Source organism: Arabidopsis lyrata, assembly GCF_000004255.2.
Source record: "Arabidopsis lyrata subsp. lyrata unplaced genomic scaffold ARALYscaffold_2, whole genome shotgun sequence".
Lineage (NCBI taxonomy): Eukaryota > Viridiplantae > Streptophyta > Magnoliopsida > Brassicales > Brassicaceae > Arabidopsis > Arabidopsis lyrata.
In genome coordinates this window covers 77892-138839 of record NW_003302554.1, presented here as the reverse complement: position 1 = coordinate 138839, position 60948 = coordinate 77892, and the positions used below count along the sequence as shown (strand labels likewise).

Here is a 60948-nt window from a genome sequence, read left to right as displayed (position 1 = left end):
AAAAAAGACAAAAGGGCATTACAATTAAGTAATACAACTCTCATTAGTGAACACATCTTTTAACCAAAAGGGGTAGCCTTGAGCTACGTATGATTGACTACGATCCTCCAAAGTCACACTACGAGCAATAAGAAAAGCACCTAAGTTTGCCTTCCTCTCTTCATGCTCTAATCTCCAGTTCAAAACCAAGCTAAGAGCCAAAAGAATTTGATGTACCTGACCTTTGAAAGAAGGCCAAGCTCTTGGTCTGGACACCGTACTTACTAGATCTTTACCATCAATCGCAAAGATCACTCTTGGGATTTTGAGACTGCTCATGCTTTCCACAGCCCAACAGTAAGAGACCATTTCAGCTTCTTGCCTAGAAATAATAGCCCCAAAGGCTCTGCGGCTATGAAGTAGAACAATGCCCTCTGAGTTCCTAAGGACCCAAGCCGACCCTCCTATCTTCTTCTCCTTATCCCATGAGAAAGCCACATTGCACTTCAACCAAGGTTTAGGTGGCGGTCTCCATAGTTTCTTGATGCCATCAAGAACATCTTGTTCCTTCTTCTCTTCCCCTATTTCAATTTCCTGAGCATGAAACCACTCATCAGAACTGGCTTTGATCTTATCCAACATATCCTTCACCAGATAAACCATTCCTTCAAATAGAAGGTTGTTGCGGTTTTTCCAAAGAAGTCATAAGATCCAAGGAACCATTCTCCTAGACTCAAGAGGGATACTCAGATTTTTTTTCAGAGATAAAACATAGTGAATGTTATGATAGAGAGAATGAGAGAAGAAACCATCCACCGGAGAGGGAAGGTTAGATAATGCCCATACTTGTCTAGCCAAAGGGCACAAAAATAAGATATGCTCAATTGATTCACCCTCCTCACCACAGATTTGACACCTAGGGTCAATATTCACACCTCGTGTTTTCAATCTTAAGGCCACAGGGATGGCGCCACTCACCACTTTCCACAAAAAAACCTTCAGCTTTGTTGGAGCGAGAACAACCCAGATATCATCTTTAATAGCATTCAAGGAAGGTCTTGCTGTGGCAAAGAGAATGTCATCCGCCTTATGTAACTGAGCAGCCAGCCAATAACCAGACCGAACTGAATACTCCCCACTTTTATTATGCTTCCAACACATGAAGTCCTTATCCGCAGTCACAGGCTTTGTTTTCTCAATGATCTCAATATCACCTGGGAAGAACAAATCCTCCAATACTTCTCTTTTCCACCTCTTATTGGGAAAATCAATGAGCTCAGCAACATTCTGATCCAAATCAATGAGAATGTTCTTCATGAAAGGAGTCCTCATAATTCCCCTTTCAGCATCATCCAGCCATTTAGTGATCCAAACCTTCAAAGAGCAGCCATCTCCGACCATCTGCTTAAGACCCTGAACAAGCAGCTCACGGCCATGAAGAATACTACGCCACGCAAAAGAAGGCCTGTAACCCACACTAGAATCAAGGAAGCTGCAATCATCAAAATATCTACTTTTGAAGAATTTGGAGAAAAAACAATCAGGTGACTGCAAAAGCTTCCACGCCTACTTAGCAAGAAGAGCCTGATTGAAAAGTTCTATATCTTTAAAGCCTAGACCACCTTGATGCTTAGGTAAGCATAATCTGTCCCAGGCCACCCAGTGAATTTTTTTCAGATTCTCAACAGAGCTCCACCAGAATGAAGACATAGCACTAGTCAAGGTCTCACAAGTCGCTTTTGGGAGTTTAAAACACGACATGGCATATACCGGCATCGCCATTGCCACAGTCTTTATGAGAATTTCCTTACCACCCTGAGACAAAGTTTTTGCAAACCACCCAGACAAGCGGTTCTTTAATTTCTCATGAATGTAGGCTAGCATATCCTTCTTGGATCCACTGAAGCATTCAGGTAATCCAAGGTAAGTCCCTGCCCCACCTTCATTACTAATGCCCATCCTATTCTTTATCTCCACTTTAATGTCCTCCCCAACCTTAGAACCAAAAGAGATTGAAGATTTATCCAAATTGATAATCTGACCTGTAGCAGTACCATAAGATTGGAGAATTTGCTGAATAGCAATGCATTGCTTCACATCAGCCTTACACACAAAAAGCGTGTCGTCTGCAAACAGCAAGTGGTGAATTGAAGGACCCTCAGCAGAGAACTTTAAGCCATTGATGAGACCACCTTGCTCAGCCTTATTAAGCAAATGTGATAACCCTTCAGTGCATAAAACAAAGAGAAAAGGAGATAAGGGATCTCCTTGTCTAAGTCCCCTCTACGGTACAATCCTACCATGAGCCTGACCATTAATAAGCACCGTGTATGAAACAGTCGTTACACACATCATGATCCAGCTGACCCAACGAGAATGGAACCCCAAAGCAGTGAGGAGATGATGTAAATAGCTCCATTCCACTCTATCGTATACCTTGGACATATCCGTTTTAATTGCCATATACTCTTTTGCAGCAACATCAAAAGTTCTCAAACTATGAACGACTTCATGAGCTATCAAAATATTGTCAGAAATCAGCCTTTCAGCCACAAACGCTGACTGAGTAGGAGACACCAAATCTGTAAGAAGGGGCTGAAGTCTAGACACAAGAATCTTGGATATAATCTTGTACATCACCGAACATAAGCTAATCGGCCGCAAATCAGACATGAGAGAGGAGTTAACCTTTTTGGGAATCAAACAGAGTTGCGTGAAATTCCATTCTTCCTCAAAAATACCATCCTTGAAAAACCTTAAGACTTCATCAGTGACTTGAGAACCCACAATGTCCCAATATTGCTAGAAAAAAAGACATGTCATACCATCAGCACCCGGTGCACTACCTGGTTTAATGGCAAAAACCGCAGCTCTAACCTCTTCTCTAGAAACCTCAGCAATCAAGAGATCATTCACCACAGGAGACACTCTAGGTTGAAAATCCACAAAAAAGCTTTGCGGGTCGGCTGGAAAAGAAGATGAGAAAAGCTTCTGGAAATAACTGCAAGCAACATCCCCTTTTGAAGCCTCTGAACTATGCAAAATCCCATCCTCACCCAGCAGTTTATCTAACCCATTCTTTGATCTTTCAGCCTTCACCGAGGCATGAAAATACTTTGTATTTTTATCACCAGAGTTCATCCATTTTTTCCTGCACTTCTGCTTCCAAAAACTCTCCTCATCTTTGTGAGCTTGAGCTAACTCTCTCTGCAGGCAAGACATTCTATAAAAGGATGTATGAAGGGCAGCATGTTCAAACTCAACCTCTCTTTGTATCCTTTGAATCTTCTCAAGAGAGTTAGAATCATTTTCCTTTTTCCACTGACTTAAGGACTTCCTACATCTTCTCAGCCTTTGTGAAACAGACTGTCCAAAAATAGACACCGGAGCTTGCCACGCAAACTTAATAGCTTCAAGGACTAATGGTTGGTGTAACAGCCTCTTATCAAACCTAAAGGACCCACGATATTTTTCCTGAGAAGAAAAGAGCTGAACCAAAACAGGACGATGATCTGATCCTTTCTTCTCCAAAAACAACTGATTAGACGCAGGAAAGCATTTGAACCACTCTTTGTTCCCAAAGCATCTGTCCATTTTACACTGGATCCATAGATCATACCTCCTACCACCCCAAGTAAACCCATTCCCAGAACTTGGCAATTCCACCATGCCACAAGCATTTAGCATTGCAGCAAAATCAACAAAAGAAGCTTCACTGCTTCTGGGACCTCCCAGCTTTTCTCCATTATGGAGGATTTCATTGAAGTCTCCAATTAAACACCAACTGCTCTTCCTTTGGATCCCCAATCTAGTGATTCTCTCCCAAACAAGATTTCTGAGATCACTATTAGGATTTCCATAAATACAAGACACAAAAAATTTGGAGGGACCAAACTCCACATGTAAATCCAGCAAATTCTTATCAGCAAACAAAAACTCCACCGAGACATCTTTTTTCCAGAACAAAGCAAGTCCACCACACCTACCCACAGGGTTCACCGTATATACCTTGTCATATCCGAGCCAAACTCGAATATCTACAATCACATTACGAATATTCATAGTCTCCATTAGAAACAAAATCTCAGGAAAATGCTTTTTTCGCATCTCCATGAGACGAGGAATCGTCAGATCTTGAGGCCGCCCCAAGCCCTGACAATTCCAACTCAGAATTCGCATTAGATATGGGACAGTCCCTCACTTGGGACTACCTTTTTTTTGCTGAGCCTTGCAGCTTTTGCTTCAACCATCAGACCTTTCCCTGCTTTCCTTTTTCCCACAGTCCCTTCTTCTAATCCTGGTTTCTTCAGAACATCAGCAATAACCATACTTGTCCCACTGACTTGAGCTTTCCTTTGATTCTTAGTAGGACGTTTCCTAGAGGAGGACTTCTTAGTCATAATCCCGGAAGAACCAGATTCATAAGAACCAGTTCTGAAAACCGTCAGACTAGACAGAATAGGAACATAGAATAGACTTAACTGATTTAAATCACCCTCTGTCACCACAGCCTAAACCCAAGGAATCACCGGAGCAGACTGATGAGCTCTTATCGCAGATGCTAACGTCTTTTCACCAGCAGGGGAAGCATTCTCACACTTAGAAGAAGCATCAGAAGAGTCATACCCCCCTAAAATAAAGTTAAAAAAAGTATTTTTATATTAGAGTACTTAAAAAAAAATCTAACCTTTATATAATAAGGTAAAAAGTCCAAAAAAAAAAAAAAAAAAAAAAAGTAAAAGATACTCAATAAATTAGCTCATGAGTAGGGGTGAATTAATCAACAATCGAGCGGAAAGGTATAAAATTAAGGAAGACATGGGTGAACCCAAATCTTCTTCTGTCTAGTCGAAAAAAAGAGATACATACGTGCTCCTCCGTCTTTCTGTTACAAAAGCCTGCTGCTTCATTTCTCTTGAGGTTGGTTTGTGTCTGTCCTGAATCATATTTGACCAACCTAATTTTGTTCCCCTTCCATTTATTTAGTTAGATTAATTAGGGTTTATGAGTAACTTTGGCTATATCTTTATTAGAGATGACTTGATGATATTTAAAAACTGTAATCCAGATTTGCATGCGATTCCATGGATCCTATAGATTTCATCAGCAATCTGCCAGATGAGATTCTTGGCAAAATCCTTTCTTTACTTGCCACAAAACTTGTTGTTTCCACAACTGTTCTGTCCAAGAGGTGGCGGAATCTGCTCTTTCTTGTCGACAACTTTGATTTGGAAGACTCACCAACTAGTGGCTTCTCTGCTTTCTTGGACCAAACTGTTGCTCGCTTCAACACTTATCCCATCAAGAGACTCTCTCTCAATGGCCGCCACTATGCATCCTCTCGTGCTGACCGTTGGATTCGCACTGCCCTCCAACGCGGCTGCTTGGAACTACACTTGCAATCCCAATATCTCGATATAGGGACCTTGTCTATTAACACATTGGTTAAACTCACTCTATCCGATCGAATTTATCTTCAAGGCCGCGTCCCTCATGCGGGCTCTGTGTTTTTCCCAGCGCTCAAGACTCTTTCTCTCGGTTCAGTTGTGGCTAATAAAGATATGTATGAGTGGCTCATCTCTGGTTGCCCTGTGCTTGAGGATTTATTCATACGTGATGGTTGTGATGACCCCCCAACTTGGAAGAGGTCCGTGTTTAGTGAATCCGTCAAGCGACTCACAGTTTATTTCCATCATCCTATGTCCGTAAGGGCATATGAAGACAATGTTTGGTTCAAGACACCGCGTCTTGAGTTTCTTGACTATTCTGCTTTTGTCTCCCAAGGCTATACTATTGTTGATCGTATGGCTTCTCTCGTTGAAGCTAGACTAGATCTTCGATTGTGGGTGTCAACTGTCTCTTATGATAGTGATTATGATGAAAAAGATTTTGATGTCTATCGTCCATATGATGTTTTTGGTAATGTTACAAGCCTGGTTGCGGGGATACGCAAAGTTGAGACCCTTCACCTGTCTCCTGATTCTCTTGAGGTCAGTTCTGCTACGCTACGACTGATGGTGTTTTATCGGTTTTGTTTCATTTCTATATGTGTTTACTGGTTGTGATTATACAAATCAGGCGTTTTTCTTCTGCTGCAATTACATGCCGGTCTTCAACAACCTCCGTAATCTATCTCTTGAGAGCGACGAAGAAAAAGGATGGCAAGCATTGCCTCTTCTGCTAAATAATTCTCTAAATCTCCATACTCTATCTATTAAAGTATGACATGCTTTTGAAAAATTAATACACAATGATTTTTTTTGGCTCTTATACATGTAAAAAAAGTTGTCTGATTTGTTATGGTTTTTAGGGTCTTGTGCACAGAGTTACTAGTAGATGTGGAGACGTATGCCCCTGCATTAGAGAGAAGAAGAGTGGAATGTGTTGTTTATCGGCATGTCGAATCAAGGTGCTAGAGATTAAAGGGTATGGAGGAAGTTTAATAGAGCTGAAACAAATGAGGCATTTCTTGGGAAAACTGAAATGTCTTGAAACTGTGAGAATTGGTATTGAAAGAGACAGCAACAACCAGAACTTGCGAGCCAATCTAAGGACTCTTCATAGAGCTTCATCAGAGTGCAACATCCAATTCATTTGACTTCTCTCTCTCTCATTGTCGTTTTTTGTGGCTGACATTTGATGGTGATGTCAAAGAGATTTACAAGCAATTAAGATATACTCCCTCTGTTTTTTTTTAAGTTGTCGTTTTAACTGTATTTGGACAAATTAAGAAAATGTATACAATAACTATATTAACCTCATAAAAATGACAAGTAATTATTTACAAATAATTTGTGTTCAATAAAATGAGGGTAATTTGGGTAGTTATTGGCATAAATTACATTATTACCTTAAAACGACAACTAATTTAAAACAAAAAAAAAGCTCTAAAACGACAACTATTCGAAAACGGAGGGAGTATGATATGAGTTTGTTAGTAATAAAAATATGTTATGAATTGATTGGCCAAACAGTTAAGAGGTCTGGTTTTAGTAAATCCAAATTGCTAATCTATATATCTCTGAAAAATTGACGACTTTTGATTTCACAATGGCCTCGAGCCATGTTAAGAGGAGAAACGTGAACCGGATTAAATCATAATGTTTGATTTGGTTTGGTTTAGTGTGTCCCAAATTGCCCTAAAAAAAGCTTCGCCTTCTCTCTCATTGCCTTCACTTTTGGGTTTATCAAATCAGTTTTTGTGGAATTTTGAATCTCGTCGCTTCTGTGTTTGGCCATGACTGAAGTTGCGAGCTCGGTGGTGTATGAAGTGCTCGGACGCAGAGCTCAGGATGTGGACGAGCCGATTATGGACTACATCATCAATGTCCTCGCTGATGAAGATTTCGACTTCGGTGAGGAAGGTGAAGGTGCCTTTGATGCCGTCGGTGAGCTCCTCGTCGCTGCTGAATGCGTTTCCGATTTCGACGAGTGCCGTTTGGTAAGCAATCATCGGAGCTTGTTGCTTGGCCTTCTTCAGTTCTCCAATTATTGTAATTCTAGATTCGTTTTATCTTCGCTTGTGTGTTTCGTTAGGGTTTCTGTGAGTGGGAACTTAAATCTGTGTTGAAATGGTTTCAAGAATTACCCAATAGGTCTCGGTTTTGAATGAGCTGATATAGACATTCAAAGAAATGCTTAATTTGTAATTTGGATGTGGTGTGTGTGTAGGTTTGTAGCAAACTGTCGGATAAGTTTGGAAAGCATGGGCTGGTGAAGCCTACACCAACTGTGAGGAGTCTTGCAATGCCTGTGCGGATGAACGATGGAATGGATGATGGACCGGTGAAGAAGAAGAAGCCGGAGCCTGTGGATGGCCCTTTGCTCACTGAACGTGACTTAGCTAAGATTGAAAGGAGAAAGAAAAAGGATGATCGCCAAAGAGAGGTATATAATAATGACAGGTTTTCTTTTTCTACTTGAGATTTTGTTTTTATTTACTGGTTTCTTGTTTTTGCAGCTACAATATCAACAGCATGTTGCTGAAATGGAAGCCGCTAAAGCAGGGATGCCTACTGTTAGTGTCAATCATGACACTGGTGGTGGCTCTGCTATCAGAGATATTCATATGGATAACTTTAATGTTTCTGTTGGAGGCCGTGACCTGATTGTCGATGGATCAATCACCCTCTCTTTTGGACGCCATTACGGTGGGTTTGATTGTCGTTTTTATTGGTTTTAGCTGTCTGTTTAATCCAAGAAATAGATGGAAAGAGAAATCTAGCTTACAAATGGGTATTTGTTCTCTTTGGATTACTTTACAGGTCTTGTAGGACGTAATGGTACCGGGAAAACAACTTTTTTGAGGTATATGGCTATGCATGCTATAGAGGGTATTCCTACTAATTGCCAGATATTGCATGTCGAACAAGAAGTGGTTGGTGACAAGACAACAGCCTTACAATGCGTTCTTAACACTGATATTGAAAGAACCAAGCTGCTGGAAGAAGAAATTCAAATACTGGCAAAGCAGGTTAGACAAAAGCTACTTTACTAATAAGTATTAGCATTTATTCACTCAGGTGTCTTACCTTTTCGTGTCATCTGTCTTTGGTGGTAATGTTGACTTTTGTTTGGTTATCTGAAGAGAGAAATGGAAGAACCCACAGCTAAGGATGGATTGCCTACCAAAGACACAGTTGAAGGAGATCTTATGTCTCAAAGGCTTGAAGAAATATACAAAAGGCTTGACGCAATTGATGCTTATACTGCCGAGGCTCGGGCAGCTAGTATCCTTGCTGTAAGTTGCTCTTTACCATCATAAATTTTCTGTAGCCCTTTAGAGTTTTCATTTGATAGCATAGATATAAACAAGAGGGTATGCATATCTGGACCCAAGTCGTGACCCATCACTACATAAATCATATAAAATGCTAGATTTGGGTGATATCTCCTGTTGAAATCTTTGCATGTTCTTTTGTTACCTTCAACTTCTGAGTACTACTAACTTGCAAACGTTCGCTCTACAATATTTTCAGGGTCTAAGTTTCACTCCAGAAATGCAGCTGAAAGCTACAAATACTTTTTCAGGAGGATGGAGGATGCGAATTGCACTTGCTCGTGCACTATTTATAGAGCCTGATTTGTTGTTGCTTGATGAACCTACGGTGTGTTTTCTTTATAAGGTTTCCCTTATTAGATCAATATATTTTCAGGTTTCCGACATTCTTTTCCTCTCTTTTGGTAGAACCATCTTGATCTCCATGCTGTCTTATGGTTAGAAACATATCTAACGAAGTGGCCAAAAACATTTATAGTCGTTTCCCATGCTAGGGAATTCTTGAACACGGTACTTTTTCTCTCTATTGATCCCCATGCAGTTAATATTTCCACAATATCTCTGGACATGTGTAATACTTGTTTTTGTCTGCAGGTGGTCACGGACATCATCCATTTGCAAAACCAAAAACTAAGTACCTATAAGGGAAATTATGATATTTTTGAAAGAACACGGGAAGAACAAGTGAAAAATCAACAAAAAGCTTTTGAATCAAGTGAACGATCACGGTCACATATGCAGGTTTCTTTTCTTTTTCTGAAAATGAACTCATTAATTCTGTTTTCAACTCGTCTCTGGTTTGTTTAACAGTATTCCAACATGGGGATTTCAGTTTGATGCTTGATACCTTGTTTTCTGCTACAGGCGTTCATTGACAAATTTCGTTACAATGCAAAGAGGGCGTCTCTTGTTCAGTCAAGAATCAAGGTGTCACCTGTTACAACTATTTATGTGATCATATTTTGGCCATCAGCGGTGCTCTAATATTGTTGTGTCTATGATTCAGGCATTGGACCGACTGGCTCATGTGGATCAAGTTATTAATGATCCTGAGTAAGCGAGCCTTTCTTATATATATGTTGAAATTAGGAATGATGCTATACTCTGCTATTGGATTAAACTGCTACAGTAGGATTCAATGCTTACTCTCAGCTTTAGCCTTTTATATATATTAACCTCTTGTTTTTCTTTTGCAGCTATAAATTTGAATTCCCAACTCCTGACGATAAGCCAGGACCTCCCATTATCAGTTTTAGGTTTGTCATCTTCCAGAAACTAGCTGTGTGAATCTGACAGAAACTTCTCTAATTTTGGTATGGGGAGGATCCAGACATCAACATGCTAAATTTCCTTGCTTGTTTATTCTTTCTACAGTGATGCATCATTTGGCTACCCTGGTGGTCCGTTGTTGTTTAGGAACCTAAATTTCGGAATAGATCTGGACAGCCGTATCGCAAGTAAGAAGGCTCCCCTCCCCCCCTTTTCCATCAATTATGAGATCTCACAGATGATACATGTTTATAAACCTTCCTCTATCATTTGTGGATAACAATATGTACAGCATCAAAGAACATGTAGAATTTTAATTTTTGAGGTTCTTCCCAGCATTTTAAGCTCTATATATATGGTTTTCTCCTTGATTTGCAGTGGTGGGACCGAATGGTATTGGTAAATCAACAATACTCAAACTTATTTCTGGGGATCTGCAACCAAGCTCTGGAACAGTTTTCCGTTCTGCTAAGGTATCCCAGAAGACATCTCTTTTACCTGAACAACAAATTGAACACTGCCCCTCTGGAACATATGGGATGACCTTTTATTAAACCTCAAATAGTGGAGACCCCTTTTAGGTTTAAGAAGTTGGATTTTTGAAAAGCATTGATTTTTGAAATAATCTTTGACAGCAATATTATTAATCTTGGTTTTCATTACCTACATTTCTGATTGCTGGTTTTCCTGCTCTGTTAAGTGTTAATGCTAAAATTTGGTGGCCCTGATATGGGGTATTGATATCCTTTTACAGGTTCGAGTTGCAGTCTTTAGTCAGCACCATGTGGATGGACTAGACCTTTCTTCGAATCCTCTTCTATATATGATGCGCTGCTACCCAGTAAGTTCCCACGCCTGTAATATCCCTCTTGTTTGTATGTTTCAGTTAACATGAGATCATACTTGAGTTAAAAATGTTTCATATATTAGTGTTTACAGTATTTTCTACTTGTCTTCTTCTTACAAGTTACAAGCACAATTTCAGTAAGCAAAATCTACATGCCCTCGGCTTCTCAAGATGTCTTAACTGGTATTTGATTTGTTGTCGCAGGGAGTACCGGAACAAAAGCTCAGAAGTCACTTGGGTTCTCTTGGGGTCACTGGAAATCTTGCACTGCAGCCCATGTACACTTTATCAGGTAATTTTTGGGTGTTTGGAGTTCTATAACCACAATCTTCTAGAATGAAATTAGAAGTACTTCATTTTTATGTGTTGTGGAGATAGTGATTTGTTACGTTCACTAATGTGTGTATTTTTTGGGGTGCGAATGGGGGATTAGGTGGTCAGAAAAGCAGAGTTGCATTTGCGAAGATAACATTCAAGAAACCACACTTGCTATTGCTTGATGAGCCGTCCAATCATCTTGTAAGCTACATATATTGTATTCATGCATGGATCTTTTTAATAAGGAAGGATTTCAGTTTGCTAAAAGTAGGAACTATAATAATGTCAGGATTTGGATGCTGTGGAAGCTTTGATTCAAGGACTTGTCTTATTCCAAGGCGGTATCTGCATGGTACTCACTCAATCCTTACTTGGTTTTCAAGATTGGATAGAAATCTGTGTACCGGGTTGGGTTTATTGATTAATACAACAAGCAAGCAATCAATCTTCTTTTTTGTTTGTGCAGGTAAGTCACGACGAGCATCTGATATCGGGAAGTGTGGACGAGTTGTGGGTTGTGTCAGACGGTAGGATTGCACCATTCCATGGAACCTTCCATGACTACAAGAAACTTCTCCAATCTTCAACTTAAGCTGTGCTGCATTTATATTCCCCAAATCCATGTTGCGTTTTGCGTTTTGTTTACCCTCGCAATACGACACGAGTCCTTTATTATACCTGAGATTTGGCGACCGTATTTTGCTGTATGTCTTAAGGTTGAAACTAAAAAGAAATACTGTAAAAACATTAGGCCTGGGCACAAGTACTCGTTACTCGGTTGATACTCGCTACTCGGCTCGTACTCGCCTTGAAAAAACAAGTACCCGGTGTTGTCAAGGCAAGTACCAAGTAGTATAATTCCATTACTTGCAAGTAAGGGTCAAGTATCAAGTATCATAATTTTTTTTGATACTTGGCTCGTTACTCGCCCCATTTCGATACTCGCTCTGTTACTCGCTCTGTTACTCGCCCCGTTACTCGCTCTGTTACTCGTCCCGTTTTGTATTACAAGATACTTCATGATTTTCAAGTTTTGTTTTAAAGCGTAATACACTAATAGTAACATTTGTTATGTTGGTTTTATTTATATGGAAAAAAAAAAGAGAATCAAGAAGACAAGAACTCAAGAAGGAAGATAGAGACAAAATTTCAATTTGAACCAAGTTGTTTTAAAATGCTTATCTTTTGGAACTTTCAATGTGTTGTGATTCTAAGATGTTTTGCGATTTTACGATGTTTAAAATTCTGAATGTTTTATAATACGTATGAGATTGGTTTTTTATTTAAATTAAATGTTCAAGACTTCAAGATTTAAGTAACAAGTTCTTGCAAGTAACAAGCCAAGTCAAGTTACCTTGCAAGTAACAAGTCGGGTCAAGTTACTTGCAAGTAACAAAATTTTGGACGAGTACTTGTTTTAGCAAGTACTTGCTCAAACGAGTCGAGTATCAAACCGAACTTTCAATTACTTGTACGGGCCAAAGCGAGTCACAAGTACTTAAAAAATAGCAAGTACTTGCCTTGTGCCCAGGCCTAAAAAACATACACTTGGAACACGAAAGTATTCATATCCTCCAATGTGCACTTACTGATCCAGTCATTCGTAAAATTGTGAACGTATTTTCGAGCCAAATTAAAAGAAAAGAAAAAATTAGCAGTTTTATAAAAACTTATGGCAACAAAACTTAATTTACAAATGGACCTAGGAAATTTACATGATTTTGTTTTTGTACTTCGGGGGAAAATCATATGAAGGAATAGAAGCCAAAAAGTCATGTAGGCCCAAATACAAGTTTGTGTTTTTTTTTCCCTCATCGTAAGGCCCACATATGTTTAACTGAAAGAATTTTTCAAGTTTATATGTTTGGAATTTTCTAAACAAAAATTAAAGCGAAAAAGCAAAAAATGTTGTAAACTGTGTTGTTCTATTGATTAATGAATGAGATTTCGATACATATATATACATGATGAGGGGAGACAAATCCCCATTGGGCTAGTAAACCCTAAAGCCCAAAGGCCCACTAAGTACAATATAGGCCGTCATAAGGAGAATCTTCAAGAACATGGGCATGGGCCTTCTAGGACATGGACATGGGCCTTCTAGAATATGCATAAGGTCCACGGTTATGGAGTCCATCCAACATGTGGTTTATAACACTCCCCCTTGGATGACATAACCGTGTAGATGCCAAAGGATCTCAGTAATACGCTTGGGGATGCTGCCTCATTAAAACCTTACCAGGAAAACCCATTGGGACAAAACCATGGTTAAGGAAAAAGAGTACAGCACGTATTACTCCCCCTGTTTTGGTCATCCCTGCAAGTCCTTAAGTCTCCGCATTCCAATTTGATGCGTGAGCTTCCTCAATGTCGATGTTGGTAATGCCTTGGTAAAGAGATCGGCTGAGTTGTCGCTGGATCGAACTTGTACCACTCGAACTTCTCCATCCCTTTGCAAGTCATGCGTGAAGAAGAACTTTGTTAGAATGTGCTTCGTCCGATCTCCCTTGATGTAGCCGTCCTTGAGCTGAGCGATACAGGCTGTGTTGTCTCCTCATATGATGGTCTTTGATGTTGTAGTAGCTGCGCCTTGAAGAAGGCTGCCTACGTACCCTTGGAACGGATCAAGCCACACGTAGTTCCTATCTATTGACCATGCCATAATCTGATTTTACCTGCATCAGCAAAACAAACTAAACCAAAGCAAACTAGACCTTCTTTGGTTAGATCAGTATAGAATAAAACCCAAATAAACAAACATAGGAAGAATAGAATTTAAAATTTAACCAAACCTTCTTTCAAACCTTTCTAGTGCCTTTGGGTTGATCATGAACTAAATTTAGGCAAAGGAGGTTCACGGCAAAACATATGTCTGGTCTAGTGTGGCTAGCCAAGTACATTAACGCTCCTATGGCACTAAGGTATGGCACTTCAGGATCGAGAACTTCTTCCTCATCCTTCTTTGGACCGAATGGATCACTATCCAATCCGAGGCTTCTCACCACCATTGGGCTGCTCAATGGGTGGGCCTGGTCCATATTGAATCTCTTGAGTACTTTTTCAGTATATGCCTTTTGATGCACAAGGATTCCATTATTCACGTACTCAAGTTGCAATCCCAAACAGAATTTTGTCTTGCCTAGGTCTTTCATCTCGAATTCTTTCTTTAGATATTTGACTGTTTGGGCGATTTCCCCAGAGGTTCCAAGGATGTTCAAATCATCCACATATACTGCTATTATCACAAACCCTTCGTTTGCAAATTTCTTTATGAAGATACATGGACTGATGGGATCATTCTTATAACCTTCTCTGACTAGGTACTCGCTTAATCTATTGTACCACATGCGTCCACTTTGTTTCAGTCCATAAAGCGATTTGTTCAGCCTTATGCAGTATTGGTCTCGAGACCCTTTCTTATCTTTATCTTTGAGCTCAATACCCTCTGGTAATCTCATATATATCATCCAGTGGACTTATATAAATATGCAGGCATTACATCCATTAGCCGCAAATCAAGTCTTTTTCTTTATATAGCCAGACTTAGTAAAATTTAAATGTCTTAGCATCCACCACAGGGGAGTATGTTTCTTCATAATCTATCCCCGGTCTTTGTGAGAATCCTTGTGCAACAAGCCGTGCCTTATATCTCACGATTTCATTATTCTCATTTCTCTTCTTCACAAAGACCCATTTGTGTCCTACTGGTTTTTACATCGAATGGTGTCCTTAAGGTCGGACCAAACTCATTCCTTTTCTTAATGATTCTTAGCTCCACGTTTTATGGTCTTGTACCATTTAATCAATCAAGTCTTTGAGTGCACTCTAGTATAGACGTGGGCTCCTGATCCTCATTTATATTCATAAATTCAAGTGCTACCTTGCATGCAAAATCATCTTATGTCGACATTTCTTATATGTTCCATTATGTTCCAGACATGATATAATCGATTTGAGATTTATTATGGTCAGGACCTTTAATACTTTGCAGCTTGGCGTCCCAAGCTACATTATATGGTACCTGTACCTTAGAGCCGGCCGGCCTTATCTCCATGTCTGGGATGGTTTCCTTAGTAACCTCGGATTCCTATTGCACCTTTCTTTGATTTTCGAGGATTTTTATCTTTGGAACCTATTGGTCTACCACGTTTCTTTCGTGTGTTAGACTCGGTAGCAATTTCATTGATTCGCTTTTGGATATCAATACGTACTGGTGCATTACAAGCTGGTATGTACGTTTTTGTAACTTTCTTTGGGTCAGCAAAGGAATCTGGCAATTGATTAGCTAGCTTTTCAAATGTATAATCTTATAGACCTCTGATTCTCATGCCAGAGTCCGAGGATCTTGCCAATTTAAGGATGTTTGATTTCATTATATTTCTTTTATTGCTTTACCCAGCTTGTTCGTCTCTCCACCTATAGTAGGAAATTCGGATTCATTCAAATGACAATCCGCGTATCTAACCTTAAATAGATCACCCGTAGTTGGCTCTAGATACTTAATAATGGTGGGAGAATCAAATCCAACATATATTCCCATCCTCCTTTGAGGTCCCATCTTTGTTTCTATGTGGTGGAGCAATCGGTACATATATGGCACACCCGAAAGTCTTTAGATGGGATATGTCTGGCTCATGACCCGTTAATAATTGGGATGGCGAATATTTATGTTCACTAGATGGCCTTATGCGTATAAGCTCTGATGCATGTAAAACAGTGTGTCCCCAAGCGGCTACTGGAAGCTTCGACCTCATGAGTAATGGTCGAACGATCAATTGAATTTGTTTAATGAAGGATTCCGCTAATCCATTCTGTGTATGTACATGTGCTACGGGATGTTCCACACTTACCCCCATGGACATACAGTAGTCATTAAACGCTTGGGACGTGAATTCACCGGCATTGTCTAGACGTATAGTCTTAAGCGGAAAATCTGGAAAGTGGGCTCGCAGTCTTATTATCTGGGCCAATAACCTAGCAAACATTTGGTTTCTAGTAGATAGGAGACAAACATGCGACCATCTTGTCGATGCATCAATGAGGACCATACATATATCTCCTTGTATCCTTTCCAGAAATTTTAAGGTCTCTTTATTTACCTTAGCCGGTGATGGCCTTATAATGAGTTTCCCTTGTGAACATGCTTCACACGTGAGATTCTTAGGGATAACTCTTTTCTCTTTTAGGGTGTGCCCCTTTGAATTTATCATAAGCTTACGCATCATACTATGACCCGGATGGCCAAGCCGGTCATGCCATAAAGTGAATTTCTCGATGAACTCTTTGTTCATTGCCATATTAGCTTCGATCATATCGATTTTAACATAGTAGAGACCAGTGGATAATGCGGATATAGTCTCTAGGACTTTCTTATGTCCTTGGGTGATCTCTTTGTTCCCTTCACCCTTTGTTTCAATATGGAAACCATTCAATCTTATATCTTTGAAACTTGACAAGCTCCTCTTCGAGCTGGGTGAATATAGGGCATCGCTTATTTCAAGATGCGTGCCCTTTGATAAAAGTATATGGGCATGACCATGGCCCTCAATAAGACTAGCTATACCCGCTATGGTGCTAATATTGGCATTTTTCATTATGAGATTTAGGAAAATATCTCTTATCTTTTGTGTGGCTCCACTATCCACCACAATTATGTTCTTGTCCTCGGCCATTTCTTATATGGACAAGAATCATGTTCTAAACATAAAATAATATAAAATAAATTCAAGCAAATAACAATCAATGAACACATAAAATGCAAAGAAAAACATAGAGGTTTTGATGTCGAAGTAAAATTTATCAACTTGATTCTTTTATGCAATCAGAAGTTTTATATTCTATTAGATCATCTTGATCATGTTCACCATCTTTATATGCCGAATGGGCTTTAGGATTCTTCCCTTTTACACTCTCTTGATAGAGGTCACAACGATGTTAGGAAGTCCTACATATCTTAGCCCAATGGTTTTCCCATTCCATATCTATGGCATACTCATTTGGTCGAGTGTTGTGGTTTGGAAATACCACATCGTCCTCGCCCTCGACCATGGCCGGAATTGGGTCTACATCCACGGTTATAGTGGTTCCCATGGCCGGATGAGTTATAGTGGCCACAACCACGTCCTTTAATACCACATCTATGGCATACTCATTTGGTCGAGTGTTGTGGTTTGGAAATACCACATCGTCCTCGCCCTCGACCACGGCCGGAATTGGGTCTACATCCACGGTTATAGTGGTTCCCACGGCCGGATGAGTTATAGTGGCCACAACCACGTCCTTTCCATCCACCACGGTCACGGCCGTGTGGTCTATCACTTTAGACGTGGTTAGATTATCCTCTGCGGCCTTATTGGCATTAGGTAATGGGGTTAATCTATGAGGTCGTAACTCACTGTTTTTATTAGTAAGTCATTATTTTGCTCATCAAGCAATAGACTCATCCACGGACTTATAGTCCTGATTATGAGACTCTCAATAAGACGGTGGCTAATATTGCCTTGTATCTATCTTTCTTTCTTGGCATTATTGCCTTATTAGATACATTTACCAAGTCCTTTTGACTTTAGGATATCTTAGTATCCATTGCCCATTTTAAAATAATTATCTCCTAAGAAATTTAGGGCAGTAAAGTACAAGTTGTAATTCAACATCTACAAGGAAAAGTTTTGAGTCGAAATCATGTAATCGTTAGTGTCATGCGGTATTTGAGACCGAACCATGAATCGATTTACTTAGGGATTTGACTTTCCTCTTTTGCTTAGGATTAGATTTCCTCTTTTGCTTAGGATTAGATTTCCTCTTTTAATTAGGATTAACTTTTCCTTTTCCTTTTAGGATTTACTTTCCTCTTTACTTTAGGATTAATTTTCCTATTTCTAAATATTTCCTAATTTGATTAGGGTTTTAAGCATGTAATCAATCAAAGGAGCAAACAATCTAACAACCTAAACAATCTCAAGCAAGCCGATTTAAACTTATGGAATTTTCGGATTTTCGATTATAGGTTTAGATAATTAAAACTTCTCTAGCAACTTAGGCGAGTTTTAGCTTAAACGATAATCAACTTTTTCTAGCAACCTAAACGAGTCAAACAATCGAGCAAACAAGCAATCGGATCAAGCAAGCAATCGAATCATACAAGCAAAGCAATCACTTAATCAATCATCATTTGTTTTAGGGTTTCTCTTTGCTTAACTTTCAAGTTCAATTGTTGGTTCTTTAGCTTTAGGGTTTTGATATTACCTTTCACCTTATGGGGTTGTATGGACTAGAACCGGGAGCTAAAGACCTCGGTAACTCACGCTGCTGCAACGAACCGCAAACAGTACCACGATGAACAGTACCACGATGAACAGTGCCACGATGAACAGTACCCGCGATGAACAGTGCGGTGATGAACAGTACGGCGATGAACAGTACCGAGATGAACAGTGTCGGCGATGAACAGTGCCGTGATTTTTAGGGTTAGGGTTTTAGGGTTTTCGTTAAGAGCAAGTCGTGCTGATAACGTGTTGTAAACTGTGTTGTTCTATTGATTAATGAATGAGATTTCGATACATATATATACATGATGAGGGGAGACAAATCCCCATTGGGCTAGTAAACCCTAAAGCCCAAAGGCCCACTAAGTACAATATAGGCCGTCATAAGGAGAATCTTCAAGAACATGGGCATGGGCCTTCTAGGACATGGACATGGGCCTTCTAGAATATGCATAAGGTCCACGGTTATGGAGTCCATCCAACATGTGGTTTATAACAAAAAAATATTAGGATCCGACCCGGCGGAACCCGAGTAATTTGTCTCGTTCCCAGAGAAACACCTTTGCGCTCCCTTTCCTTTGTGAATCGGAATCTGTCCATTAATCGATTCTTCACAGACACGTTTTCTTCCTTCTCTCTCCATTGGTTTCGCTCTAAACGTTCTCAAGGTTTGTTTGTGTCGATCGAATTCAGGTTTAGGAGATTGATCTTAATTGGTTCTGTTGCAGTTTCAGAATTGCAATTGTTGTCATGTTTAGATAGCGGAACCCTAATTTGAGTCATGAAATCGTTGGATCAAATAGAAACCCTAATTCCAGGGCCTCCCTCTGAACCGTCTTCCCTCAATAGAGACCTAGATGAAGAGGAAGAGGAAGAAGAGTGCGAGTATGATGACGAGGAAGAAGATGTTGATTTCAATCCTTTTCTTAAGGATTCTCCTTCTCGTGAAGCTTCTTCCAGTTTGAGCTCTGAAGTTGAGACTCTTGATGGTGAAATTGTTAATAGCATTACTGTTCCTCAAACCTTAGAGGGCAGAGAAGGAAAGGAGGAAATTGCAATGCCAAGTAATGTCTCGTGCCAAGAACCAATCCCTGAGGACTCTCCTGATCCGGGTTCTCTGAAAGGAGGTGGCTTTGTTAGAGATGAGGTAAGTTCCGCTGATGAGAGGACAGTTGAGGCCTCAAATGAAAACGGAGAACAATTGGGGGACATGATGATCCAAACTCAGAAGCAAGATTTGATGTCAACTGAGGAAGATGATGCAATCTGCAAACGGACTAGAGCTCGGTATTCGCTTGCGAGTTTCACCCTTGATGATCTTGAGGCTTTTCTCCAGGAGACTGATGATGAGGATGATATTCCTAATGTTGATGATGAGGAAGAATACCGCAAGTTTCTGGCTGCTGTTTTACATAGTGGGGATACTGAGGTTCCCTTGGCTCAGTCTGGAACTAATGATGACGATGATGATGACGAGGATAACGATTTAGACTTTGAGATAGAACTTGAGGAAGCACTGGAGACTGATGACGAGGAAATTATACCGGAAAAGGTCACAACAGGTGACAACATAAGCACTAAGCGACGTCCCGTGACTAGGCAGAAGAGACGGCAAAACATCTCCATTCATCACAAAGACAATTCTCCTGAACAGGCTGGCAGATTGTTACGCCCTCTTGTACCTATCTTACCCATTGCACCACCTGGGAGAAGGTTTTCTGCTACTGAAGCAGTTGCTTCATCAGAGAACAGGACAATAAATGGCTTCACTCAAGCCCAAATGGGAGAACTGCATTGTTTGATTCATGATCACCTTCAACTTCTTATCCAAGTGTACTCTCTTTGTGCACTTGATCATTCACGGCAGCGCATTGGAACCCACGTACAAGGACTTCTATCTGAGATGCTCAAACAACACCAAGGATATATCTCACGCCGAAGTCATCTTCTTGTCACTGGTTCAGCATCATCAGTTCTGGATGTTGTGGGTCTAGCTGGAAGATATCTAGTTGATGTTTCTGACGGTATGTTATTAGTAAAATAGGGTCTATATCGCTATGTTTCTTGTCTGTGTATGCAATATAATTCTCTTGATGAACCATTGTAGCTGTTCAAGATTATCGACGGTGTCAAGTGGAATCCGGTTTTGATACTTCGTCTCAAAGAGTGCCATTATTTACACTTCCTCACCAAGAAGTTGGCGGTGAGATTGTAAACAATCCTCTTTCATCCCCTAGTTCAAGTAAGTCACCATCAGGTCAGCAGCAATCTAAGAAGACGTTAGCTGCTATACTGGTTGAATCAGCCCAGAAGCAATCTGTTGCCTTGGTCCATAAGGATATCGCCAAGTTAGCTAAAAGATTTTTGCCGTTGTTCAAAGTATCGCTATATCCCCACAAGCCACCTCATGCAGCTGTCGCCAATCGGGTCCTTTTCACTGACGCTGAGGATGAGTAAGTTCCTTTCCTTTTTCTTGGTCTAGTCTACTAATTTAGTCGAAAATTTATTTCTTGTGCTGCTTGAATGCAGATTACTGGCTCTTGGAATAATGGAATATAACTCAGACTGGAAGGCAATAAAGCAGCGGTTTCTTCCATGTAAAGGGGAGCATCAGGTAATCATCACTGAATTTCTGCAGAACTAAGAATGGTTTTTGGGTTAATAAGTAATCAGTTGGTATTTGATTCGATTGCTCTCATTATCGTAGTTCTCGTAAGGGCTATTCTGACCATAGTCTCTGAAGTATTTAGATAAAAAAAATATGAAGATATTAAAATTCAGCTGCTATCTTGACAAAAACTTCACGTCAATGCAATTCCTGTTGCAAATGATGTAGTTCTTTCATTTTTCTGCTTTCATGCCAGAAACTTATAGATTGGTGTACGGATGTTTTCAATATTCTAACTATATTAAGTTTTATGTAGACATGTCCAAGTGTTCATCAACCAGGCTGATGATCAAGAAAGAAAATACTTGTCTCTTCTAATACTTTCGACTTGTATTTGTTTCAGATTTATGTTAGGCAAAAAAACCGAAGATCATCTAAAGCCCCAGAAAATCCAATTAAGGTCTGTTATATGCTTGATTTGGTTTATCACCTTTTTTATTTGTATACTTATCTTATCTGTCTGCCTATCGGCTCCGTAAATTCAGTGGCCTGAACTTGTTTGTTGACAAATAAGCACTGTGAAACCATTACGTATATATGAGCTCTATCATGCACGCAAAATAAATCAGTTTACGAACTCATTTTCATAAATTATAACGTTGGATGACCATCTCGTGTATATTTTGCCACACACAGGCAGTTCTGAGGATGAAAAGCTCTCCCCTGACTCCAGAAGAGATAGTACGTATACAAGAGGTAATTCGACAAGCGCACCCTTTTGCAATTCTGATTGGAAATTGTACTTGGGTGCTCAATATAAGTTTGAATCCTCAGGGACTTAAGTACTTCAAATATGATTGGACGTCTGTGTGGAAATTCGTTGTGCCTTACCGAGACCCGTCCTCACTGCCACGACAATGGCGCACTGCCCTTGGAATTCAGAAATCATATAAGCTAGATGCTGTAAAAAAGGAGAAGCGGAGATTATATGATACAAAAAGAAAATTCAGAGAGCAGCAGGCATCTGCAAAAGAGGTCTGTCTTTCATATTTGTGATTATCTCTCATCCATACTGAATATGTTAATTTTTGGCTTTCTCGTAAAAAATGTAATTTAGCTTTACCCATCTTTGATCGCATGTTGCAGGATCGACATGGGGCTTCTAAAGCCAATGAATATCATGTTGGTGATGAATTGGTCGAGAGTTCAGGTGAGGCATACCTACATGAAGGATTTTTAGCAGACTGGAGGCCTGGCATGCCAACCCTCTTTTATTCTACATCTATGCACTCCTTTGACAAGGCAAAGGATGTTCCCGGTGATCGACATGAGTCAGTACAAACATGTATAGTTGAAGGATCTAAAAATTCTGAACTTGGTGGTGCCCAAATTCTGACATGTACGCAGAGGCTTGCACCTTCATTCATTCCTCTGTACCACCACACATCTGGTACAGCACCCGGTGCCTCAAAAGCATCGATAATTACGCGGCCATATCGTTCTCGTAAACTATTCAACAGAAGTGTTGTGAGACTAGCCCCTGATTTGCCTCCCCTTAACCTTCCATCTTCTGTCCGTGTTATCTCACAATCGGTTTTTGCGAAGAATCAGTCTGAAACATCCTCCAAAACTTGTATCATTAAAGGTGGCATGTCGGATGTTTCTAGGAGGGGAATTTTGGGTATTGAAACTCCTTGCTTTTCAGCTGACGGAGATAACAACGTTCCTCCTAACGAGAAAGTGGTAGATTTGCAGGAAGATGTGCCTGCAGAGAGCTCCTCTGGGATGGGCGAGCGGAGCAATGACTCAGATCTTCAAATGCATCCTTTATTGTTCCGGACCCCTGAGCATGGACAGATTACATGTTACCCAGCAAGCAGAGACCCAGGGGGTTCTAGTTTTAGTTTCTTTCCTGACAATCGACCTCAACTGCTTAGTCTTTTCAACAGTCCAAAGCAAATCAATCACTCAGCTGATCAATTGCACAAAAATTCATCACCAAACGAACATGAGACAGCACAGGGCGACAGCTGTTTTCATCCTCTTCTTCAAAGAACTGAGCATGAAACGAGTTATCTTATTAGTAGACGTGGGAACTTAGACCCAGGCATTGGTAAGAAAGACAAATTATGTCAACTTCAGGATTCTTCTTGTGCTGTTGAGAAGACTTTGATCCCTGGTCGTAATGATGTCAGTTTGAAACCTTTTAGTTCTAGCAAACATAGTAAAAATGTGAACTTAGATATCTATCTAAGTTCGAGCTCTTCTAAGGTAAACAATTGTGGTAGGGTCTCAGCAGCAAATATTTCAGAAGCTCCAGACATCTGCATGACTCAATGTAATGATGGCTCTGAAGTGCCTGGATCAACTGCACCAAGTGATACTATAAGTAGATGCATTGACGAGATGGCTGATCAATCGAATCTAGGTATTGTGATGGAGCAGGAGGAATTAAGCGACTCTGACGAAGAGATGATGGAAGAAGAACATGTTGAGTTTGAGTGTGAAGAGATGGCTGATTCTGAAGGAGAAGAAGGCTCAGAATGCGAAGAAACAATTGAAATGCAAGATAAGGTAAGTTGTTGTTCTTTTGTCAGTTATGTACAATATACTCTAGAGAGCTGAGCTATTTTTTCGTTAGTTTCGTTTGTCTCAACTTAGGCTATTGTGACAAGAGGATTCAAGTATATATGGATCCTAATTTCCAGTTGTCCTCTTTGTTGTGTAGTTATGTGGCTTGTGGATTATCTTGGTGATGCATTAACTTTTCCATCTACAGGATAACAGAAGCTCTGTGGTAGGAATAGCTTCAACAGATGTAGATTCTGGCAAAGAACTAGGCAAGGATTCTCCAAACAGTCCTTGGTTGAGTCTGGATCCGAGTAGCCGTCGCTTAAGCAGTAATGTTAAGGACATAGAGAAGATAGAGGTAGAAAATGAAACGACTATGTCACAATTGGGTCCTAGTAGATCACGCAAAAAAGGGACACCAGTGAAGAGCAGAGATGCAGAATTAAAGGAAGAAGCAGGTGTTGCTCGGTTGAGACTGGGTCCTGTCGCCCTCCCTCCAATGAAGAAACCCAGGATTTGTGGTGGGCAGGCGGAAACAAGTCCAAGTACTGAGACAACCTGAGAAACTTCTTGACCCAGCAACAAATGATTAGCTCTTTTCCACTCCTAATTACTTACTGGTTCAGAGAGATCATATCATGGCCAATCTGGAGAGCTGTGTTCTTTGTGTATACCCTCTTGGAGGTTATAGCACCCATGGAGTTTGCCAGGAACGAGGTTTGGTCACTTCCATTAGAAGCGTGAATATGACGCAGGGTGCAGAGATGAATAGTGCATGATGCAGAAGGAAAAGATTCGGCTTGGGCAGATTCAGGTCAGCCATTTCTTTTTTGAATCTTATTGCTTAGGGGATTGTTACTACTTACTAATTGGAGGCCTGAGACCGATTCCATCTTTTTGCATATAATAAAGGAAACATTTTTATTGGCAGGGAAGGATAATTATTATAGAGTGGTCAGGAAGAGAAGAATAAGCTGGAAAGGGAAGAAATGGTGGAATCCGGCCGCTTCTGGTAATTTGACATATGAGCAATGCTCCAGTGAGCTGGGGGATGATTCGAGCTTACCAGTAGAGTGATGGAGACTCGTGTTAATTAGAAGAGTAAGTCGAAAATGGGAGATTTCGATTTCTGGTTATGGAGGCTTCCAATTGTCTTGCTGTATTATTCAGGTTTTAGCAAAAAAAAAAGAGAAGTGAATGTCAAAATGTAATTTAAGGACCATTATGTAATGTTAATTTTTTGGTCAAAGAGTTGGCCTGATTTGTATGCAAAAAAGATGGACTACATAAAAAGGATTACACTTTACTTGATGGCAACATTACAAACACTTGTGCATATAAGAGTTTATAACACAAAATGGAAGTTTGAAAAAATTCTTATTTTGTGACTTTGGGTTTATCCAATACAAGCATATACAGATTACAGAAAGTTAAATCAGTATAAGTTTGTATATGCAACAAAATTGTGCTTATGAAAGATACAACAAAATTGTACACTGCAACTATCTATGCGCTAGATCTTCTTTTCCCATCAGACCTGCTAACTTTCCCAAAGCAAATCAACAAAATGGCTTTAGAGTTGCTGTTACCTAACTTTGAAGTTTGTTCAATTTCCCATCATAATCATATCGATGACCTTGCTTATACTGTCATAAGCATCTGCGCAGACCGCTTTACTCATGAACTGCTTTGATGAGTTCAGCTGATAAGCTTGTGTAGTGATCTCTAAGCGTCTCATCATATATGCGTTCACTTGGCATAAACCCATCTTCTTTCATTCTTGTACACAGCTTGTCCGCTTCACGCCGTAGGCCATTCCTACACAAGCCCGATATCATTGTAATGTATGCTATAGCATCAAGCTTCACTCCTTTGCGAGTGAGGCTACGAAATAAACACCAAGCCTCTTTCACCTTATCATTTCTACACATCCCTTGAATGATGATATTATATGTAATAATATCAACATCCATTTGATTCTTCTGCAGATCCTCTACCATCACCAATGCTTTCTCTATCTTCCCGTTATTACATAGACAATCTAACAAGATGTTGTAGGTAACAATATCAGGAGGCACACCACAATCAACCATCCGATTGAAAACCTTTTGGGCAACATTAAGTTTGCCCGCTTGACAATAACCGTGGATAAGCGTGTTGTAAGTGAATGCATCGCCAACCAATCCTTGATGAGTCATCTCACAAAAGAGTTTCATACCATCTTCTACCCTCTTAGACTTACAAAATCCTGTTATGAGAGTGTTATAGGTCACAACATCCGGGAAGCAACCCTTGCTTACCATCAGATCAAACATATGTTTGGCGTCACCTAAGCGACCTTGAATGCAAAACCCATTGATGAGTGAATTGTAAGTGAGAATATTAGGATGTACAGATCTTCGGATCATCTCCTTGTACAAGTTTTTAGCTTCTAAAAGGTTGCCCTCTTTCACAAAAGTATCGATCAGCGCAGTGAAAAATATCACATTAGGATCGATTTTCCTCTTCACCATATCTCTGAGAAGTCGAGCTGCGTCGGTCCATCTACCAGAGTTACAAAGGCCACTTATAAGAGTGTTGTAAGTAACAGCATCCGCTACGATTCCTTTCTTCTCCATCCCATAAAAAATCTCGAGGGCGTTATTCAAATCTCTGTTCTTGCAAAGACCATTAATGACAGTGTTGTAGATGACAACATTAGGTTCCAATCCCAATTCCGCCATTGAATCGACAAGAGAAACAGCCTCCTGAAATCTATTCCCTTGACAGAAACCGTTGAGGAGAGAGCCAAGAGTGACGATGCTGGGCTGAAACCCAAGTTTCATCATCTTTCCAAGAAGAGCAAGAGCAAGAGAGAATCGAGAGCATCGGCAGAAACAATGAATCAAAATGGTGAAGCTATAAAGATCGTGTGAGATGCCCAAATTCTCCATCTTGTGGAAGAGATAGATGACAATGTCAAACTTGTTCATCTTAGCAATGGCAGTCAAAACTCGAGTGAAATCAACAATGCTAGGAATGGGACGAGACTGAAGCATCTCACAGAACAAACCAAATGCATCATCAAACTTTATACAGTGAAGCTCACTTCTCAATCTCTCTCGGTAATGATGATGATGATGATGATGATGATGATGACTCGCACCGGAAAAAGATCGAGACTCGGGATTGTTACCTCTCTCCAGAAGAAGCAAATGCCGACGAACAAACCCCTTCACCGATGACGAAGACGCTATCGGAATTAATCTCTGCATCCAAAATGGATTCGACTAGCTTCCTTCCCAAATCTCTCTATCTGCGCCGAACCCTACCAACGACGACCAGAGAGTTGTGTCTGAATAATAATAATAAAGGTCTCCACTCTCCATTATTGAACGACGGCGTTTTGGACAAATTATGATTGTGCCTAATGACACCTGATTATCTATCTAAAATTCTATTATGGACTTTAAATTGTCTTCAAAGTCCAATCAGATTACTGTTTATAAATTGAGATGGTTTCAAAATTTCCATTACTCAAGAGAGTGAATTTACAACATAGTAAAATTCAATTTCATTGCATACAAGAGAATTACAACACAAAGTGCTTAGTTAGATTTCAAATTAATGAATTTAGTTAATACTATTATACAAGCATCCACAACTCTAAATCAGTTCAAGTATGTACAGTCACCAGTACCAGACACTTCAAATTTGTCCTGACCAAAACCAATCTACACAGTCCCTCATATGACTGCAACAAAACAATGAAGCCTAGCTCAGAGTCCCAAAGAAACACATGACTGGACTCTGATCATATAACATTAGCTGCGAAGGCTTATTATCTCCTTATTACTTGTTCCATGCTCTCCTAGATGGCCATCTTCTGCTTGGCATATGATCCCATCCTCTTTCATTCTTCTAAACAGCTCATCCGCTTCACGCCGTGGCCCATTCTTACATAAACCTAGTATCATTATAGTGTATGTTCTAGCATCTGGCTTCACTCCTTCGACAGGGAGTCTACAAAATAACTCCCAAGCTTCTTCCACTTTATCCGCCTTGCACAACCCGTGAATCATAATGTTATATGCAACAATGCCAAGATACTTTTCACCACTTCTCATATCATTGAATTTCACCATTGCGCTTCCAATCTCCCCATTAACACAAAGACCATGTAACAGAATGCAGTGGGTTATGATATCAGGAGTCACGCCACAAGAAACCATCCAGCTGAAGATGTCTTTGGCAACTCTAAGTTTACCCACCTGACAATAACCGTGGATAAGTGTGTTGTAAGTGAATGTGTCGCCAACCAATCCTTCACGATACATCCTTTGGAAGAGTTTCATCCCGTCTTCTACCCTCCTAGACTTACAGAATCCATTTATGAGCGTGTTATATGTCACCACGTTTGGGAAGCAACCCTTGCTTGCCATCAAATCAAATGTTTTCTTGGCGTGATATAAACGACCGTGCATGCAAAGCCCGTTGATAAGTGAATTGTAAGTGACAGTATTAGGACCGATAGAGCTTTGGAGCATCTGCTTGTACAATTCTTGAGCCTCGTCAAGATTGCCTTGTTTCACAAAAGCATCGATCAATGCGGTGAAAGTGAAAACATCAGGGTTTATTCTCCTCTTCGTCATATCTCTCAGTATTCGAGCAGCTTGGCGCCATTCACCAGAATAACAAAGGCCTGTCAAGAGAGTGTTGTAGGTAACAAGATCGGCTGCGAGTCGTCCTTTCTTCTCCATCTCGTTGAGAAGCTCCAAGGCAATATTCACATCACCGTTCTTGCAGAGGCAATCAATTAGAGTGTTGTAGACAACAACATTAGGCTCATATCCCGATTTCACCATTGAAGCAACGAGAGAGAAGGCGTCGTGAATTCTATTGCGGAGACAGAATCCATGGAGCAGAGAGCCAAAAGTGACAATGCTGGGATCATAACCAAGTTTCATCATCTTCCCAAGAATAGACAGAGCAAGAGAGAGACGAGAGCATCGGCAGAAACAATGAATCAAAATGGTGAAACTATAGAGATCGTGTGAAATGCCAAAGAGTTCCATCTGCTGGGAGAAATAGATAACAGTCTCATATCTTCTCAAATTGGCAATCGCAGTAAGTAATCTAGTGAAATCAACAACGGAAGGTAAGGGTTGAGACTGAACCATCTCCAAGAACAAATCAAGCGCATCTTCGAACCTGATAGAGTGAAGAAACCCAGTTCTCAGTTTCTCTCGGTAACCAGAATAAGCTCGAGCAGAAGCTCCTCCTCCAGAGCTAGGGTAAGCAGCTTTCTTCAGAAATCCCTTCGCCGTCACAATCAATCTCCGCATCCGGAGAAGAAGAAGAAGATGGTTAAACGGCACCGTTTGGGTTAATGGGTCTACTTAATAAATTAATTAGGAGGAGTGAATAAACAAATTTTGAATTTGCTCGGAAGCATCATCTATCAATGGAGGAGAGCGGCAACAATGGCGGCGTGAGCGTTATTTCTCGAGTGAAGCTCGATCAGGTTGCCACATGGGTTGTCTCCGCCTTCTTTACCTCTCTTGAACGCTGCGCTTGCCTCAATCTCGACGACGATGACTCCGAAGACGAGGCTAAGGATCTTCCTCTCCAAGGAATGGGTTTCTTCATTGCTATATAATAAATCTGTTGATGGTTTTGTAACGAATATATTTTTATTGATGATGAGAAAGGAACTTTGGATGCTTTTGATCCTAATTATCTGCATTACGTCTTCTTCTCTGTGTTTCTTGATCAAGAACTTAAAAAGCTTAGGCATGTATGTATCTCCCAAATCGTTTCTAGATGATAATCTTGAAATTCCAAAACTAGTCACTCACCTTTTTGTGCATATAAACATAGTTAATAGTTTCCAAGATTGAAATAAACAGCCTCTCATTACTTCATATTTCCCAATTGCTCTAAGAAATCAAGATGGTTATGCATAGAAATGCCTAATGTTACTAGTGTGTTTTCTTGATCCTGAACTTGAATTCTCATCATTTATATATTAGCTTAGGCGGCATGAATCTAAAATTGTTTCAAGATTATGAACTTGACTACTCACCATTCATATACTTTTTGTACATATATATAGTTGATAGTTTCCAAGATTGGGACTGAGACTTGGAGCATAAAGAATCAGTCCCTGAATCCTTCATAGTGCTAAAGCCTAAGAAAACAAGATAGCTACGCATACAAATGCCTAAGTCGTACACCATCAATCGTATCATCATCAGGGTAATTTGTCCTCCATGGGTTTCATAATGCTGAGGTTTGTATAGCAGCATCTGCATTGACAATGTTTGGCGCCTTCTGTGTGACTTCTCCGTCAAAGCAATGTGTGGTCTTCTTGTGGAAAAGGAATGTAGTTTCTTCCTTATACATTACCAATGCAGTGTTAGGATGAGAAAGAAGAGATTAATCACGAGGCTCTCTCCAACAGAGCAGCATGACCAGGCATCGCCTAATTATGTATAGTCTCGATCTCGTCTCCTTCAAGGACCGATTTGGAGTCAGCTTGTTGATGTTCTTCACTTGCTTATGCAAATCCTTGTTTGACCCCATCAACTTCTATGTGCCCATCAAAAAGCAACTTTTCTTTCCCCCTTTATTATAATAGTTGGTTCAGAGTATGTCTTCTCTGAGTCATTAAGATGAATGTGAAACAAGAGACTGAGGCAAAGACTTCAAACTAGGATTTGATTGGTTTTGTGCAATTCAGGGTTTTTATTTTTGTCGTGCTGCATATTACTACTCTATTAGGATCAGTCTCTTCAAACCAACCGTCCAGTGTAACTGTCTTCTGCCAAATACAACCGTTACTTTTACTCATTTTTCTGTTTCTCCTCAAAATGACAAACTTCTTCAATTGTCAGTTTCTTCACCTTACACTTGTCCATTGATTCCACCAATTTAATTATGTAACTCTTGCTCTCTTTTTTTTTTTTTTTACTTCTCAAGTCAATATGATACCTTGATTTTAGGCATGCCTTGGAAAATGAATCATCATAAACTCATTAAAACAACAAAATTGGCCCTGATCACTTTCTTGACTTTCTTTAGTTTGGGTAGAAATTTTGATCCCTTGAAATTCATAATTAAATTAGTCATTAAAGATCTTCGATAATGTTTGAAGTATGATTTTTTTGAATTTAGGAGGTTGAATCTGACTAGGACTTTAACGCGGAGACGTTTCCATGTAAATCCATAGCTCATGAATCTCGTGGCTGTGCCTTGATCAATGAAACTCGTGCTTCCTTATTTTAATTGTGATTAATATTATAAACTAAAAGCAAGATACGATCTTGTATTAAGACGTAAGGGATCTACACTGATACATCACACTATCCAAAATTCAAAAATGTTTGATTAAAGAAATCATTTTAAAAACTTTATAGGATAATCGCCCGCCACAAGTTACAAGTCTATTATTATATATGTAGTCAACGTGTAAACCACAAAGTTACGATAATATTCACTCGACCGGGTTGGAGATTTCCTGCTTGAGACTAGATTCTTTAAAGAAAAAAAAATTGACGTCGGTCAACAAATATTAAAATCTAACCATTCATGAAAGAAAAAGAGTATCAAACTGTCTACAAAAGAGAGAATCAAGTAGCCACTCACAAAAATCTCAGACTGTATGGACCATCCATATTATAGCTTGAATATATGTAATAGTTCTCCAAAGACTCTACTAATTATAAAACAAAGAATATGATCATTGGTTAATAAAAATGGTAGCAATAGAAAAAGGATGTGACCAACTCTCTCTTGGCAAGTTGGTATCCGATTACACAACCTAACCTAACCCGTTTTAACATAAAGCAAAGATTCCAACATTGTCAAGGTCGTTCCAATTCCAAAGGTGGAGGAGTCTCTTTTCTTAATTCCCATTAATCATAAAGTTTTATAATGTATATTCAACGTCTCTCACCCAACGAGCATATATATTTTATAATGTGGGATCCTTGAAAGAGACAACGCCTCCCAAGGTGGAGGAGTTTATTTATTCACAAACACTTCATCAATTTTGAGTTTATCTCTACGTCCCTTCTACCATTCCTATTATATATATCCTGCAAAATTTGATTAGTTATTTATTCTTGGAGGTTGGACCACCTTTTTCTTTAATAGAGAAGAGGAAATTAGTTTTCGATCCATATAAACTTTTCATAATTTAAGACCAATCATTGAAATTTATTTATGATAGATTCACAAAACGTAAATCATTGTGTTGTATAAGCAACGCGGTATCTAAATTCGAATTTAGGGAAACGATAGCAATCTTTGGTGAATGATCAAAACACCTTTGGGTAAAATACATTATAATATGTCTTCCATAGCCTAATTCCTTTTCCATTAATTCCTTTTGGCAAATTCTTCTATAGCTAGATAACATGATGCAAATAACCTGATAACTTACTTAGATTCATGAATGCTTTATCAAAAAAATTGTTTTACTTTAGATTCTATATAATTTCTGTGCAGAGTATTATTCTTATCCGGTCCTGTTGATGAGAATTCCTAAAATGAATCCTTTTATTGAGTTTGAGGTGAGATAATTTATAACTATGAGCCAATTGTTTAATACTTATTAAATGGATCATTCTAGAGCTGCAAATAAGACACATGTATATAGTTTGGAGTTGAAACATTTTATAAAATAAAAATATATTTTATAAATAAAATTTAGTGGAATTGTTAGTGGGTAGTAGTTGGATTTGGGTAAGATTACTTTATGATGATTTTCATATTTAGGCTTGAAGATCTTCTTCTCATCCATTGACGGATTGGATCCTCCAAGAACAGAGAGACCAATTAGCTTACTCTATTGTGCCATTCTCCACCGTATCTTTTGCTTCAACCACTTACAATTTTACAAAGGAAAAATAACTACAAGACAATTTACCTAAAGGTGGAATTTAAGAATATTCTCAAAATATCACTTTAACTACGTGTTTGATGTATCAAAATCATATACAAATTATATATAAGAGAGACTTTAAAAAAGGATCAAGTCTTTGTTCTATTCCTTGGTTTTGAGTTTAAGCGGTCGTAAATGTTGAATAGTGAAACTTTGTAGGCAAGACTCAAGAGTAGTTTCATTATGAAGAAAGAAAATAACTGTAAACGCTCTAAATGGAGTTGAGAAACTTGTATATAACAAGAACATCCCTATATATATGACACATATAAATGAAAAATTGGACAAGTTCTTTTCTACTATAGTATGGTAATCTAGTATAGTTGGGTTCATACATTTTGTAGATAAAAATTGGATACATGTTGTGGATTCTTAGGTCCATGTAGATAAACCTGCACTTTTCAATAGAGTGTGGTGAGAGATAGAGTTTCTTTCACCTCTTATGATGATTTCAAAAGTAGGAGGAGGGGACCATATTAAAAATGTAAAGATTCGAAGGATAATACCCATTAGAAAGTTGGACATCATTAGTAAATAGTGAGTGTTACCCAAAACATGGCACTACCTATGCATTGTTTCTGATTCTATATTACAGTTTTTCTTTATGTATTTTGGACGATTATGTTTTGTAATCACATAAATTTCAATTATAATTTTGCTACGTGACTCATCTTCCTCTATAATTCCTCTTAGTCAAATAGAGTTGGCTAACTAAACCTTTTATTTTAATCAAATTATTCCGTTTTTATCTTGTTTTAGTGCCAATCAAAAACACTCTAATAATTTTTACTCGTTTCTTACAAAGATATTAAGAATGATACAACATAAAAAAATGTTGTCTCCCTTTATCCGCAATTGTTCCTCAAAGAAGTAGCACTATAAATAGTCTCATCACCCAAAGACATAAACCCCAACACTCAAACCTCAACTGCTCTCCCATAACCGAAACCGAGAGAAAGAAAAATAGAAAAAGATGATTGAGACGGTTAAACACCTGATCGGCTCCGGTGGTCCCAGCGGATTCGGGTCAAGATCCACCGCCGATCATGTCACTTGTAATTCTGATCTCCGTTCTCTAACTGCCATCATCACTGGTGAGTATAGAGTTAAAGACTTAGAGTTGTCTCTTCTTTTTCAACTTCACTGAGTCGCAAAACAAGTTTCCTATCTAATAGACTCTCTGTTTCTTTTTATACTAGGCGCTACGTCGGGGATAGGAGCGGAGACAGCGCGTGTTCTTGCTAAGCGTGGAGCTCGACTTGTGCTTCCGGCTCGGAGCGTCAAAACCGCCGAGGAAACAAAAGCTCGTATCCTGGCGGAGTTTCCTGATGCGGAGATCATCGTTATGCATCTTGATCTCAGCTCACTTACCTCTGTCCGCCGATTCGTGGACGATTTCGAATCTCTCAATCTCCCACTCAACATCCTCATGTAACTTAAACTCTCGTCTTATAAATCCACACACAAAAGCAAAGAAGAAAATCTCCTAACCTTTTTGTTTTTAATGTTTTTGGTTTGTATCAGAAACAATGCCGGGAAATACGCGCATAAGCATGCCATCTCTGAGGACGGTGTGGAGATGACCTTTGCCACTAATTATCTCGGTAATTAAGTTTTCTTAAATCAATCATTGAATTGATAAATCATTTCATTAATTTAAATATTATATGTCCTCTAATAGTGATTTATGGGGTGCTTAATTAGGCCATTTTCTGCTGACGAAACTGCTGTTAAAGAAGATGATTGAAACGGCGGCACAAACCGGCGTGCAAGGCCGTATAGTCAACGTCACGTCCGTCATCCATAGCTGGTTTTCCGGTGATATGTTGCAATATCTCGCCGATATCTCGCGGAACAATAGGTAATCCATTTTAAATTAGTACTTGCTAGAAAAATCATTCCAATCATATAGCGAATAATTTAGTCATCATTGTTTAATAATAAGTACAAAAAGGTGATGCGACGACAAAAATAAACGCCGTCGTCCTCTCGTCTTTTTCCCGTTATTTAAATGATATTTTTGGAGAGAATAATAGATAATAAATACTTAAGGCTAGCCTTTTAACTTTGCGTTTTACAGAAATTACGATGCGACTCGAGCCTACGCTCTCTCCAAGCTCGCCAACGTGCTCCACACTCTTGAGCTTTCCCGGATTCTCCATGTACGTTTCTATACAAACTAACCCTTTATAATTTTGAATCTATTTTCTCTTTTAAAACAGAAATATATTTAGTAATCTCTACTCATTTGTAATAATAAACTAAACTATATTTGCAGAAAATGGATGCTAATGTGACGGCCAATTGTGTCCATCCTGGTATCGTGAGAACCCGTCTCACAAGAGATCGAGAAGGCATCGTCACAGACTTAGTGTTTTTCTTGACCTCCAAGCTATTGAAGTCTGTTCCTCAGGCAGCAGCTACGACATGTTACGTGGCAACAAGTCCGAGATTGAGGAACGTGTGTGGCAAGTACTTCTCAGACTGCAACGAAGCTAGGACATCTAAATTCGGGTCTTGCAATCTTAAAGCTCAGAGACTCTGGACTGCTTCTGACTTGTTGGTTTCTCCACCCAATTCCACTCCCGATCTTTCTCAAACGTCCTTTTAATCAACAACCATCCTAGCTATTTCTACGTGTATATCCCAAGCCCTCTATATAGTATAGTAATACCTTATAATTAATAGCTATAGCAATATACTATAGATGAATGGGCCAAACGTTCCTTTGTGTGTGTGCATATAAGCAAGCCTCCCTATATTTAATATGTGGTTATGGTTTGACATTATATATTGTTAATATATTAGTTGTAGGGTTTTGTAATCCTAGCTAGCTAGGTCCTTGTTATGTAATATATATATATATACATCATTCAAAACATTAAAAAATTTCATAATCTTGGTGTTCTTAGTTAAATTTGTTTATTTCTTCTGTTGATGAATGAAATGAAATCGAATCCACAAGACCACAAGCCAAATTTCGATTTGTCAACCACTCCTCAAATGGATCTTCCAGTCATACCATGTACCACCAATAATTACTGCTATAATAAAGGGCTTGTTATAGTAGGCCCATTAAATACTGACTTGGTCTTTGAAAGGCCCATGAAGCTAAGCCCTAGAGTCCTAGACCCTCCTCTCTCTTCTTCCTCCTCGGAGGCTAAAACCTCTCGGCTCCAGCAACCGCATTTGAGATCAAGCTCCGGCTGAAAATGGCGAATGCCCAGAAAGTCTTCACCGTCGAAACCCTAAGGTCTGCAGCCAAGCAGTCTCTCCGTTGCCTAGTCGTCCCCGTCCGTCTCCGCCGCGCGATTAAGAAATATCTTCGCGAAGAAGATGATCCTCACATAAGGAAGAAGGTGCGTCAGTTATCGGAATCATTCCAAGAGATCAAGGACACGAATCTTCAGTTACCTGAAACCACGGCCAAGAGTCTGGCTGATTCTATGAACTCGTTGGAGACCAAGCGATGGAAGATACAGACCGTTTATGGAGATAGCGGTCTCCAATACAGAGACGGTGAGACTGCTGCTTACATTGCTTCTCGTATGCCCGCCGTCTTCTCCGTCTGCTACAGAGTCCTCATCGAGGTACTTTCTACTTTAAGGTTTAAGTGAATGTTAGATCATGCTGATTAGTCCTGAGCTCTTGGAAGATGGGATAGTTGTGTAGAGAATTGAGATTTGTTAACTTCTTATATAGATTCGTAGAAGAGTACCGGGTTTTGCGCCTACAAGAGTGCTGGATTTTGGTGCTGGCACTGGCTCGGGTTTCTGGTGAGGAGATAGATGTTTCCCTATTAGCTTTGCTGCTTCTATTTTGTTCTTGATTCGTTGTAACATCTTTTAGGGCGGTTAAAGAGGTTTGGCCAAAGTCTGTGGAGAAAGTAAATATAGTGGAACCATCTCAATCAATGCAGCGTGCAGGACGTGACTTAATCCAGGGTAATTTCACTTTGATAGTCTCTGACAAAACACTACGTGCAGTGATTGATTCTGATCTTTACCATTTTTGTGAATATGAAAGGCCTCAAGGATTTACCTCTCATCCATGGGTATACTAGCCTGCTAGCTCTTAATAAAGAGATCAACAAAAAGTCTGAGAGGAAACATGATCTTGTCATCGCTGTGAGTTATCTCTTTTATCACTCGCACCAGCTGTGATTCTTGTTTACACGTTCTGATTTTTTACTGAATAAACTTTCCAAATGCTTTTCTGTTGTGATTAAGTCCTATGTGTTAGGGGAGATACCATCTCTGAAAGACAGGATTACTGTGGTTCGCCAGCTCTGGGACCTTACAGATGATCTCTTGGTATGGTTTTGAGTTTTATCATCCTTCATTCTCCTCAATCACTTCTTTTATACTAGAACGTGTTCTTCTCCTCAAATGTTATCCCTGTGTGCACTGTGCATTTTGATCTGCTGAATCCATTAAGCTTTATTATGAATTTCTTACAGAAATTTTGATTGGACAGGTTTTGATTGAACCAGGAACGCCACACGGTGCTAATATTATATCTCAGATGCGGTCCCATATACTGTGGATGGAGAAGAGGGTACTTTTCATTTGCTTACACATATCTTCATGCTTAAATAATGATCTGTTTCTGTTCTCAGACGTTATTTATTCCTCCTCTGCTTATTTTTAAGTATTCATTTTGTCTTAGAAACTGCGTAAACTGGAAAAGAAAATGAAGAAAGATGGTAAGGACGTGCTCGATCTCAAATCTGGTGCGCATATTGTTGCTCCAGTAAGTGTCAATATCCTTCCTCAAAAACTCTCCTTTCCAGTTATCAAACACTAGGTCATGAATTTGATGTACAGTTTCTATGAATATGATTACGTGAATGTATTGTAACACAAAGAAGGGGGTTGCAAATGCAGTGCCCTCATGATGGAAAGTGTCCGCTGGAAAACACTGGAAAGTACTGCCATTTTGTTCAGCGGTTGCAGAGAACTTCGTCTCAGCGTTCCTACAAGGTTCCTTAATTTTGCTTGGAGTTTTCTTCAGCAAATATATAGTATATATTAGTCAGCTCTATGTTTGCTGATGACTCCAAACCCAAAACTTTACTTTTGCAGCGTACAAAAGGTGTTCCCCTACGTGGGTTTGAGGATGAGAAGTTTTGTTTTGTGGCTTTCAGGAGAGGTCAGCGCCCACGGTTCGTAGTTTTGTAATGTTGAATGATTATTTTGATTACCTTTAGAGAAACGTTGTTAAGGAATTTGGCCTTCGATTTAGGGAGTTGTGGCCTCTTGACGGTATGAAGTTGGAGACATTGAAGGAGAGACGCGCAAATAAGAAACCCGAGGATCTGGAGGTTGATTATGGTAAGTCTGTGACTAATCTATGAAAACCATGCGCATAATCTAGCTTTTGACCCTTCTTTGTGCCCATTTGATATGTGCAGAGGACTTTATCAAATCACAGGTGGTTGAAGTGCCTTACATTGATCCAAGAGCATATGACTCCGACACCATGGATGATGAGGAGGAGGAACAAGAAGACGGTGAAGGTACCGATGAGGACGACGAAGACAAGATTGAAGAAGAAATTGAAGAGGAAGAGGAGAGTGAGAGGGCGAGTGTGGGAGGGGGATGGGGAAGAATCATATTCCCTCCATTCCGCAAAGGGAAACAAGTGACGTTGGATATGTGTGTGCCAACCAAAGAGGACGGGTCAGAGGGAGCATTCGAAAGGAGAGTGATAACTAAAAGCAAGAACCCGGATCTTCATTTGCAGGCCAAGAAATCCTTTTGGGGAGACTTATGGCCTCTCACGACTCAACAAGAAAGTGGCAAAGAGAGGCAAGTAGATGCTGAGTGGTGTCGCCCGGATCAAGACCAGAAATGGGGTAGTTGGCCATAAGAGTCTTTTCATAAGAGTTAAGGATTCATTGTCATCCATGTAAAATCCTGACTTGGTCAAGTGTTAAAAGGCATTGCCCATAGAGAAGAAACAGACGAATTGTAGTTACAATTCTGAAAAAAATAACAATATTGACACATTGGGGCTTAGAGCACAAAAACAAAATCACACCATACATATTACCAACAACTAACAGTGCACAAGACATCTTTTCAATATCTGTGTAATGTGTATACATATATTACTCCTAAGTAACAAATAAAAGAATCCTATCTAATAACTTGTCTATGCCTTTTAGACCCGAACAGGCAAACCATAGTTGTGGAATACTCTGATCCTTCCATCCCAAGTCGCTGTCACAATCACAAGCCCCCACAGGTGAGGCTGCCATACACTCCTCAAAAGCTTAAGCTTCCCTCTGTTGCTCATTACAACATCTTCCAGCTTCTCTTCAGGCCACGTTGTTGATCCTTTCATTGGAGAGAAACAGTCCACTTTCGGTATCTTTCTGTCCAAATCTGTGATACACTCGGACAGACCATCCCTACTTCCTTGTCTGAGCCAAGGAATAGCCACAGATGCATTGTGCGAGAGAAAGCCCTCGTAAGACCGGATGCTTTTCGGTGTTTCTGAATACAGCTTCTTGCTGGGTAATTGAGAGTAGCTCCAGACATTAATGTATGAATCCTCTGATGTTGAGATGATGTGTTTACCGTCTGAAATAAATGAAGCAGATGTTGTGCGAAGGCTAGAAGCTGCAAGCGCAAAAGAAAGTTACAATCGTCAATCTTAAATAAGACAAATGCAATCATTCATCTGCAGTTATGAACAGATGCTGACCTTTAAGCTTGCAGATGACATCATCTCCGCATAAGATGCGTATCTGTGAATCGGCAGAAGTAACCATTACTTTGTACGAGTCAGTGTCACTGGGAAGAAATTGAAGACCACTTATCCTTTTGCTTGTAACCTTCTTCTTCCCATGGACGTTGATCTCTTGGTCCATTTGCAGCTGATTATCTGAGGTACACAATATGAAGAATAATAAGCTCCAACCAACTATTGCATCTGTTCAAAATTTGTCATTAAGCAATGATCTCAATCTCGAATTGTGAGAAGATAAACGTACCGAATATATGGTAGAAGCGGCAGTTCCCTGTCATGGAACCTATTACTGCACCCTGCAAAACTCTAGAGTAAGCAGCTGTTCATAAGACAATTTAAGGAAAACTAAAATCTTTCAAATTACCTTTGCATCTGGACGATAGCACACAGCTGTTACAATGTCTCTTATGTCTGTGTAGTCAACAACCCGGCAACGAGTCACATCCCATATTCGAACTTTCCCATCAATCGATCCGCTTATAAAATAATTATCGTCCACAGGGTTAAATGCCACACAAGTCACTGCGTAAGAAGAAGAGGGAGAAGGTGTGAGTGAGTACTGAGTACACAGCAAAAGAAAAAGAATAATAAAAGTACCAAAGGCAGCATTGTAGAAGAAGCTCACCGAAATTGTTATGAGTGAACGTTCTGAGACATTCATCACAACCTACTCTCCATAAACGAACAGTCTCGTCGACAGAAGATGACAAGAGATACTGCAGCAAAGAGGGGTAAATGTAAGAGGATGTACACAATCAAAGACTATATAAATGTAGGAAGAGTTTGAAAAGATGTTTACCCCTTTCTCCGACCAGGAAAGATCCAAGATCTCACCTATATGTCCTCTGAACTCATGCAGAGGCTTCTCCAATATACTGAAGATGGTAGGAGGTAACACTACACAAGTTGAGTCCGATGACTTCCTCAAAAAACTTGTCTTCTTTTCGGATTTCTCATTGTTGATCTTCAGGGGCTCAATCTGAGAATGTTGATTCATCCCAAAGTAAACACCAGAATCAACCTCAGCTACTTCGTACTTGTCTGTTCTCTCTTCCTCGGTTATACTCCAAACTCGAACAACACCGTCTTCACCAGCGCTTGCAATGTATTTCCCATCAGGAGAAAACTTCATGGCTAAGATGGAGCCATCATGCGCTGAAAATTCTTGGTCAATACACAGAGATGAAAGCTCCTTGAAGTGCTTTTTATGTGTCTGCACTCGCGCAACTTGATGCAATGGTGATCTCACTGATTGACAGTCCATAGACTCAAAAACATGTGTCAAAACACCAAGCTTCTTTAACCAAGATTTAGCCCCTTTCTTGAGCAAATCATCTCTTTGACTCAATGGAGAGTTGTGAAAATCGCCAAAGCAACCCGATTTACTAGAACTGGATTCACTTAATCCTTCAGGCATAGTAGAACTGCTACTACTAGAATGATTCCTGGACAACAAGGTCTGATCATCTGTATCCTCCTCAGCAGAGGATGTATCAAATCCAGAGGACGTAGTGGATTCATTCCTCACCAACAAATCCACAGCAGAAGAGAGGTTAACAACTTGAGACACAAGGTTAGAATCAGAATGGGATGGTTCAAGGTCGTCATCCTCAGAATCATCATCATCTGTTGCAGTCTGTTTGAAACTAAAGCCCATAGATTGTAAAAACTTACGCCGACGACTGGAAACACTATCCGGAGTATTGGTCCAGAGATGTAAACCAAAGTCGCTGGAATGTTCAGAGGCATCAAAGAAGCGATCTTCATCTTCTTCATCCCCACGAGTACCCATCACACACTCTGTTTCCGTAACGGAAAAAAAAAAGAAAAAGGAAAGCCGTAAGAAAGACTTCAACTTTGGCTACCAAAACAAAAAAAAAAAAGTCTCATTCTTTCTTTAGTGCTAGTCAATTCATATATACACGAAATTTGAAAATTCCAGAAAAGGCTAACAGCGAAATGCAGAGTCAAACCCAAAGACCAAAAATCTGAAATTAGGCCTTAAAAATGGAGAATGGTATAGTTTAATAGTAGACGACCTAACTAAATAACGTGGAAGAGATTGCTTACAAGTAAACTATAAACAACGAAATTCATCTTAATAAACAAAATTAGAATGAAGAAGAAGAATTGGAGGATTTTGCTTACCAAACCCAATTGTTGTTGAATCAAGTCCGTCCGTGATCTTTCTTAAAAAAAACCAAGAGTTTGGTCTCGAAGGAGGGTTATTAAAAACCGAACGAACGGGTATGAAAGTATGTGTCGGTTGGATAGGCACTCTTTCAATTGAAACCCTTTTGGTTTAAGAGTAAACACAAAAGTTTCAATCTTTGAAAGGGTTTTAGAGAGAGGGAGGGAGACTCTCTTCTTTATCAAAATTAATACTATTTGGGATGGTTTTTCTTCGACCGTACGAAGATAGGTTCAAGGGAAAATGGTACTACAAATACTAATGAACAAACAAAATTAAAAAAATAAAAAAAAATTGCATGTCGTTTTGTTATCTCTTCTTATCTTTCGATTTTTCCAATTTTTATTTTTTTATTGTCAACCACTTTCACTGACTGACTTCAAAATATATTCTTCTTCTTTATAAAACACCTAAAAAAACTTTATTCATTGCTTTCTTTTATCAACTCATATTTGGAAATTTTGTTAAAGAATTAATTCAATAACGTGAAAATTCAATTGGTGATTATATGTTTAGATGGCTTGTGATAGTATTTTCAAATTTCAATTATATAATTATCATCCACTACTCATCACAACAAAAGACCTAAATCTCTCATATCCATCTATCTCCTTTCTTAAACACAATCGAAAAACTATATTATTACAACACACCGGTTTAATTTGTGTTCTACGAACAATCTTTATATTAGCTAGATATCTGTCTGTATTACGGATATGAATTCAAATAAATATTTTTTGAAATCCAACGATCATGAAATTTGAATATTCAATCCGTATTTAATCTTTGTCATTAAAAAGAAATTGGTGCACCCATTTTTCTACTACAAATCCCTATCTTTTAATTAGCTTTAAATAAATATTAATAAGCGTCTATGTTATGTAGTAGACTCGTCTCTACATTTCGATCTTTATTCAAGTCAATATATGTTTTTTTCGTGTACCAAATATAAATTAAAATATTACTTTACGTGTTTTTCTTATTGTATTTTGTTGACAATAGTTCGTCCATGAAAAAATAAATATTCCAAGGCCTACCACTCACTCACCCAACTAATAAATTAATAATACATAAAATGCCCTACGGCCAAAGTATTGTTAAATTACAAGTTGGAAAAATAAAATCATAGGCTACTCGTATTTGGGACCTATAATGTAAATATATTATACTTAGGCTAATATGTTAATTTCCCTAAGTATGTTTAGGGTTTTATGTGTAGGATGTATATATATTTTTTCTCAATGTCAATAGAACACAACTTTTCTCTTTATTCTCTTATCCCTTTGGCATGGTATCAGAGCTAGGGTTTTAAGAAGAAAATCAAACAAAGGGAAAAGAAGAGAAGATGGCTGACGTTGACGGGAAAGAGGTTGCTCCGGTGAAGACTGCGGAAGGCGGCGGCGGGAGTGGACTCACGGTGGCGGAGAAGGCTAGGGCCTCTCCACTTTATCTCCATCATTCTGATGGACCGGGTAATGTGATTACTACTGTTCAATTAAAGGGAGAAAACTATGAAGATTGGGCTAAGCATGTGCGGAACGCCTTGCGAACGAAACGGAAATTAGGGTTTATTGATGGGACCTTGGAGAAACCTACCAAGGATGATGAGATTGAACAGTGGGAAGTGGTTAATTCTATGTTAATCGCTTGGATTATGAACACGATTGAGCCGACTCTCAGGACATCGATTTCTATGGTGGATGAAGCTCAAGTGTTGTGGGAAGATTTGAAGCTTCAATTCTCTGCGGGAAACGGGCCAAGAATCAGTGAGCTTCGGGTTGATATAGCAAACTGTAGGCAAAACGGAGATACGGTAATGGTGTACTATGGGAGACTTAAGAAGATGTGGGATGAATTGGCAATTTACAAGCCTATTCGATCATGTAGTTGTGGAGAACTAGCTGCTCAGTTGGAAGAAGACCGTAATGAAGAGAGAACCAATACCTTCTTGAATGGTTTAGATTATGCGAAGTTTGGTACGGTGCGTTCTACTATCACAAGTATGGAACCACTACCCAAGCTCTCACAAGTCTATCAAAGGATCATTCGAGAAGAGAGACAACTCACGATTACTAGGAATCGTGATGCCACTCCGGAGGCTGTGGGGTTTGCGGTCCAGGCTGCACAACGGGGTCAAACTTCCAATTTTTATCGCGAGAAGGACGTGACATATACTCATTGTGGTAAGTATGGGCATGCAAAGGCTGATTGCTTTCAGATAATTGGCCTTCCTGAATGGTGGGGAGAACGAGGTCGTGACTACAATGATCGCGGTAGAGGTGGACGTGGACGTGGAGGACGTGGTGGCCGGTTTGGACGTGGTCGCAGGTCCGGTGGTAAGGCTAACGCGGTCACGGGTGTTCAGGCAAATATTGTTGGGGGAATACAAGCTAATTCAACAAGAACACCGGCTGATTTGGATCGTCAATCTCTACCACAGATGAGTGATGATCAATGGAATGCTCTCAAGGGTCTCTTTGCTTCTCAAAAGTCAAATCCTAATGAGAAGCTGAATGGTAAGAAAGAATGTGTTGATTTTATTATTGATACAGGAGCATCACACCACATGACTGGTAATTTAGACTATTTGTCTAATGTGATGAATACCAATCCATGTATGATCGGTCTACCGGATGGTGATCATGTGGTGTCCACCCAACATGGTGATATATGTCTCGGGGGTGATTTGTGGCTACAAAGAGTTTTGTACTCTAAGGATTTAACATGCTCCTTAATTTCGGTTGCAAAGTTGTTGAAAGTGGTTAAGGGTTCTATTACATTCACTGATGAGTTGTGTGTTATACAGGACCGGGCTATGAAGACGCTGATTGGGGTTGGTGAAGAGTGTGGGGACGTGTACGTGCTTCGAGGGGTGATTGGTGCGAAGATACACAAGACTGTGAGCAGTTCAGGATCATGGGATTTATGGCATCGTCGTCTTGGTCATCCGTCTAGTCATGTTGTTCCCTATTTATCGAGTTATTTAGATATTGGAAAGCAAGTTAGTTCCACAACAGTTTGTGATATTTGTTTACGGGCTAAACAAACCCGGGATTGTTTTCATGAAAGTTCTAATAAAGCTGCTGGAATTTTTGATTTGATTCATTGTGATCTCTGGGGTCCGTATCGAATAGTATCTACTTCGGGTGCTGCGTATTTTCTGACAATAGTAGATGATTATTCGAGAGCGGTTTGGGTGCACCTGTTACGAGAAAAGAGTGAAGTCGGTGTAACTCTTAAGAATTTTTTCAAAATGGTGGAACGACAGTTTGAGAAGAAGGTGAAAGTAGTACGTAGTGATAATGGCGGGGAATTTATGGGTTTGCGATCGTACTTTCTTGAAGAGGGAATCATGCATCAAACGTCGTGTGTCTATACTCCTCAACAAAATGGTAGAGTGGAGAGAAAGCATAGACATATATTGAATGTTGCTAGATCGTTGATGTTTCAAGCTACCTTACCACGTCAGTTTTTGGGTGAGTGTGTTATGACTGCATGTCATTTGATTAATCAAACTCCATCCACTGTTTTGCAAGGAAAGACACCCTATCAGCTGTTGTTTGGGGAAGTACCTAATATCACTCACTTACGAGTCTTTGGTAGCTTATGCTTTGCTCGTAATGTTTTGCGGGATAAAGATAAGTTTGGGGAACGAAGTAGACGGTGTGTTTTTATGGGGTACCCATTTGGTCATAAGGGATGGCGTGTGTATGATTTGGAGAAGTTGTAATTCTTTGTTTCTCGGGATGTGGTGTTTCAAGAAGATGAATTCCCATATCAGTTGTCGGAACAGCGATCGATCGATCCACAGCCGGGATCGATCGATCCCGCACAGTTTGAAGATGATCAGTTTCGACCAGAGACGACTAGATCGATCGATCCAGCACGTGGATCGATTGATCCCGAGTTACTGACATTTGATGAGTTGACGGACCAAACGGGATCGATCGATCCGGCACGTAGATCGATCCCAAGCTACTGACATATGACGAGCTTGGACTCGAGACGGAGCGATCGATCGATCCCACGCCTAGATCGATCGATCCAGAGAAAATTACTGAGACATCAGCCACTAACGGATCGATCGATCCAGCATCCAGCTCGTCCGGTGTTCATATTACGGAGTCCAAAGATAATAAAAAGACTTCGTATACTGCTTTGGAGGAAAGGGGGAGTCAATTAGGGAATGATAATCTGACTAGTGAAGGGATTAAAGTTAGACAAAGCGAACGGGAAAGAAAACCTCCGGCTCATCTAAGTGATTATGTACTACATACTACACGTTGCTCAGTTGAACATCCCACACTCTCACCGGCACCCACTCAATCAGCGTCCTCTGCTCCAGGTACGGTCCTCTATCCCATTGCTAATTATGTGAGTTGTGACCGATTTTCTGATTCACAGAGAGCTTTTCTTGCGGCCATTACTGCTGTCTCGGTTCCTAAGTCATACTCGAAAGCCGTTAAGGATGAGAAATGGTGCAATGCGATGTCTGGAGAGGTGAATGCTTTGGAAGCAAATGACACTTGGGATATTACCGATCTTCCGCCAGGAAAGAAAGCTATTGGCAGTCATTGGATCTTTACTATCAAGTATAAGTCGAATGGGGAAATTGAGCGTTACAAGGCTCGTTTGGTGGCCATGGGAAATCGACAGGTCGAAGGGTTAGATTTTGATGAGACATTTGCTCCTGTTGTAAAAATGACAACTATTCGCGAGTTTCTTAAGATTGCGGCTGTCAAAGGATGGGAAGTACATCAGATGGATGTTCATAATGCGTTTCTACATGGGGATCTTGAGGAAGAAGTTTATATGAGATTACCTCCTGGCTTTGTTTCTCAAGATAAATCAAAAGTTTGTCGCCTTAAGAAATCTTTATATGGTCTACGTCAAGCACCACGTTGTTGGTTTGCTAAGCTTGCAGCAGCACTAAAAGGGTATGGGTTTGCTCAGCAGGTAGCCGATTACTCTCTTTTTACCTTGGAGCGTGGATCTATGCAACTCTTTGTGTTGGTCTATGTTGATGATTTGTTGATTGGGGGAAATGATCTTAATGGTTTTTAGGAGTTTAAGGGATACCTTAGTGAATTTTTTCATATGAAGGACTTGGGGGCTATTAAATATTTTTTGGGCATTGAAGTATCTCGGTCTCATGATGGTTTTTACTTGTCGCAAAGGAAGTATGCTTTGGATATTGTAAGTGAATGTGGGTTGTTGGGATGTCAACCAGTGTCTACTCCGCTTGAGCAAAACCATAAGTTGCCGGATGATGAAGGAGAGTTCTATGAGGATGTCGAGAGGTATAGGAGGCTTGTTGGGCGTTTGGTATATCTTACTTTTACCCGACCAGATTTGTCCTATGTTGTGCATATATTGGCTCAATTTATGCAACAACCACGTGCCAAGCATTGGGCTGCAGTTATACGGGTTGTCAGATATCTTAAAGGCTGTCCAGGTCAAGGTATTGTGTTGAGTTCTGATCATGATTTACAATTGACAGCTTATTGTGATTCAGATTTTTCTACATGTTCCATGTCTCGGAGATCGATTACAGGATTTATTGTTATGTTGGGTGATTCTCCGATTGCTTGGAAGACAAAGAAACAAGATGTCGTGTCATTTTCTTCTGCAGAGGCTGAATATCGTGCAATGAGTTTTACTACTCGAGAGTTGAAATGGAATCGTGAGCTTTTAGGATGCTTTGGAGTGTCTCATCCGCAGGCGATGCGTTTGTTTTGTGACAATAAGGCAGCCTTACATATTGCTGCCAATCCAGTTTTTCATGAGCGGACGAAGCATATTGAGAGGATTGTCACTTCATTTGGGATGAAATTCAGGATGGTTCACTGGTTACTGCGCATCTTACCACTACGGAGCAACCAGCGGATATCTTTACTAAGGCTTTGGGTTCTCAACAATTTGCTTATTTACGGCGCAAGTTGGGCATGTATAATCTTCATGCTCCAACTTGAGGGGGAGTATTAGGGACCTATAATGTAAATATATTATACTTAGGCTAATATGTTAATTTCCCTAAGTATGTTTAGGGTTTCATGTGTAGGATGTATATATACTTTTTCTCAATGTCAATAGAACACAACTTTTCTCTATATTCTCTTATCCCTTTGGCAACTCGTAGAGGGAAATAAAATGTGAAAATGAAGAGAAGAAAACAAAATCGTTATAGAAAGAAAAAAAAAATTGGTGAGAGGAGTCATAGAAGAAGAGTCAGTCGTGCGTTCAATCCTCATGGCCGTGGGTTTTGAGGCTCATCCTCACTTTCCACATTACTATATCATAATATCACGTTTCTCGTGGTGGGAGAGACAGACGTGAAAAGAACGTCGATTGAGCTTTGCTTTTTCTTAAAAGGAGCTAAGTAATTGTTGGGCTTTCTAAATTCCGAAAAATCGGTCATTCGTGAAAACTCTTAAATGGGCTCTCAGGTAGCCTCGAAGTTCAGTTGTCAAGAAACCCAACAAAAAACCATGTCTAAATAATTTATCTTGAGGAAGCGGAGTTATGTTACCAACTGAATCATTCTAATTTCTAACCATTTAACCAACCAAAGAGATGAAGATGAGACAAGACCACGTGTTAGGATTCCACATGAGCAATTACAAGTGACATGAAGTAACAAATGAGATATAAATTCATCTATTTGTTGTCAATTGTTAGAATTAAAAGCCCACAAAACTAACCAAGTCGCCTTGGTCCAGTGGTAAAGGGAGGTAATTCCCGCCACCTGGGTTCGAGTAGCATTGGCCACCGGGGTTCGAGTAATTTAATATGGTTTCCCCGGACCCCAGGATTAGTCTTTGGGCCTAGAAAACCTTTAGGATCACCTGAGTTATCAAAAAAAAAAAAAAAAAAAAAAAAAAAAAAAAGCCCACAAAACTTACACAATATTTTTTTTCCATATGCTAACTGCTAAGGTTGGAAGACTAATAAGCGGTCAAACCCTACCACTAGGTCTTTATTTCTTCCATATTTGCACTGACCCTACAACAGCCCATTTCATATTTTATAGGACGACGAACTGTATAATAACTTAATAACTAACCAATTGTCCGATTGGGATGTGGTCCAAAACTCAACGATGGGTCGCCCTATATTCTCGGGGGTTCGACGTAAATTAGCTTCAGATTACACAATCTTACAATTTCAAATCACCAATACATAATGAAACTTTTATTTAAGAACAGAAAAAAAAACGAAATTTTTTGGTTGGACATTTGGGTCAATAAGTCATGCTATATATTGTAGAATAGTAAGTAAACTGCTCAAGTATATGTTTCTGCGATCCATATTTTAACAAATGATTCTAGTCATTTATTTATTTTAAGTTATATCTTAAGGACTACGAAATTTGTTTACACATTTTAAAAAGGTAATAGTATTTATATTTTGAATAATAAATATAGAAAATGCTACAAATTTTTCTTTTATTTGGGTCACCATATTTTTAAATGGACGATATTGGTTGTCTTCGTCCCAAAAACCTAGATTTCTAAATAATAATGGATTCTATAGATACCAAAGCAAGTTTCCATTTACACTAGCTTCGCTTAATTTAGTTGCTATACATGTCCACATCATTCGCATATGCCATCTCACATAAATGTAATTTAGTATATTTATTTCATATTTTCGGTTACAATTGTCATATAATAATTGATATTTTTGTATGTGTAAGTTATGCTTTTCTTGTTAATTAACATGCGCTTAAGATGGTTATAGTAGTTTTTTTTACATGTAAACGATCGATGATCGATCATCTGGATCGTTCTTAAAGATTTTTCTGTGTTTTTAATTACTTGAGAAACACACCTAACATGCATGTGAGATGTGTCATGCATATTAGGTTAAACTCGGATCATTTGAATCTTTGCCAGATCTATAAAGCATATGATATCAATACTCTTAATCACACTAAATTTTTTTTTTTTTTTTTTGAGAAAGTTTTAACTTTTTTTTTAACAAAATTTTATTCCACCAGCATGCATGATGCTCAATACTAATGTGTCCCCTAGCTAGTAGAGATCTAATCGGACGACCAAATTAAATAAAATAACTCATAATGATATAGTTTTCTGAGCATTGCGATGCATGGATCATGGATGATATAGCACCGGATTTTTTTAAAACATACACATGGTCATGTTATATTAAATTGAAATTTTATAATCGATCGAATTCAAGGAATATATGTCACGTTTAATCAGAAAGTGACTTATGAATAGCATTTGCATGCAACTATGTCGCATATGGAGAAAATAGAGTCATTAGTTTATTATGTGTTTATACTAATGATATCGATCATATATTCAAAGGAGAATTGTGAATATAGCAAACTATAGTACTATATAAATTGCGTGGGGGGGGGGGGGGGGTTATATTGGGCACACTCGAAGAGCATTTGTGAAAATTCTTGGCGTTAAAGGAAAATGAAAAATGTGTGTGTTCGTTTACATAAATACAAAAAAAAAGGTATTAATACAAAACCTAGGGGTAGATGCTGAGGTGGATCGCAATAGAAGAAGATGGTCGGCTCTCACTCTCGAGATCGGACGGCTGAGAAGAGAAGAGAAGGAGCGGATGCGTTTCTTACGGGGAGAGAGAAATAAGGCGAACCAGGTAGAGCCCACAAGATGACTAATCTCTACCGTCCAACACAAAAAGAAGAAGAAGAAGAACACATCACACCAAATATTATTCGGTTTCTCTCCTCAGGTCCGACTCACACACCACATCCACTACTACTTCTACTATAGACTTTTTGGTGCTCTTCCCTGTGGAGTCCAAATCCTTAGACACGTGTCGTTTTCTCAAGAGATTCAGTCTCTGCGTGATTCCCCCCACATCTGACGGCTGCCGTTCGCCGCCGGTCTACTCATCCGTCAAACGCCGGTTCCGCGGACCTCACTCAGACTTTGGTTTGATCAAAATAAAGTAAAAAGATCAACGGCTGGAAGTGGAAGTAGAGGTTGAATCTAGACCCTATTTTTATACCAAAAAAATAAAAGATGGTATGGGGTCTCCATGTCAGTAGAGGCGTTTCTCTTGCTTGTTTAACACAACACTTTCATATTCTTCTACTTTCTTCTAATTTCTACATCTTATCACATGGAACACACTAACATACACTTGTATTGAAAATGATTGGAAGAGAAGTTTGTTTTCATGTTGCGGATATAAATGTTTTTCACTTAAATATATATCCCCGTCTACTAATTATCTCGGCTAATTGTTACGTTTTGTAAATAATAATAAAAAAAAACGCGTACAATTATAGATTGTTGAAAAAAGGGATAAGTGTTGAAATGAAGTGGAAGCAGCAAGAGATGTTTCAATGGATAGGGGAGTCATGACGTGACCAATACACTCTTTTTTATAAAATGTAATAATATTCATATCTTAAGTAGTACTACCTATGTTACTAAAAGATTGATGTTCTATCTTTTATTATTTGTTCCACAAAGATTGATTTTCTAGCATTTTTCTTTATTTTTATTGACTTATAATAGTAAATTGTAAATTTCAAGATGTAATGATTATAAATTATTAACTTTCTTAGACTACTATTGGTTGATAGTTATTAAAAATATTTAAGATTAAAAACAATGTTAAAATGATTAAACAATGATTGAATTCTTAATATGTGTGAAAATTCCAAAACATCGAACTATTAGGAACAGAGGAAATACTATTTTACAAACATTGCAAAATATCAGTTTCCTTAGTAAAAAAAAATGCTATCCTAACATCTCCATTTATGAGTAAAGAAGATTGGAACGAAAGAAAAAGAAAAAAGATTTTGTATAATATAATATACCTCAAATGAAGGATAACACAGTGTACAAATTCACCAAAGTAACAAGGAGAAATCGAACATGGGAACAGTACTAGTAACCTAAAGATTTGGTAAGAATTACGAACAAACAGAAACTAGAGAAGAGAGATATGAATTAAGAACAAACAAAATTAGAATTAAGAAAAGAAAAAAAAAAAAAGAGATAAATAGTAAAAAGATTCGTGGGACGGCGGGCGCATAGTTTCAGAGAGTGTCAGAGTCAGACCAAACCCTTTCTCTTCTCTCTCTTACGAAGAATCCATCAAATCCCACACACACTATATACGTGTATCTTCTATATTCCTTTCATAAAAAGTGACAATTTTTAAAACAATATAATTAAATTGTTTAAATTCTCTATTTTCGTCTTCTTCTTACTTTTAAAAAAAAACCAGCTTTAACTTTCCACACACACTTCTCTTTTTTCTTTCTTTCTCTCTCTCTCTCTCTCCATAGCTTCTTCTTCAAGGTTTTTGATCAGCTTCAAATTTCCATAGCCATGGACACAGCTAAATGGCCTCAGGTATACTTATTTTCCACTACTTTCCTCCTTCACAAAAAAAAAGATTCTGGTTTGGATTAAAAAGTGAAAACGAGAATAATTGTATGCTTTGTTTTTGTTCTTGCCAATAAAAAAAAAAGGAGTTTGTTGTGAAGCCAATGAATGAGATCGTGACAAACACATGCCTAAAACAGCCGAATCATCCTCCTACTGCTACTCCGGTGGAAAGGAAGGCAAGACCGGAGAAAGACCAGGCTTTGAACTGTCCTAGATGCAACTCTTTAAACACCAAGTTCTGTTACTACAACAACTACAGCCTCACGCAGCCCAGGTACTTTTGTAAAGACTGCAGGAGGTATTGGACCGCAGGTGGTTCCCTCAGGAACATCCCCGTCGGTGGTGGCGTCCGCAAGAACAAGAGATCTTCTTCCTCTTCACCCTCTTCGTCTTCTTCTTCCAAGAAACCTCTTTTTGCCCGCAACAACACGCCTCCGCCTCCTCTTCCTCAGCTTAACCCTAAGATTGGTGAAGCAGCGGCTACTAAAGTTCAAGACTTGACGTTTTCTCAGGGGTTTGGGAACGCCCACGAGGTTAAAGATCTCAACTTGGCGTTTTCTCAAGGGTTTGGGATTGCTCATCATCATCACAGTCACAGTAGTATCCCAGAGTTTCTGCAAGTAGTACCCAGCAGCAGTATGAAGAACAACACACTTGTCTCAACTTCCTCGGCTTTGGAGCTTTTAGGGATCTCTACTTCCTCTAATTCTTCACGCCCTGCTTTCATGTCTTATCCAAATGTTCACGATTCATCGGTCTACACAGCGTCCGGGTTTGGTCTGAGTTACCCACAGTTTCAAGACTTCATGAGACCGGCTTTGGGGTTCTCTCTTGATGGTGGGGATCCTCTACATCAAGAAGAGGGGTCCAGTGGCACTAATAATGGAAGGCCTTTGCTGCCATTCGAGAGCCTCAAACTTCCAGTTTCATCATCAAGCACCAACAGTGGTGGTAATGACAATGTGAAAGAGATTAATGATCATCATAGTGATCATGAGAAAGAAGAAGGAGAAGCTGACCATTCTGTTGGGTTTTGGAATGGCATGTTAAGTGCTGGTGCTTCTGCCGCTGCGTCTGGTGGTGGATCATGGCAATAATTATAGTCATGGACCCAAGAGAGCTTTTTAGAAGAAAAGATTAAATTTTTCATCCAAATTTTAAAAAGATGAGAGGGTTAACTATATAATCTGGGTGTTTACTATTTTAGTTCTTTTCCTTTGGTTTCCTCCTTTTCTAAGAAATTAGTAGTATTAACTTTGTTGGGGTTGGGGTTGGGGTTGGATACTGTATGTATTTAGACTCTCTTTTAAATCAATCTCAGTTGTTCGTTACCTAAATTTATGACATCTTTCCATTAATCTTGATATACTGACGGTGTATATACAGTGTCACAAACGAAACAACTTTATATTAGTGTAAAGACTGCTGTACCAAATTCCGAGGTCTAGAGAGAAATGGTCATTACCCTCTTTGAGACATAAAGCCTGTTATCTCAATATGGTAGTGTATATTTTGGTACACTTATTTATACATACCAAAATTCTAATAATAAAACCCTTTTAGTGAAGAATATGAAGAGAAAAAGACTCTTGTTAACAAATCATTTTGATTCTTTCTTTGTCATTTATTAGGAACACTTGAAAGGGGAAAATGATTATTGAGTTTGAACCGGTTTCGAAGAGAAAGAGAGACCACAAAACACAGTCAGTTTCTTAAGGCACTTTTAATTCAAATGCAAAATACTATAAAATGAAAATTTTACTCATAGAAAAATGGACCCACCCCCCAACATTCCTCTTGGACTTGGTACCATCATCATTCCTCCAACTACTCTCTCGCACAGAAGATCAATACAACACATGTTAATTGGTGTTAAAACAATGAAGAGACTAGAGAGAGAGAGGGGGTTATGATGGTAAAGTGGTAGATGATGAGTTTGGTTTAGTTAAAGTATCCAGCTTACAACCATTTTATCTTAGGTGATGTAAAAAGAGAGAGAGATATGATGAACATGTGAACAAATAATGGACAATTTAAACATTTCCAAAAGTCGTTACCTTTGTGGGCAAATGGCAACCTAGCTCTTAGATTTAGTTGCTTCTGCAATTGACTCTCCAACAACACTTCTCATTTGATTCCTTCCTTTGCATTTCACATTTATAATTCACAACATTACTCGACAACTATTTTGTTATTCAAAAACAGTTGTGCAATTATATAAAAAGAAAAAAGCATTACTCGACAACTAACCAACTTCGATAAAGCAGTTAATACCGAACCAGAACAGTGTCAACAACAGTTCAGTTTGGAATTCACCTTATTTAATTACTCGATTATTAGCAAATACAGATTCATTTTAAATTGGATATTTGCAAGAACAAAAATTCTGCTGACATAAAAGAAGAGACCGATGTACATGGCACACTCGGTCAGCCACACAAATCATCCTTCTTTTTTTGTTTTGTTTTCTGGCTTTCACATAACAGTATATATAGTTAGAAACAAATAAACCTTAAACCGCCGGTTCAAACGTTACAAACCCACCCTGGCCTCTTTTATCCAAGAAGGCAACAAAATTGGGTTATGTACTTTTATCCAACTTGTGATATTTACCATTTCAAGATTTGCAGATACACATACCAAATCTCATTAGTGTTTGTTAGCGCACATTATAAATACAGCGAGCGTGTTGAGAAACATCATCGGATGTTGATAGTCCGTCGTGCGAGATGCTACCAAGTGTACCTACGGCAAAGTAAGAAAATATCATTTATAAGATTCTCACTTCTCACCAAGAATTAAAGAATATGCCCAAACTTACTTATATCAATACTGTCCCACTACAACAACTATGGTTTCATATTCATTACAACAACTAAGAGCTTTCTAGTCGCCTTTCTCTGCTTGTCTGAAGAATTCGTATACGGGCGACAACACTAAGTCTAAGGCTAATAGATATAGTAAAGAAGCAAAATCCTAAAAGACAAAAACAGTGGACTCCATCAAAACAAGAGTGTTGGGAGTGGAGCTTGGTTGCCATTTTCAATCTCTGTTCCCACCAAGTGCCTTTCTTCCAGTGAAACAAAGTGAGAAGAAGAAAGTGATGAGATAGAAAATGAGGTGATGGAATCAAATCAAATTATACGACGGTGAAATGAAAGAGGTGGAGGATGGATGGTCCAGGGGAACAATGGAAGATGTAATAAGTCTCCTCTGTGTTCCTATTCACATCGCTCTTAGGTACAACATCATTCTCCTCCCTCCCGGAGTGCAAGATCTCACTCAGTTTCCCATCTTTCTTTCCTTCTTCTTGCTTTTTACTGTCCGTCACCTATGGGCTGGGGTAGAACCATTTGGGCTTATGAAAGCCCATCATTATTCTCTGCGTTAGCAAGCCCAGAAGAACAAGCTGTGAACTCCCGCCGCGCCGTTTCAGATTTAAAAAGGTCGCATTGTTGAGTGAGTGACACTGTTAAGTACTGTAGTACTAATCTATACTAGTATTTTTGCAACATTTTGGTGACGGGTAGGTAAAAATGCTTCCGGATATATCGGATATCCGACCCGTTTTTAAAATTTCTTCACAAAAAATTTGTTGGGTCGGGTTATATTTAACCCAACTCATACACCGGATATTCCATATTTAATAATTTAGATATTTAAAAGATTTGATTAAGATTTATAATTATGATTCTCCTATCATCTTTGTTTGATTTGTTTTTAACTGTTTTGAATCATCATATAATACATAAAGTAAAAAAAATCAATTTTTTTTTTCTACATATACTGTGATTCGAAATTTTAAAAGCGGACATATATTATCCAATTAACGAAAATGTGTGTTCAACGTTCTACATCGATTAAAATATTTAGATAATGATTCAGAATCATATCATAAATAAGAACATTAATAAAATAAATGAGGTTTTTTGCCGGACGGGTTTTTCAATCAACAATAATAAAAAGATTAAAATATCATTAATCCGCCGCTTCAATATGGATTAAATCTTTTTTTTTAATACCACAAATATTAGACATATTAAATCAGTCACATTTAGAAAAGATTGTATAAAACCAAAAAATTTTTTGTGGTATAATGTCCCGTGGTCTTAGAGGATGATATGATTTGTAAACTTTTATATATAATAAATAATCATTAAATTTTAAAATAAAAATAAATCACGGGATGGGTTAAGAAAATTACGGAACAGGTTATATTTCGGAAAGAATTTATATGGAGGACGAATTTGAATCAATATTTATATACCACTTTAATACGGATTAAATCCTCCGTTTATTAATAATTGTCTCGTGGACTGTCTCGTGGACTCGTGGTATATCATTATTTAATAACAATTCTAAACTATAATATAAATAAATATGTTATAAGAAAATACAATTTACAAAATATTTTTATACTAGATTTAAAATTAAATCATCCCGCGGTATACCGCGTGTTAAAATCTAGTTTAAAAGACAAAACACAAACACACACAAAAAAAGGACAAGTGAATCTGACAGGTGATGGGTGTGTTTTGCCTCCTCCTTGCCCGACCACCTAAAGCCCTCAAAATCAACATGTATCATCATCACCAGCTGCCTATCCAATCTTATTCCTCCACTTGTCGTGCTGACGCATCAAGAATCTTTCCTCCTCCCTCGTCCCTCGTGAAAACAGGCAGGTCCCGCGCTTTTTCTGGGCACACAGACGCTACATTTCAAAGAATTAAAGAATTCCAAAATGACCATGGCTAACCAACAATACCTGCCACATGTTTAGCGGGCTAACTAATCCAAAAGTATATACACACTTATTGTGTAATAACAAAATTTTGAATAATATTACCAAGACAGAAGAAAAGTGAGGATTTTGAATTTAGGAACAACAAATCAAAAAAGATTATGTAGGGAATTCAATCACTTCTTAAGTTGCGGGACAAATTAATAGTAATGAAATAAAAATGGGGTTATTACGTTGAAGAGTACGACGAAGAGACATTCCCTGACAAAACGGTGTTATGCCCAAAGCGAGGAAATGATTGTATGTGTGGCAGTGCACCGTAACAGTACTATGACGTGTTCTGGCTCCATCTTGGAGTTTGTGAATTTGGATGATTGGTTTAATCACTTTTTTTACATTACTCATTTCACTATATGATTAAACTTACTAATCCTGTTGTCGACACATGACTCGTTACTACAGCTACAAAGGTCTTATCTCCAATCGAATTCATTTTTTTTTTTAATTCTTTTTCAATTCAATTTTAGTTGACATCTCTTAAATATATGGCACTCGATTTAAACATATAGTACTGTACTACCTTACTATCTAATCTCCTCGGCTATTCTGGTACATTATCCTCAATATATATATATATATATATATATATCTATAAACAAAAAATTAAATCGTACAAAATAGCTTACATAAGTTCTTTACATAGGTCTTAATTTTTGAGAATACATTTTGATTTAATTTGATGTTTTCTGATTGTATTATACTACTATTTTGCATTTTATTTTATATGTTAAAAATAATTTGTGTCAATTATAAATGTACGTCCTTTTAGATGAACATTTTATAAAGCCAAAATGATGGGATAATTTATGTAGCAGGGAAATAATTATAAGAGAGTGAGGGGTTTTTTTTGTCATATACTCCCTCCGTTTCACAAAGAGTGTTACTTTGACACATTTCACACAAATTAAAAAAATTTTAGATTATACATGTATGCCCCTATTTAATGAGTGATTAATGATATAAATTCAATGAAAAGTAGTTTTGGGTTAATGGTAAATCAGGAAAATTAGTGTAAAAATCACATTGAAAATGTAAAATGACACTCTTTGTAAAACAAAAATAAAACTATAGAATGACACTTTTATGAAATAGAAGGAGTATAAGAAAAACAAAACAAAAAAAAATTGTGAAGGCAATAACTATGTGATCAATCGTATGAGAAATTGACTTTCTTGGTGAGTCAAAATCATTACGAGGAAATTATTGCGTGTCATATACTATATGCTTGTGCCTTGTGGTCTATATATTGAGAATAATCATCGATAAAGCACAATGATACACATTCGAGAGAATCCCATGCATAAATTTAAAAACACATAAAAACTAACATTATTCCCTTTAGCAAAAAAACCAACATTATTCCTTTTTGCATCCATAAAAACTTGCACAGTTGCAGTAGCCTTTTTTCAATAACCACTCTTTCATTGTCAGCAGGGCTGGCTCAAAAAAACTAAGAACCCTGAGTTGAAAAAAACAATTGACCCTAATTTCTTATGTATATATATAAGAAAAAAAATTTAGACCCTAATTTTAATAAATTTAGTTGAAAAAAAGACAAAAAATTTTTGGACCATGTGCATGAGCACTCCCCGCACATGGGGAGAGCCGGCACTGATTGTCAGCTATATGGTCTTTTAGACATTAGTGTCTAATTAGTCTTTTAGTTAAACCATGTCGACGATAGCTAAAACTCGACAATGTGATATTTATTACATGTGGATGGATAGATGTGTCTAAACGCAATCAATTGATGATATGTATAATACACGTGCTTAATGACAACGATCCATGAGCCTCGAGTATATCTGGGTATAGTATAGGATTATATGTGTAACCTAATTAATGAGATTACATACATAGACAAAGTTATATACATATATGTGTGTGTGTGTGAAAAGGGAATGATGATAGTTGATGGTAGTGGGAAATGGCATGATGGTGTTACCATAAGAGTTTCTTAACAAATATCGAAGTTGGTCCTTTCTTTGGGACAAAGCGTGCCTAGTTTTCCCTTTCCCTTTTTTTGCATATTCCATTGCATCCCTAACTATATATTTCTTGTCATTTTCATTTTCGCACATTTAGATCTTTGAATTAGAACTGTACGTATAATAGTGTCAAATGTGCTATGCTATCTATAACGATTGAGTCTTTGGACATTCAATAATGAATACAGAACTAAAGTCATTTGAGATCTACTGATCAAATAAAGACATTATATTATGTATCTATACAGAGTACGAAGTTATTAATTCTTAGAGGGAATTGTGGGAATAAATAGTGCATATGTAATGGTGGTTTGATTAAAACTAAAAGCTTTGAAGACAGCAAGCAGTACGTTTTCTTTTCCCAATTTGTAAAAAATGACACAATAATTGAAATTGATGTTCCATCAATAAAATGTGATTCACCATCTTGGTTTCCCATGGAACACAAAAAGAACAAGAAAAAAAGGTAAATCATTATATACAGATAAAAGGTAAATCATTATATACAGATAACAACAATAATAAATATTATATAAAAATTAAGCCTTAAATATTAGAATTAAGATAGATAGATTATGAAAAAACAGATATTACATAAAATCTTAATGACCTCTAGGGGCTCATATTGTGTAAACTAAAAAATGATTTTTTGAATTTTTCTTGTTCCATAAAGATTAATGGTTTGTATCATTTTCATTATTAATGTTATTTGTCAACTAAGAAAATGGTTTTAATATTATGAAACTAATAAGATATATGAAAATTGTTTTTTTTTTAATTTGTGTGAAAAACCTAAAACATCATGTTTTTGGGAACATAGATAGTATAAATTAACAGTTTGACAACAACAAAAAAAGAGTGTAAATTAACTTTAAAAACTCACCCATACTTTTATGCAGACTAGGGCTAACAAAAATTGGTCTCATATAAATTGATAGATGATGAACAGAAAAAAATACAATCTAGGACAATAACAAAGGAGACTAATAACCACAAAATTATCTCATATAGCAAAAGTTTGCATTAACTATTTCTTTGAACAAAATTGAGAGTCAATGCAAAAGATTTTGAAAATTTGTGTGCTATCAACGATGAAATTTTAGCGGTTGACATATAAGTTCGTAATATTTTGATCAAAGATTACTGGATTATATGATAGTTTTAATATATTTTTTTTGGATGTATTTGCAACTATCATAGCTAAAAACAAACTATCAAATCTAACAAAGATTAAATGTATATTATAAATAAAATACTCATAATTTCAAAAATTTATCCATAAAAATTATGAATCCAACACTACATTAGTCCATTTATATGTTGACCAATGATTGTTTGGTAAAGTTACTCTTAAGCGATAAAGAAAATAAATTCTTTTATTTTTTATTTTTACGTTAGAAAGAAAATCTATTCTCTAGTCTCTACTTATATATTAAAGACAAGTTTTAAAATAGTTTATCTAACAAAAAGCAAGTGTACAACATAAAATCCCACTTTTGGATTTAGTTCACCACTTTCGGACACCATTGTAATAAAAACGGAAAGTTATGAAAAGTGAGAATAAAACAATTAAAGACGAAAAAGGATTAAGGTGAAAAATCTTGATGCCGTTGACTTTTGTTCTCAACGGCCATGATTGAGCGTGTGATGAGTATAAGAGACCAAATTATGGCTATTCCTAATAAAACCAAAAAAATAAATTGATGAGTCTTTTCTTCATTTGATTTGTAGTTATAATCACTTTCCATTTCGAGATTTGTGGATATCTATTTATTTCTCTTTTTTCTTTTTACATATATCTATTTATATTCTCTACCACTATCAATAAGCTAAAAAGTAAATACATTTAAGTGTTACTAGATTTTAATCCGCGGTACACCGGGGGATGATTTAATTTTAAAGTTAGTATACAAATATTTTGTAAATTGTATCTCCTTATAACATATTTATTTATATTATAGTTTACAATTGTTATTAAGTAACGGTATACCACGAGTCCACGAGATAATTATTAATAAACTGAGGATTTAACCCGTATTAAAGCGGTATATAAATATTGATTCAAATTCGTCCGCCATATAAATCATTTCCGAAATATAACCCGTTCCGTAGTTTCTTAACCCGTCCTGTGATTTGTATTAAAAAAAAAAAGGATTAAATCCGTATTGAAGCGGCGGATTAATGATATTTTAATCTTTTTATTATTGTTGATTCAAAAACCCGTTCCGCCAAACTCAT

The 60948-nt window shown here is 38.3% G+C and overlaps 11 protein-coding genes across 15 annotated transcripts; 7 read left to right on the top strand and 4 right to left on the bottom strand.

The window, feature by feature from the left end:
- The first annotated feature begins 4796 nt into the window (after positions 1–4796).
- Positions 4797–6651, top strand: LOC110231025 (putative F-box protein At1g64540). The gene is made up of 4 exons (XM_021035674.1): positions 4797–4899; positions 5048–5969; positions 6058–6198; positions 6290–6651. Exons 2-4 carry the CDS (start codon positions 5064–5066, stop codon positions 6575–6577), a joined length of 1335 nt encoding a protein of 444 aa, XP_020891333.1. The 5' UTR covers positions 4797–4899; positions 5048–5063; the 3' UTR covers positions 6578–6651.
- Positions 6652–7107: 456 nt separating this feature from the next.
- On the top strand, positions 7108–12764 carry LOC9323938 (ABC transporter F family member 3). 3 transcript variants are annotated; one of them, XR_002334086.1, is made up of 19 exons: positions 7108–7420; positions 7651–7866; positions 7940–8129; positions 8244–8452; positions 8567–8719; positions 8958–9086; positions 9167–9268; positions 9353–9499; positions 9623–9685; positions 9765–9811; positions 9955–10014; positions 10133–10215; positions 10406–10500; positions 10782–10868; positions 11079–11166; positions 11308–11393; positions 11482–11544; positions 11659–11938; positions 12735–12764. XR_002334086.1 is itself a non-coding variant. In XM_021035474.1 (18 exons), exons 1-18 carry the CDS (start codon positions 7217–7219, stop codon positions 11782–11784), a joined length of 2148 nt encoding a protein of 715 aa, XP_020891133.1. In that variant the 5' UTR covers positions 7108–7216; the 3' UTR covers positions 11785–12050. The 3 variants fall into 3 exon arrangements, 1 of the variants encoding a protein (XP_020891133.1); XR_002334087.1 differs by lacking the exon at positions 12735–12764 and having other exon boundaries at positions 11659–11835; positions 11868–12069; XM_021035474.1 differs by lacking the exon at positions 12735–12764 and having other exon boundaries at positions 11659–12050.
- A 6198-nt stretch (positions 12765–18962) lies between these two features.
- On the top strand, positions 18963–24945 carry LOC9322404. The gene is made up of 9 exons (XM_002887828.2): positions 18963–20481; positions 20565–20910; positions 20987–21071; positions 21469–21525; positions 21762–21821; positions 21900–22100; positions 22212–23639; positions 23845–24450; positions 24568–24945. Exons 1-8 carry the CDS (start codon positions 19239–19241, stop codon positions 24196–24198), a joined length of 3774 nt encoding a protein of 1257 aa, XP_002887874.1. The 5' UTR covers positions 18963–19238; the 3' UTR covers positions 24199–24450; positions 24568–24945.
- Positions 24946–24998: 53 nt separating this feature from the next.
- LOC9323937 (pentatricopeptide repeat-containing protein At1g64580) lies at positions 24999–26957 on the bottom strand. Its single transcript, XM_021034362.1, has one exon. It carries the CDS (start codon positions 26888–26890, stop codon positions 25310–25312), a length of 1581 nt encoding a protein of 526 aa, XP_020890021.1. The 5' UTR covers positions 26891–26957; the 3' UTR covers positions 24999–25309.
- A 250-nt stretch (positions 26958–27207) lies between these two features.
- LOC110224278 (pentatricopeptide repeat-containing protein At1g64583, mitochondrial) lies at positions 27208–29054 on the bottom strand. The gene has a single exon (XM_021010259.1). It carries the CDS (start codon positions 28958–28960, stop codon positions 27440–27442), a length of 1521 nt encoding a protein of 506 aa, XP_020865918.1. The 5' UTR covers positions 28961–29054; the 3' UTR covers positions 27208–27439.
- LOC9322403 lies at positions 28982–29461 on the top strand. Its single transcript, XM_002887827.2, has one exon. It carries the CDS (start codon positions 29080–29082, stop codon positions 29272–29274), a length of 195 nt encoding a protein of 64 aa, XP_002887873.1. The 5' UTR covers positions 28982–29079; the 3' UTR covers positions 29275–29461.
- Positions 29462–29658: 197 nt separating this feature from the next.
- LOC9323936 lies at positions 29659–30535 on the bottom strand. Its single transcript, XM_002886290.2, has 2 exons — positions 30497–30535; positions 29659–30206 (listed from the first exon to the last, which is right to left on the bottom strand). Exons 1-2 carry the CDS (start codon positions 30533–30535, stop codon positions 30054–30056), a joined length of 192 nt encoding a protein of 63 aa, XP_002886336.2. The 3' UTR covers positions 29659–30053.
- Positions 30536–33327: 2792 nt separating this feature from the next.
- LOC9323935 (short-chain dehydrogenase TIC 32, chloroplastic) lies at positions 33328–35457 on the top strand. Its single transcript, XM_021035321.1, has 6 exons — positions 33328–33656; positions 33762–33993; positions 34087–34166; positions 34267–34423; positions 34643–34724; positions 34841–35457. Exons 1-6 carry the CDS (start codon positions 33536–33538, stop codon positions 35171–35173), a joined length of 1005 nt encoding a protein of 334 aa, XP_020890980.1. The 5' UTR covers positions 33328–33535; the 3' UTR covers positions 35174–35457.
- A 187-nt stretch (positions 35458–35644) lies between these two features.
- LOC9322402 (methyltransferase-like protein 17, mitochondrial) lies at positions 35645–38580 on the top strand. Of its 2 annotated transcripts, none has more exons than XM_002887825.2 (11): positions 35645–36152; positions 36265–36338; positions 36412–36506; positions 36589–36689; positions 36792–36875; positions 37039–37119; positions 37231–37314; positions 37449–37544; positions 37647–37726; positions 37807–37895; positions 37976–38580. In XM_002887825.2, exons 1-11 carry the CDS (start codon positions 35775–35777, stop codon positions 38431–38433), a joined length of 1620 nt encoding a protein of 539 aa, XP_002887871.1. In that variant the 5' UTR covers positions 35645–35774; the 3' UTR covers positions 38434–38580. The 2 variants fall into 2 exon arrangements, with proteins under 2 accessions (XP_002887871.1, XP_020890979.1); XM_021035320.1 differs by having other exon boundaries at positions 35737–36152; positions 36423–36506; positions 37976–38572.
- Positions 38555–41724, bottom strand: LOC9323934 (WD repeat-containing protein 44). 2 transcript variants are annotated; one of them, XM_021035318.1, is made up of 7 exons: positions 41467–41724; positions 40118–41118; positions 39944–40034; positions 39683–39840; positions 39563–39614; positions 39274–39453; positions 38555–39188 (listed from the first exon to the last, which is right to left on the bottom strand). In XM_021035318.1, the coding sequence occupies exons 2-7, from the start codon at positions 41108–41110 to the stop codon at positions 38728–38730; spliced, it is 1935 nt and encodes a 644-aa protein (XP_020890977.1). In that variant the 5' UTR covers positions 41111–41118; positions 41467–41724; the 3' UTR covers positions 38555–38727. The 2 variants fall into 2 exon arrangements, with proteins under 2 accessions (XP_020890977.1, XP_020890978.1); XM_021035319.1 differs by lacking the exon at positions 41467–41724 and having other exon boundaries at positions 40118–41385.
- A 9804-nt stretch (positions 41725–51528) lies between these two features.
- LOC9322401 (dof zinc finger protein DOF1.8) lies at positions 51529–53287 on the top strand. Its single transcript, XM_002887824.2, has 2 exons — positions 51529–51885; positions 52005–53287. The coding sequence occupies exons 1-2, from the start codon at positions 51862–51864 to the stop codon at positions 53016–53018; spliced, it is 1038 nt and encodes a 345-aa protein (XP_002887870.1). The 5' UTR covers positions 51529–51861; the 3' UTR covers positions 53019–53287.
- The last annotated feature ends 7661 nt before the right edge of the window (positions 53288–60948 follow it).

Bases quoted from the DNA above. Each gene is read 5' to 3' on its own strand.
- LOC9322401 (XM_002887824.2), top strand. From the start codon at position 51,862: ATGGACACAGCTAAATGGCCTCAG. The intron at 51,886-52,004 runs GTATACTTATTT...TAAAAAAAAAAG, and splicing joins ACACAGCTAAATGGCCTCAG to GAGTTTGTTGTGAAGCCAAT.
- LOC9323937 (XM_021034362.1), bottom strand. From the start codon at position 26,890: ATGCAGAGATTAATTCCGATAGCGTCTTCGTCATCGGTGAAGGGGTTT.
- LOC9322404 (XM_002887828.2), top strand. From the start codon at position 19,239: ATGAAATCGTTGGATCAAATAGAAACCCTAATTCCAGGGCCTCCCTCT. The intron at 20,911-20,986 runs GTAAGTTCCTTT...GCTTGAATGCAG, and splicing joins TTCACTGACGCTGAGGATGA to ATTACTGGCTCTTGGAATAA. The intron at 21,822-21,899 runs GTAATTCGACAA...TTGAATCCTCAG, and splicing joins AGATAGTACGTATACAAGAG to GGACTTAAGTACTTCAAATA.
- LOC110231025 (XM_021035674.1), top strand. From the start codon at position 5,064: ATGGATCCTATAGATTTCATCAGCAATCTGCCAGATGAGATTCTTGGC. The intron at 5,970-6,057 runs GTCAGTTCTGCT...TATACAAATCAG, and splicing joins TGTCTCCTGATTCTCTTGAG to GCGTTTTTCTTCTGCTGCAA. The intron at 6,199-6,289 runs GTATGACATGCT...TATGGTTTTTAG, and splicing joins TCCATACTCTATCTATTAAA to GGTCTTGTGCACAGAGTTAC.
- LOC9323936 (XM_002886290.2), bottom strand. From the start codon at position 30,535: ATGGACAAGTGTAAGGTGAAGAAACTGACAATTGAAGAA. The intron at 30,207-30,496 runs GTTTGTCATTTT...ATGGGCACATAG, and splicing joins AGAAACTGACAATTGAAGAA to AAGTTGATGGGGTCAAACAA.
- LOC9323938 (XM_021035474.1), top strand. From the start codon at position 7,217: ATGACTGAAGTTGCGAGCTCGGTGGTGTATGAAGTGCTCGGACGCAGA. The intron at 9,269-9,352 runs GTACTTTTTCTC...TTTTGTCTGCAG, and splicing joins CTAGGGAATTCTTGAACACG to GTGGTCACGGACATCATCCA. The intron at 10,015-10,132 runs GTTTGTCATCTT...TTCTTTCTACAG, and splicing joins CCTCCCATTATCAGTTTTAG to TGATGCATCATTTGGCTACC.
- LOC110224278 (XM_021010259.1), bottom strand. From the start codon at position 28,960: ATGCGGAGATTGATTGTGACGGCGAAGGGATTTCTGAAGAAAGCTGCT.
- LOC9323935 (XM_021035321.1), top strand. From the start codon at position 33,536: ATGATTGAGACGGTTAAACACCTGATCGGCTCCGGTGGTCCCAGCGGA. The intron at 33,657-33,761 runs GTGAGTATAGAG...TTTTTATACTAG, and splicing joins TCTAACTGCCATCATCACTG to GCGCTACGTCGGGGATAGGA. The intron at 34,424-34,642 runs GTAATCCATTTT...TGCGTTTTACAG, and splicing joins GATATCTCGCGGAACAATAG to AAATTACGATGCGACTCGAG.
- LOC9322403 (XM_002887827.2), top strand. From the start codon at position 29,080: ATGGAGGAGAGCGGCAACAATGGCGGCGTGAGCGTTATTTCTCGAGTG.
- LOC9322402 (XM_002887825.2), top strand. From the start codon at position 35,775: ATGGCGAATGCCCAGAAAGTCTTCACCGTCGAAACCCTAAGGTCTGCA. The intron at 36,507-36,588 runs GTAATTTCACTT...TGAATATGAAAG, and splicing joins AGGACGTGACTTAATCCAGG to GCCTCAAGGATTTACCTCTC. The intron at 37,727-37,806 runs GTTCGTAGTTTT...CCTTCGATTTAG, and splicing joins AGGAGAGGTCAGCGCCCACG to GGAGTTGTGGCCTCTTGACG.
- LOC9323934 (XM_021035318.1), bottom strand. From the start codon at position 41,110: ATGGGTACTCGTGGGGATGAAGAAGATGAAGATCGCTTCTTTGATGCC. The intron at 40,035-40,117 runs GTAAACATCTTT...TCTTTGCTGCAG, and splicing joins TTTCCTGGTCGGAGAAAGGG to TATCTCTTGTCATCTTCTGT. The intron at 39,189-39,273 runs GTCAGCATCTGT...TTGCGCTTGCAG, and splicing joins TGTCATCTGCAAGCTTAAAG to CTTCTAGCCTTCGCACAACA.